The sequence below is a fragment of the Pleurodeles waltl genome, chromosome 4_1 (genome assembly GCF_031143425.1).
Source record: "Pleurodeles waltl isolate 20211129_DDA chromosome 4_1, aPleWal1.hap1.20221129, whole genome shotgun sequence".
Lineage (NCBI taxonomy): Eukaryota > Metazoa > Chordata > Amphibia > Caudata > Salamandridae > Pleurodeles > Pleurodeles waltl.
Window position 1 is genome coordinate 15,457,497 of NC_090442.1, and position 72,089 is coordinate 15,529,585.

Genomic DNA, 72,089 nt, shown 5'->3' on the forward strand with positions numbered 1-72,089 from the left:
TCTCTCCTCTGGGCTATTCCTCAGATAACGAATGCAAGAGCTCACCAGAGTTCCCCTGCACTTCCCTCTTCGACTTCTGCCAATGATCGACTGCTGACTGCTCCAGGACGCCTGCAAAACTGCAACAAAGTAACAAGACGACTACCAGCAACATTGTAGCGCCTCATCCTGACGGCTTTCTCGACTGTTTCCTGGTGGTGCATGCTCTGAGGCTGTCCGCCTTCACCCTGCACTGGAAGCCAAGAAGAAATCTCCAGGGGGTCGACGGAATCTTCCCCCTGCCAACGCAGGAACCAAACTTCTGCATCACCGGTCTTCTGGGTCCCCTCTCATCCTGACGAGCATGGTCCCTGGAACACAGGAGCTGGGTCCAAGTGTCTCCCACAGTCCAGTGGCCCTTCTGTCCAAATTTGGTGGAGGTTAGTCCTTGCCTCCCTATGCCAGACAGTAATCCTGTGTACTGCGTGATCTGCAGCTGCTCGGGCTTCTGTGCACTTTTCCAAGACTTCCTTTGTGCACACCCTAGCCTGGCTCCCCAGCACTCCGTCCTGCATTGCCCAACTCGCTGAGTTGGACTCCGACGTCGTGGGACCCTCCTTTGTGACTCTGAGTCGACCGCTGTCCTCAGGTCTTCTAAGTGCCTGTTCCAGTACTTCTGCGGGTGCTGCCTGCTTCTGCGTGGGCTCTATGAGTTGCTGAGCGCCTCCTCTGTCTCCTCCTCCAAGAAGGGACATCCTGGTCCTTCCTGGGCCCCAGCAGCACCCAAAATCCTCAACCGCAACTCTTGCAGCTAGCAAGGCCTGTTTGCGGTATTTCTGCGAGGAAACACTTCTGCATCCTCCAGCACGCCATGGGACATCTTCTGACCAAAGGAGAAGTTCCTGGCACCTTCCGTTGTTGCAGAATCTTCTGCTTCTTCCACCCGGAGGCAGCCCTTTTGCACCTTCATCCGGGGTTTAGTGGGCTCCTGCCCCCCCGACACTTGCATGACTCTTGGACTTGGTCCACTTCCTTTACAGGTCCTCAGGTCCAGGAATCCGTCTTCAGTGTTTTGCTGGTGGTTGTGGTTCTTGCAGAATCCCCTATCTCGACTATACTGTCTTTCTGGGGTAGTAGGGTAACTTTACTCCTACTTTTCAGGGTCTTGGGGTGGGGTATTTTGGACACCATTACTGTTTTCTTACAGTCCCAGCGACCCTCTACAACCTACCATAGGCCTGGGGTCCATTTGTGATTCGCATTCCACTTTTGGAGTATATGGTTTGTGTTGCCCCTAGGCCTATTCCTACTTATTGCATTCTATTGTGATTCTACATTGTTTGCCCTACTTTTCTTACTGTTACTTACCTGTTTTGGGTTTGTGTACATATCATTTGTGTATATTACTTACCTCCTAAGTGAGGGTATCCTCTGAGATACTTTTGGCATATTGTCACTAAAATAAAGTACCTTTATTTTTAATAACTCTGAGTATTGTGTTTTCTTATGAAATTGTGCTATATGATATAAGTGGTATAGTAGGAGCTTTGCATGCTCCTAGTTCAGCCTAAGCTGCTTTGCCATAGCTACCTCCATCAGCCTAAGCTGCTAGAAACACCTCTAGTCTACAAATAAGGGATAATTGGACCTGGCACAAGGTGTAAGTACCACAAGGTACCCACTATAAGCCAGGCCAGCCTCCTAATGGAATGATCCGCAGAGTCCTTATAGGACTACTGAGCAGCTAGAGCTGGTGGCTGCCTGACAGCCAGCGTCCCAGAGGTGGGGGGGGGGGCTTCACCTTGAGCCTGACCTGGAAGAAAGATTTATTGCCTTTACCTGAAGGACTTGCAGGCTAACCTGCATGCTGAGACACAGAGGAATACACCAGCCATGCACGAGGTGCGATTGTTCAGAGTGAGCAGAAGCAGCTGACCCCAGAATTGATGGTCCATCCACCTGGAGAGAGATTTCCCTGCCTCAAGGACCAGTTTGTTGGATCTTCTGCCCAAGCGGCCTCTATTGTGGCATTGTCCTGAGGTTGTGCCTGAGCATATTACACACCTGTGATCCAGGAGTTGTGCATGAGTGGCTTCCTCCATGGCACTGTCTGCAAGTTATGCCCGATTGGACTGTGCAGCTGTGAACCTAAAATGATGCCAAACAGAGTGTGACAGTGCACATTTTCAAAGTTGTGCCAAAGATGAGTACATCATTATGATGACTGACTGACCCTGAGCAAACTACACCACTATCCCACTATAGAGAGCTGAGGTGGGGTTGTGTCGCAGGTGAAGATGTGCCCTGTTGCATTTTGAGACCTCTAATCTCGTAGCTCACCGTCCAACTCATCCGAAGCTAAGAAGTGGGTCTGCGACAAGACAGGGACCTTCAATGATGCTGAAGCCTCAGGGCAGCAAAACAGTCACAGGCAGTGCGTCTCTTCTCAGGAGAGGGAGGGAAAGTCAGACGCATGCTCCTGGTTCCTGCTGTGACCATCTCCTTCACAGGGCTTCAATGATGCTGAAGCCTCAGGGCAGCAAAACAGTCACAGGCAGTGTGTCTCTTCTCAGGAGAGGGAGGGAAAGTCAGACGCATGCTCCTGGTTCCTGCTGTGACCATCTCCTTCACAGGGCTTTGATACAAGAATGTGGGACTGAGGCAAGTAGCTGGGTGCAGGAACACTAGAGATGGGGTAGCACTGCACCTGTGCCTCATACCTGCACCTGGTCATACCTCACTTAAACCTAGGATAAGGGGAGAGAATGGGGGTCAGTAGGGAGAGAGGGATTGCCAATCCTAGGCTACAGTGACTTTGTATCAATGAGATATTCATACTTGCCCACTGTAGGGTGCAGTATTGAGTTTTCTGGGTGTATTAATGTACTTTCTTTTCACAAAAGACAAGAACTCTGTTGGACAAGATCAAAAGAAAGCTCCCCTCTGGGTCGTACTTCAGGAAGTGAGAAAAGTGAAGAGGAAGATGTAGGTGAACTGAAAGAATGAAGTGACCAGTTGATCACATCTGGCAGACGAGACGGTGACTACTGAGGCAAGTCTTTACGAAGTTACGGCAAGAGTTGATGATCTGGAGCAACCGGTAGAGGAGATCCTCGACCTGGATGTTTCTTGTCCTGTGTGTTTTGATCATTTCTTAATTGATTTTTAGCTGTAAAACACATACCTATAAGGACATCCTCCCCCTTTATAAAGTCTCACAATGACATTACACTTCTCTCCAAAGAGCACGGCCATCTCATTTATCCACACTCCAGCATTAACACTTCTGTATCTCTTGTGCTGACTTCAGTAAGGTACCATCTTTTGAACAAGAATGGTTATAAAGTGTCAAATTATCACTTTCTGGATATAGTAATCACAGCCAACATGGGAGTAGTCAAGAAAGGAGGGAGAAAAACAAAAAATGGACACAGAAGAAAGAAACAAATTATTTGGCTTTGTGAAAGGTGCCTGAGGTGGGTATTTAAGGTGAGAGTCCTTAATGGCCTGAAGTGCCTCATCTTCCTCATTTCAAATGCTGGGGTCATACAGTATCTGTATATATCCTCTATCAGGCCCATCAATAAAATGTAACAAGAGAAAATAAAATGAGACAGAACATGGAGTATTATCAGGAACAATGACAACAATATGCACCAATGTCCCATCTTGGGTGATGCTTATGTCTCATATCCCACATATGGCATACCTTGTGATATGGTCCCTGACGTGTTTATTTTGCCCCTTTTCAGTAGTTCTGGTTGGGAATCATCAAGTGCAGCCGTTTATGGTCATTACCCGATGGATCTGCGATGTCTAAGAACGGGCCCCAAACTCCATCAGACACTTTGATGCAGTCTTGGATTTTGTATATGATCCTTTCATACCGAATATAAAGAGTTCCCTCGATCATTCTTGGTGGGTGGGTGTGCTCAGGGTAAGCCAGTTGTGCTGTATATACATTTTTGCCAACATTAAAGACATTGATATCCAGTGAGAAGTGGCTTCATGTGGTTTTGAAGTGTGGTGTAGTATTGCTAGTTTGGCCAGTTCTTCCAATGTACAAAGGGTGGTGTTGTGTGATGTGGGCAAACTACTTACCAATATGTGTTAAGTCGTGGGCAGGACCACAATATATGTATAAATATCACAGCCAGAGGTGCTACATTCCCAGCATTCGTCATCTGGGATGAGTCGTGCTTTTTAAAGTTCATATGGGGACCAGTACCAATTGTTTAGTATTTTAAAAAATGTCAATTTGAGTCCGGCTTCCCTAAGGTCTCACTTATGTGTCTCTGTAGGAAGCTGGCCTGGTGTGTGGTGAGCACCTATGGTGTTATCACCTTATATTAGGTTAAGGTATCCTCTATTAAGGAGGTGTAGGCAGTGTCTAGGAAGCCTGGCTCTCTAGAGTTAACTGTGGATGAGCAGCCAAGACTTATATAGGAGACATGCAAAGCTCATACAACACCACTATAGTCACACACCACTTAGACACATTAAAGAACCACACAGTGTTACAAAAATATATATACTTTATTATTGTAAAACAGATACTAAAATACTGTATAGGCAATACTCCACTAGCAGGTGAGTAAACACACTATTATATACACACTAGAAATCAGGAATTGGCATAGAAAACAATAGAAAACCGTGAAATAGCAGAATTTCATGGAGACCCTGGGGGGAGACAAACCATATACCAAGTAAGTGGAATGTGAAAGTCAGTCCCCCACCCAAGAAAGTGGAATCTGTAGATGGGAGCTTGGGGAACTAGGAACCCCAAAATGTACGTACCAGGGTGCCCCCCAGCTTCCAGGAGAAAAGAGGTAAGTACCTGTTTTTTCCCCAAACCCACAGGTAAACTTTGGAAAAGGACTGTGCACGACCCAAGCAAGACTGGAAGAAACCAAAGGAGGATCCTGACAGAAGAGGATATGCAAATGAAGGGGACTAAGTCCAGTTCTAGTTAGAGTGTCCAGTTGGGGCAGGAGCCACAACCCACCCTTCTGGAGTTGCAGGACCAGGTCCGGGTGAAGACAAGGAGTCAGCTATGCAGCACAGGAGCAGGAGAAGAGTTCCAGGAGTGATGCAGACGATGTCCCATGTCGGAAGAAGAGTTGCAGTCAATCAGTGGTGTGGAAAATCCACCAACAAGCGTTGGCAAAGGCAAGAGTCGCAGATGAAGAGTTGCAGAGCTGCGGGGGACTAGAAAGGTCCAGGGGGACTCAACCCAAGGAGGGTTGACCCAGGTGACCCTCAGTGGTGAGGAGAGTTGGGAGACAAGGATGCAGCCTCCATAGGCAACTCATAGGCAGCAGGCACAAGAGTTGCAGTGAAGCCAACTGAGCACACATGGAGAGGAGTCCCATGTCGCTGGAGCAACAGGCAGGAGACTGTTCTTTGCAGGGAAGAGTGCTGAAGGCCAGGGCTACACGCAGCCTTAAGATCCCTTGGAAGAACAGTCAACAAGCCTTGGTAGCTGCAAGGGTTGCAGTGCACAGGGGTACTGCCCTGCAAGGGCTTACCGTCTCCCAATTTGGATAGCTGGTAGAGAGGACCGAGGGCACCACTCCAGACCATGACCTGTGTTGCAGGATCCACACAGTTTTGCAGGAGAGAAGATCCACGCTGCCAGACATTGTTGAAGTTGGTGCCTGCAGATGCAGGGGAGTGACTCCTTCACTCCAAGGGAGATTCCTTCTTGCTTCTTGTGCAGGCTGAAGACTCATCATCCTTAGAGGATGCACAGCCAGGGAAATGTTGCAGTTGCTTTAAGGAGCTGGAGAAACAATGTTGCAAAGCAGAGTCATTGATGGAGTTGCAGATTGTTGGTTCCTGGAGGGTCCAGTTGCAGCCCTGGTGGCCAGAAGATGAAGTAAATGATGCAGAGGAGTCCTGCTGGAATCTTGCACGTTGGATGTGAAGACCCACCCTGGAGGGAGACCCTAATAGCCCAGGAAGGGGGATTGGTCACCTAGCAGGGTGACCACCTATCAGGAGGGGCTGTGAAGTCACCTGCCTGACCTGGTAACTCAGATTCAGATGCTCCCAGGGGCCTCTGCTCACCTTGGATTCATTATGGCAGAATCAAGGGGCCACCTGGAGGCGCTCTGGGCACCACCCCTGGGGTGGTGATGGACAGGGGAGTGGTCACTCCCCTTTCCATTGTCCAGTTTCGTGCCAGAGCAGGGACCGGGGGTGCAAACCGGTTTATTCAAGCAGGACACCAAATGTGCCCTTCACAGCATACCAGTGGTTTGGGGAGGCTACCCCTCCCAAGCCATGTAACACCTATTTCCAAAGGGAGAGGGTGCTGCCTCTCTCTCCCAAAGGAAATCCTTTGTTCTGCCTTCCTGGGCTTGAGCTGGTCAAGCAGCAGGAGGGCAGAAACCTGTCTGTGGGGTAGCAGCAGTAATGGGCTGCCCGGAAAACCCCAGAAAACTGATAGGAGCAATGTTGGGGGTTCTCTAAGGAGCCCCCAAGTGCATGGAATCATACAACCAATACTGGCAACAGTATTGGGATATGATTCTGACATGTTTGATACCAAACATGCCCAGGTTCGGAGTTACCATTATGTAGCTGGACACATGTCGTGACCTATGTCCAGTACACGGGTAATGGCATCCCCGCACTCACGAAGTCCAGGAAAATAGAGCTGGAGTTCATAGGGGCACCTCTGCTCATGCAGGGGTGTCCTCACACACAGTTATTTGCACTCTGCCCTCTAGGCTAGGAGGCCCTGCCATAGGGGTGACATACAGTGATCTGAAGTGAAAGGGTGCATGTGCCTTTTCTTGCAGGCTGCAATGGTAGGCCTGCAGAAACATTTTGCATGGGCTCCCATGGGTGGCATAATACATGCTGCAGCCCATGGGGAACCCCTGGTGCCCCAATGCCCTGGTTGCCTAGGTCCTATATACTAGGGACTTACATGGGGACACCAGTATGCCAATTGTGGGGTGTACTAAGTCAGGAGCAACCAAATTTAGAAGGAGAGAGCACAGTCACTGGGGTCTTGGTTAGCAGGATCCCAGTGAACCCAGTCAAAACATACTGACAGCAAGCAAAAAGGGGGGGGTAACCATGCCAAAAAGAGTGTACTTTCCACAATCTCCATTAAGCCTGTCGTTGTCAGCATAATCTCTGTTAAAGCACGTTTGCCAGTACGCCTTAGTTGTAAGCCGTGTAAATAGTGTTATAGGGCTGGGCCAAGTCTGCTTCTCAGAAAGTGCGGTAATTGTCTGTACCTCCATTGTTGTGAGTATGGGAGACCAAAGTCAGTATATAAAATCTCAAGCCGTTAGGGCCTATCTCCTTCGTATACGTCATCCAGTGTCTTAATCCCACAAAACTATCCCCTATCGCCTCTCAGTGCAGAGGGCGGAAGAACAATAGCCTGAGAACGCCCACACGGATGGGAGCAGAATGACGTGTGAGCCAGCCCACAATGCCTCCCACCGACAGACGCTCAACCAGAAATTAATGCTCAACAGCATCTCAAGTGGCCGTCAGGTCTAGAAGAAGGAGACCGGCTTGAAGGTCATCATCTTGAGTCATTCAAAGCTCATCCAGGAAGACTGAACAACTGCCCCATGCAGTGGCAAGGCTGGGGTTCTGGGTGTTACCCAAACAAAAGCAGGGTCCTCTAGAACTTTAGCATCTGATATGGAGTTTGGCGAACAGTGTACTCCTTTGCAAACATGACCCAGTACCCTGTCTACTTAACCCATCCTATTAATGGAGCCCCCGTTGACTCTGTCTGCAGAAAGCTTCCTCTGACGGCCCAACAGAGTAGAGACTGTCAGAGAAACGGCATTACGCCACTGGCTGTATTCAGGGTGTACAGTGTAATGTCCTTTTTCTGTCTGTAACCTCCAGGTGAAATGTGGTTGTGACAGACTGTAATGAAAATAATGATCCACTTACCCTAGGTTGAAATTCTCAGTTCTGAAGAAGAATTTGGAAGTTGCTGTTGTACCTAAATCCGAGTTTTGTCTGGGGGTGAAGCAATCTCAAAACTGACCCCGAACAGAACTGGTACTGGATGCGCTGAAGACACTGGCAGCAAAACCTTGTCGTGAGGGCTCTATAGAGGGCGTTGACTCAGCATTGCTTTTTTTTCCTTTGAGTACCTAGAAACTACAAGACCAATTGGGGTTTTAAGTAATCTAATCCTGAAGGTCTCTTGATGTGATACTAAACTGGGTCTTGATTAACTGGGCACAGAGGGTCCAAAAAGCAAAAAAGTGTAAAATTATATGTGAATTGGAAATGTCATGTCACATTTTAGTTAACAAACATTTTCCTACTGCGTATTACAATTTCCCTATTTTTCCACTGGCGAAATGGAAGCATTTTGCTGGAATAAAACTCTAACCATTTCCACAGTGGGGAAGGGTTAGATTATAGTTTGTGAGTTCTCATATACTAACAAGCTAGTGGTCATTCACAAACTGACACAGATTTACGGCAGTAACCAGATTTGTGGCTGGGCATTGAGATTCTTGGTGCCCTAAAACTTACAGTAACTACTTGGGTGAGACCCTTGTGTTACTTAAAAGTAGTTGTTTGTGCAAAGAGGCATTTTTAGATTTCTACCTCAAAACACAGTGTATAGGACACAGACCCAATGAGTTTCCCTGTCTCTATTTAGCACCACCTTCTCAATGATTAGTTTAGTTCATGAACATTTCAGGAAGAGCTACTGAGACCTATAGACTGTTGGGAGCCCCGAAGCGCTATCCCTGAGGTTACATGAGGCTCAAAGTTATTTCAAACTCCGCTCTGTGCATAAACAGAATAACCTGTAGACATTTTTGGTTTTATATCTCAGCCCAAGAGAGTGCCATCTCTTGTATATCTTAGCTGCTCCTTTTTGTACCTGTTGATAAAAGTTCTATTCGTCTTTGACGTTGTATCACTGGTTGGACATTGGTCTTATTGTGTGTGTTACTGTATTGTGCTGTGTCTGATTCCCATCCCCCGCCAGAGCTTGCCTTGACTGCTTGTCCTTACTACTTCTCTGCCCCTTAAGAGTCATTTACGTAAAGAAATAACTTGGTTATTCTGATGGAGTTCTATAGCATTGGTGTCCCTGGTAAACACTGTGCCTGCCTGTATTACTGATGCATACCCACTAACTGCCCCATGACCCAAAGAAATGCCCTCTCTAGCTCTTGTACCTGACGGATCCTGCTGAGAGTATCTAGGTGGAGTGTCCTGGAGAGTGCGTTCATCTGCTCTGGTCGGCACTTCTTCCAGCTCCTGAACCTGACGGATCCTGCTGAGAGTACCCAGGTGGAGTGTCCCGGAGAGTGTGTTCATCTGCTCTGGTCAGCACTTCTTCCAGCTCCTGAACCTGATAGATCCTGCTGAGTACCCAGATGGAATGTCCTGGAGAGTGTGTTCATCTGCTCTGGTCAGCACTTCTTCCAGCTCTCGTACACTGCACTGCACTTGGATTCTTTGCAGGTTTATTTTGCGCAGAGACGATCTCTCAGATTCCAGCAGGTCACAAGTCGGGGCTTTCTCATCAAGCGGTAGCCTCTTGCACCTTCACGCTTCTTGTGCCATACTTGCCAAAGCATTATTGTGGTTTGTAACTTTCCACATCTCCAGGCTCACTTGTTCAATTATCTTTTTCATGGGCAGTTCAACTATTTTACGCACAAGCTGTTTTCTGGATTGTGGGGATGTGGCTAGCTATTGATGAAGTAGAACGCGTGATTCGGTGCTCCTGGTGTCGCGCCGTCCTCCGGTAACATCCAGGACTCCCTGCTGCCCCCTCCTGCCCCTCTGACCACCCTGACCCTCGCTGAAGGGCGGAGGGACACTGTGAGGCACATTTTGGGGCCCAGGGGACCCTTGTGGTCCCAAAAGTTGGTTTTGGCGTGCACGGGAGCCGCAGCCCAAAAAGGCGGCTGCAGCACCCTGACAGTTGTGGTTTGCTACCCGCAGGATTACTCTGTAAGAGTGCTGCCTTGGGAGCCTTACTGATTCCAGTGGGGCTCAGGAGACTGTGGTGTAGGCCCCCTGAGCTGAGAGGAATGGACTGCGTCTATCAGCAAGGATTGCCTGGGACATTCCATGGCTTGGTGTGGGCATTTTGTTGAGCAGACCTGCATTGGCTGTGTTACCTGGAGATCCTGCTGATCGCCTGGTAGGCTGCGTATAGCTCAGCCTTGCTACTGGGCCACAGTGGACTGTTGCGTGCCCCATAGGGCTGCAGAGAGATGGGGAGGCACTCAAAGTGGAAAGGTCCTGAGAGCTGGAAGAGCAGGGGCTGACTGCGAAGGAAGGAGGTTGGTCACGTAGCCCATCTCAGATGTTGAGTGTTCAGCAGTCCACTTCACTTGATCCCATCACCCTAGCCATCCAAGACACTAGTGAAGCCTTGAAATGGAAAATGGAGACATGGTAGCTGCTATGCCCTCCTGTAGGATGATCAGTGCAAAATGGCTGAAAGGCTCAAGCACAATGACACTGGCTGACCTAGAACTCCTGACATGCAACCTGTGGGACCAGCAACAAGGGCTGGAAGGAAAGGCCCGGGTGCTGGACCGCTGGGCTAAAGATCCTGAGGGAAGGGGACAACATAATAATATCTGTCTTGTTGGCCTACCTGAGAGAGTGGAGGGTATGGACATGGTTGCTTTCCTGTAGTCCTGGCTTCGAACATTGTGCCTCAGGGCCTCTCCCCCTTCTTTGCATTGGAAAGTGTTTATTTGGTGCCTGGGAGGGCACCTCTGCCCAGTGCTCTACTGCCGCAGGTGGTGTTGAAATTTCTCCATTACAGGGACAGGGTTCATACCCTAGCCAAAGCTTGGGAGAGTGGGGAACTGGTGCTTGATAATTGCATGATCATGATTTTCCCTGATTTTGCAATGCTTGTATAAAAACAGAGACCTTCGTTTACAGAAGTCAAGAAAAGGCTCAGACAGATGGACCTTCAATATGCAATGCGCTGTCCCACTAGGATGAACATTACAATGACAGCAGGGGCTCACTTCTTCACAGATCCGAGGGAGGTCTGGGATTGGCTGAACACGCAGGCAGCAACCCTGGAGGGGCTGCTTATCCTGCAACTGCAACGCACACAGGCAGGACCATTGGCCTGGCTCTGCGGGGGGCAGATTCCCCACTGGACAACAGCTAAACTTAGGCAAGATGAGTACAGCAGTGGTGGGCCTGAGGGTGGTGGGCTGGGAGCAGGCCGCGGAGCAAGATGGTCTACCGAATCTGATCTGGATTCTGACTCAACATTGAATACAGCTTTGGGGTCGACTGGGCCCTGAATGACCCTGCATTTTGCAGGTGATTTGGTAAGAACTGTGCTGGGTATCACGGTGCCATTTGAATTGCAAAGATACAATAATGGTCCATGCACTGGTGAATGGCCTGCTCCTTGGTGAGAGATGGTACCCTTCAGATCGGGTGGGGGCGGCGGGGCCAATGTTTCTTCTTTTTTAATTGTCATTACTGGATGGTTGGTTGCGGTGCTGGGGGTCGCTTGGGTTACTTTACACCACCATCCAATCACTTTGCATGTGTCTGTTGTTGGCATGATTGTTTATGCCTAGTTTGGACGGGGATGTTGCAGTTCTGTCATGGGATATCAGAGTTGGGATTTTTACTGTTTGGGGCTTGGTGTGGTGCATTATTGCTGCATCTAACTAATAATGGGGGAGGATGGTGAAGCTGGCGGCAGGCTGTGTTAATACTGGGATGGCTGTGTTCTGTTACATGTCCTGATAGCGGGGATCCAGGTGAGTTATAAGATAATCTCCTACAATGTGCGGCTCAGTAGCATGATCAAATGCAAGATACCTAGGGGTCTACTGCTGGAGACACATTTGATTGTGGCTGAAGGGGTGGCTCTCAATAAGCACTGGTGAGGGCAAACATACTATACCATATTTGCTTTTGCATGGTGGGGTCCTTATGTGGGTGTGCCCCAGGGTTCCGTTTCAGGTTACGCACCAACTTGTGGATATAATGGGGTGCTATATTGTCATCAGGGGGCGTGTTTGTGGTAGGGACCTCACGTTAGTCAGTATGCCCTCATTACTGATTAGGAACGGTTCCTAAATGGACTCTTGTGAGTATTGGCTCCCTATATGCCTGGGGCGGTGCTGGTTAGAGGGGATTTCAGGTGGTGTGCTCCCTACTTGACCATTCGCATCCTCCACTACCTGGTGCTCCAGCGGTCTAGCTGGCAAAAAAGTTTGCGATTATACCTTTTTATGGCACTTCATGAACTACATGTTAGACTGGATGCCTTCCTTTGTATGCCGGATTTCCAGGCGATGATAGGCCATTCCAAATAATTAGCCAGAATGGCATCTGACCATAACCCTCTGGTTATCTCCCTGGCATGGTTTAAGGTGAGGACAGCTATTTCCTCTTGGAGATTGCGGGTTTTGAACCTGGAGTACCAGGTCTTTTACTATTGGGGAGGGTATTCAGCAATATTTTGTGGATAAGACTGGGACAGCTACGCCGGCCTAGATGGAATAGGACACATTTAAAACTGTGATCAGGGGACAGAGCATTGTGATGGTGGGGGGGCTTCGCCGGACGTTGCTAGAAAAAGTGGACGTGCAGGAGAGAGTATTGGGGAGTATAGAAAGGGGGACAGGGAGCATTACTAGGGGATAAGAAGAAGATGGCGGAACAGGTGGAGCATTTCCGCCGTTATGATACTAGCGGTTTATGGTGACTACCCACACTGAGAGGGATCAGGCCAGGATGCTGTTAGCATGGGTAACTGATCCCCATAGACGTGGCTCGCGAGTCCTCTAATTCGATACAGCTGAGGGGAACGCGAGCGTATGGGCCAGATCATATTAATGAAGGGCTCCAGCGTTATTATGTTGAATTATAGAGGGGGGAGGTGCAGGACAACCAGTGTGCTGTTAAGGCCTTTCTCCGTGACCTACCCCTGCTGCCACTTTCTCCTGAGGAGGGAGGGGACCTGGGCAGTGACATACCCCTGCCGAAAATCAAGGCAGCTGTACATGGTATGGCCAGGGTTAAGGTTCCCAGTAGTGATGGGATCCTGGTGGAGTTCTATGCTTGCTACCTACATAGTGGTGCTGGCCCCCTGACTGGAGGATATTTATAGGTAGGCTAGGCTTACTAGCACACTCCCATTGACCACTAGGGAAGTGATCATAATACCCCTGGTTAAACCCTGGCGGGATCAGTGTGATCTCAGAGCATACGAGTTTGATTATTAACTTTGATTATAAAATATTAAGTGGGATATTGGTGGTGCAGCTCCTGCCGTATATGACCCAACTGATCCATACTGACCAGGCAGGATTAATACTGGGCTGGAATACGGTGCTTAATGTATGGCAGCTAATCTTTTTACTGCTGAATGCTCCAGATATTGTGCCTGAGGCTTTGGTCTGTTGACATTGAGAAAGCATTTGACAGTCTGGATTGGCGCTACCTGTACGCTGTGATAGAATGGATGGGCCTGGGGTTTCCACAAATGGATGCAGATGTTGTATACGAACCCCATAGCTTGAGTTTGGACTTGGAGGGAGGGGCTGATTTCGAATGCCTATCAGATGGAGAGGGGCACAGGACAAGCCTGTCCTCTCTCTCTGTTGTTGTTTGCTCTGGCAATGGCGCTATTGGTGAACGTCGCTGAACGAGTAGGCATTATGACAACTGGCAAGTTGTGGCAGCATGCATCATATTACATTATATCCGGATGATTTGTTACTTTTTCTTCTGAACAGGTGTTCTGACTCCAACAAGGCTATATAGCTCCTGTACCTGTTTGGGGGTATTTCAGTCCTGTGGGTGAACTAGCAGAAAACCGGCTTATTTATGGGCAGATATGAATGCACCACCTATGACACAGCATGCAGTCTGGGAACCAGGCGCAGTTGGTAACATTTGAATGTGGTGAGGTGACCCAAGTGCCCCACCACTTCCCAAAAAACAAAATAAAACACCTCTCTCCAAAACCCCACAATAGACAACCACTCCCTCCAAAAGTCCAAAATAAAACAACTACACTAACTTGAAATAAAATAGGAATACATGGTGCTTACCCATGGCTGCACATTCTCCTCATTGTTCTGAATCTGCAGTTTGCTGTGGCATGAGTGGAAGAGCTCCCCTATCCAATCCAGATGCTGCTCTCATGCTATTAAACAGCGTGAGAGAAGGGCCAGGATTGGAAGGAGCAGGTTGGCTGGATGCTCCTTCAGGCCCAGGTGCTTCGGTGGAAATGGCTGGGAGATGAGGGAGAACCTCGGACGCATAATTGTAACTTTTTCTGTACCTCCACCAGGGACGTCAGTTGTTTTGGGCCTCTAGCGAGCCCTTAGGAAAGACATTGATGTGCCACTGGCTGTGCTGAAGGTTAAATGGGATGCAGATCTGGGGGCACAGACGAGGTGCACATGAAGGTGTTTGCTCTTTTTTGTGCCTGGGCGGAGATGAAAAGGTCACTGCCTCTGAGGTACACACATAAGAGGTGCATAGGTAAGTGCCTATTCCTTTCTCTATCTGTGTCTGGGAAATACAACCAGAGGAAGGTACGTGTTCATATCTGTGCCTGAGAGGGACAGAGAATGTGCACAGAAAGGTGTTTGGGAAGTAAAAAGACTTTTCAAAATTAGGAAAATGTAAACTCAGAGCCTCATTGCAATATATGTCATGGGAAGTGCATGCTGGGACGAGAACATAATGAGGGCAGGAACGAAAGGAAGTGGAGAAGAGAAAAGGCAGAAGGGAGGGACAAAGAGCACCGCATCGCATTGCGGATTCAGCATTAAAAACACATAAAACCTACAACAGGTAAGAGTTCTGATTTGAACACCAGCGGGGGGCTGATAGCTTCAGGTGGTTCCGTTCTTGCTGGATGGCTCAAGCATACAGAGGTCATATGACAATTAGTGCATTTAACATCACAAATTGCACGCGCAACGCTGATCGAGACAGCATCTTGTAAAGTGTGCATGTCAGGGCCTTCTGAGAACCTCATGCCGGCACTTTTCATGCTGAATGGGTTTAACTGACCTACGGCCGTGGGGGGGGAGGTCCATCATTCATTGTTTAACAATCCAAAGCCACCAACCACTTTCCCATTTTTTCTAATGTACTGCTTTATTGCTCATATCGTCATACTTGTTCTGTGTATCCCAATTACAAGTATACGCATTATCTGCAGGGCGTTCATTTTCATTAAAGCCTTCTAAAATATACAGTGTGGATTTCTTCTACGTGGTCACCCATGTAGGGAGGAGGGTCTGGAACTCACTTATAAATACTCCTGTGAGTCTCACAGGAATGATTGTTGCCCATTTGACACTATCCGAAGAAGAGGTGGGAAGTATGTGGGATGCAGTTTTAAGATGACAATGTACTCTTCCCTGTGTAACCGAACTGCGTATCCATGATCCTATGTTTTTTATTTTTGGTCATGCCACACACTAATCCCATGGGTGTGCATTGACCTAGGCCCAAGCTTCGATACTGCTAGATCTGGACCCAGTCCTGAACAGGGAGGGACACACCAAGGCCCTAGCGGCACTCTGCGCCCCGGAGCATCATTTGTTTTTACGCTCTGGTGGCGCAGTGTGCCAGCCCATATTTACAAGGCCACTCAAAGCCAGACTGCGTGAAGGGGCGTTTCATGGGTGTTGCTTGGGGTGCTCCCACACAACACTCATGGGACCCGATGGAAGCTGACACATTCACAGATTTGCAAGTCTGGGAATGCATCAGATTCTTACACCACCTCAGTGGTGGGGTAAGAGTGACATCTTTATTTATCCCAGTTTTTTCCTCTTTGTATGTGTGCTGCATTATGCAACACACATAGGAGGAGGACATCGCCTCCATTGATTGTTTTTATGCAGGACGCCATCCCTTCTGCACAAAAACAATCATCCCCACAATGCAGGCAGCCTTGCACTATGGTGCAGGGGTACCTGCGTTGGCTCATGGCAGCAATTTGTGCACCAACTCAGAGGGAAAGGATTTATGACCCCGGCGGTCGGTGATAATGTGGCGATAGTACCACCAACAGGCTGGTGGTACATACTGGCACATTATGACATTGGCGGGTTGGCTGCCAGCCAACCCACCAAAGTACCACTCCGACCGGATAACAATCTCGAGTCCAGCGGCTGCTATTGTACCGCTGGCAGCATTTTGACCCTGCCTACCGCCATGGTTTTGATGGCGTTCGTAATTCCACAAAAACCATGGTGGAGGCTCACCCACCCCCCCAAACACTCCCCAGGCTACCCCACACCTCCCTCCATCCAATCCCCCCGTTCGATCCCCCACCCCCCAATTCATGCACACTGGCAGACTCGCACCACGCATACACACACTCACTCACACAGGCATACATGCATTCATTTGCGCGTGCATCCATTCATTCTCGCACACATCCGTACACACATTCACACTGACAAGCACACACACATTCATATTTACATTCATACATGCATTCTCACACATGCATGCACACATGCATACAACACTACACACACATTCGCATTCACGCACACACTACACATTCATGCACACAACCACACACTCACACACACACAACCCCCCCAACCCCCTCCCCTGTCGGAAACCCGACTTACCTGCATCCAGGGGGTCTTCCGGCAGGGGATGGGATGGGGCACTGCTACCGCCAGCAGCACCGCAAGCAGAACACCGTCAGGCCGTATTACTTGTCATAATACGGCTGGCCGCGGTCTACTGACGTGGCGCTGCTGGTGGTAGCAGCGTCACCTTAACATCATCCACCAGCATGGCCACAGCCTGATTTCCACCCTGCTTGCGGGCAAAATCCAGCTGTGGTCATAATTTGGCGGACGGATGTTAGCCGCGGCAACGGTCTTTTGGCGGCTGTTGCCGCGGTGGTAGGCGGCATTTACTGCCAATCATATAATCAGGGCCTATATCTTGTAGATATGGTGCATTTCTGCCCTTTCCCAACAGTGCAGGGTGGCGCAACAATGCACTTGCTGTGCCGCCCTGTGCCACGGACCTTGTAAATGATGCCCCAAGTGTGCACTGATAGTGACAGAGGACTACCGTCCATGCCTAGGGTTTCGGGTGGTGGCAGCGTACCGTGTTAGTGAATTAGGCGGATAGGCCTTTTACCTGACAGTGTGAATGCTCGCCTACTGGCCCATTCAACTAAAGTTCTGCAGTTCACAATGACCCTGAAATCCGAAACATGACATCCTGTGCATTGTGCATGTGCATCAGTGGCAGCTGGTGAAATTTTAAAGTGTGTGGGGGGTGGGTAAACGCTTGTGCCAAGGTAAACAGAGTAAGTGCACCATGTTTGTCAAGCAGGACTTCTGAGACAGGGGTTCTGCCCAAGAAAATCTTGAAAAGCATGGGGCAAAATGTAGCAAAATTACTGCACAAACTAAAATCCTATAAGTTTAAACAGCTGCCTGCTCATTGTATCCTTTTTTCTGCTCCTCGACGGCATGTGAAAATGGTGTAAATTGGCCTTGAGAGTCTGCCTGAGACAGTGGACAAATGTGAAAACGAGGTCTAAAACTTTAATGCATTAACATATGAATTTCAGCTTCCCTGCATAACAAAGTGAGGGATCCTCACCAAATCAGTTCATCACCCTGTGCCTATTTCATTTTTAGACACAATTAGGAACATTCATGTACAATCAGAAACACATGCATTACGTGCAACAAAAACAGCATGTGTGAATTACTTTAAGGTGATGAATTATACTACTTGGTTACTTTAAGCCAATCAAGGCACCGACTCAGCTTCTTTAAAAAGTTTCCTGTAACCTGACTTATGAAAGCGTGGCATGGGTGGGTGCCACCCAAACTGTCTACAGGAGCAGCCGCCTGCTGGTCTGGCGGCCTTGTCCTCTCTATACTGAAAGTGAAAATGGCTCGGTGCCATCCAAACTGTCTACAGGAGCAGCAGCCTGCTGGTCTGGCTGCCTTGTCCTCTCTATACTGAAAGTGAAAGTGTAGCATGGCTCGGTGCTACTCAAACTGTCTACAGGAGCAGCAGCCTGCTGGTCTGGCTGCCTTGTCCTCTCTATACTGAAAGTGAAAGCGTGGCATGGCTCAGTGCTACTCAAACTGTCTACAGGAGCAGCAGCCTGCAGGTCTGGCTGCCTTGTCCTCTCTATACTGAAAGTGAAAGCGTGGCACGGCTCGGTGCCACCCAAACTGTCTACAGGAGCAGCAGCCTGCAGGTCTGGCTGCCTTGTCCTCTCTATACTGAAAGTGAAAGCGTGGCACGGCTCGGTGCCACCCAAACTGTCTACAGGAGCAGCAGCCTGCAGGTCTGGCTGCCTTGACCTCTCTATACTGAAAGTGAAAGCTGGCACGGCTCGGTGCCACCCAAGCTGTCTACAGGAGCAGCCGCCTGCTGGTCTGGCTGCCTTGTCCTCTCTATATTGAAAGTGAAAGCTGGCACGGCTCGGTGCCACCCAAGCTGTCTACAGGAGCAGCCGCCTGCTGGTCTGGCTGCCTTGTCCTCTCTATACTGAAAGTGAAAGCGTGGCATGGGTTGGTGCCACCCAAACTGTCTACAGGAGCAGCAGCCTGCTGGTCTGGCGGCCTTGTCCTCTCTATACTGAAAGTGAAAGCGTGGCACGGCTCGGTGCCACCCAAGCTGTCTGCAGGAGCAGCAGCCTGCTGGTCTGGCTGCCTTGTCCTCTCTATACTGAAAGTGAAAGCGTAGCACGGGTCGGTGCCCCCCAAACTATCTACAGGAGCAGCAGCTTGCTGGTCCTGTTGGCTTCTCCTCTCTAAAGTGAGAGTGTTGCTTTTGTGTACATATTTCAGGTTGTTCTGGGGGTACTCTCATTGTTGTGAAGACTGGGGGGATGATTGCAACTAGATCTGAGTGGTTTGTCATTAGAGCACACTCGTCCTCCCACTAGAACCCCAGTGTAGTACTTCACTTGTAGACGCCGTACATGGAAATAAAATGCAGATTGTGGTTTCACATGTACTATTCACCATTAGCTGTACCCACGGTTCTCTCTTTTGACAACAGAGTGCACATGTCTCAGTGCTCCAAGGCTCTAAAAGCGTGGAAAGCAATATACTGAAGCTGCTGCACAGCCAATTTCCCGGGGAGTCACTCACCTGAGAATCACCCCCACCCCACTCCCACGCTACCTCTTCATTAAAATAATCCCTTCAAATAGTCAAACAGAATACACATTTTAGTATTTCATTTTACAGACTGAACCAAGGTACTTTGGATATGACACTCTGCTCTGCATTACTGCACTTTACGATGCAACACTCTAATCTACACCACTGCATTCTACAATTCTACGATGCTGCCTTGTACACCACTGAATTCTACACTGCTGCACTCTGTGCACTGCACTCTACACCACTTTACTTTGCAACACTCTACACCAGTTCATTCTACACCAGTCCACTCTACTCTGCTCCACTGTACACCATGCTACATGACTCAGTCAATCGGGATTTGTATTGTGCAGCTAAGCACCCATGAGGGTATTCAGGTGCTGGGAGTACTGCTGCAGAGAGCGCAGTTGAACATGTAGGTCTTAAGTCCTTTTCTGAATTCCAGCTGAGATGGTGAGGTTTGTAGGTGATGTGGAAGTTGTTCCGGTACTTCGCACCAAGGAAGGATAAGGAGGAATCTCCACTGTTGCTGTGGCAGATGCAGAGGGTGTGGGTGAAGTAGCGGGAGGCGGAGCGCAGGTGTCTGGCGGGAAGGTGGACATTCAGATGGTGGTTAAGATACGCTGGTCACTAGTTGCACTCTGTGCCACTGCACTCTACACAACTTTACTCTGCAACACTACACCAGTGCACTCTACACCAGTCTGCTGAACTCCACACTACACAACTCCACCCTGTGCCTCTCCTACAAGCAATACTCAGTGCTACTCCTCTCTACGACACTGTGCTCCACTCTTCCACTCCACAACACTCTCCTCTATGCCACTAACCTTTAGCCATGTTAAAAAGCAGCTGCCCTGGCATTCAACATGACTAAAACACACTGGCAAAGCCAATAACACTTGCATAGTTGTGAGACCTGTTGACTTTGCCAATGCTTGTTGAGTACAGCTGCTCGTAGATTTTTCTCACATGATGGTGATGCCCTCTCAATCTCCAGGCATGAAGCTAGAGGCTCTGAACGGCTGGGGACAGAAGGTGCTTTCTGAGAGGCAGATGGAGCAGGTGGTGAAAGGCGAGGTACAGAAGGTGCACCCTGAGAGGCAGATGGTGCGGGTGGTACAAGGAGAGGTGCAGAAGAACCACCCTGAAAGGCAGATCGAGCGGGTCGTACAAGGAGAGGCGCAGAAGCTCCACCCTGAGAGGCAGATGTAGCAGGTAGTACAAGGAGAGGCTCAGAAGCTCCACCCTGAGAGGCAGATGGAGCGGGTGGTACAAGAAGAGACACAGAAGGTCCACCCTGAGAGGCAGATGGAGCCGGTGGTACAAGAAGAGGCACAGAAGGTGAACCCTGAGAGGCAGATGAAGCGTGTGATCCAAGAAGAGGCATAGAAGATGCACCCTTAGAGGCAGATGGAGTGGATGGTACAAGTAGAGGTGCAGAATGTCCACCCTGAGTGGAAGATGGAGTGGGTGGCATAAGGAAGGGTGCAGGAGCTCCTCCCTAAGAGGTAGTTGGAGTGGCTAGTACAAAGTGAGGTGCAGAACCTCCACCCTGAGAGGCAGATGGAGCAGACGGTACCAGGAGAAGTGCAGAAGGACCACCCTTAGAGGTAGAAGGAGCAGGTGGCACAAGGAGAGGTGCAGAAGGTCCACACTGAGAGGGAGATCGAGTGGGTGGTACAAGGAGAGGCACAGAAGCTCCACCCTGAGAGGCAGAAGAAGTGGGTGGTACATGGAGAGGTGCAGAAGCTCCACCCTGAGAGGCAGAAGGAGCAGGTGGCACAAGGAGAGGCACAGAAGGTGCACCCTGAGAGGCAGATGGAGCGGGTGGTAGAAGGAGAGACACAGAAGGTGCACCCTGAGAGGCAGATGGAATGGGTGGCACAAGGGAAGGCTCAGAAAGTGCACCCAGAGAGGCAGATGGAGTTGGTGGCACAAGGAGAGGTGCAGAAGGTACACCCTGAGAAGTAGAAGGTGCGGGTGGTACAAGGAGAGGTACAGAAGGTCGACCCTGTGAGGCAGATGGAGCAGGTGGTACAAGAAAGGTGCAGAAGGTCCACCCTGAGAGGCAGAAGGAGCAGGTGGCACAAGGAGAGGTGCAGAAGGTGCACCCTGAGAGGCCGATGGAGCACGCGGTACAAGAAGAGGCGCTGAAGGTGCCCCCTGAGAAGCAGATGGAGCTAGTGGTACAAGGAGAGACACAGAAGGTGCACCCTGAGAGGTAGATGGAGCAGGTGGTACAAGGAGAGGTGCAGAAGGTCCACCCTTAGAGGCAGATGGAGCAGGTGGTGCAAGGAGAGGTGGAGAAGCTCCTCCCTGAGAAATAGATGGAGTGGGTGGTACAAGGAAATGCACAGAAGCTCCACCCTGAGAGGCAGATGGAGCGGGTGGTACAAGGAGAGGTGCAGAAGCTCCTTCCTGAGAGACAGAATGAGTGGGTGGTACAAGGAAAGGCACAGAAGCTCCACCCTGAGAGGCAGATGGAGCGGGTGGTACAAGGAGAGGCGCAGAAGCTCTACCCTGAGAGGCAGATGGAGTGGGTGGCACAAGGAGAGGCGCAGAAGGCCCACCCTGAGAGGTAGATGGAGCAGGTGGTACAAGGAGAGGTGCAGAACGCACACCTTGAGAGGCAGATAAGGTGGGTGGTACAAGAAGAGGCGCAGAAGGTGCACCCTGAGAGGCAGAAGGAGCAGGTGGCACAAGGAGAGCTGCAGAAGGTGCACCCTGAGAGGCAGTTGGGGCAGGTGGTACAAGGAGAGGCACAGAAGGTCCACCCTGAGAGGCAGATGGAGCAGGTGGTACAAGGAGAGGTGCAGAAGGTCCACCCTTAGAGGCAGATGGAGCCGGTGGTACAAGGAGAGGTGCAGAAGGTCCACCCTTAGAGGCAGATGGAGCAGGTGGCACAAGGAGAGGCACAGAAGGTGCACCCTGAGAGGCAGATGGAGCGGGTGGTACAAGGAGAGACACAGAAGGTGCACCCTGAGAGGCAGATGGAATGGGTGGCACAAGGGAAGGCTCAGAAAGTGCACCCTGAGAGGCAGATGGAGTTGGTGGCACAAGGAGAGGTGCAGAAGGTATACCCTGAGAAGTAGAAGGAGCGGGTGGTACAAGGAGAGGTACAGAAGGTCGACCCTGAGAGACAGATGGAGCAGGTGGTACAAGAAGAGGTGCAGAAGGTCCACCCTGAGAGGCAGAAGGAGCAGGTGGCACAAGGAGAGGTGCAGAAGGTGCACCCTGAGAGGCCGATGGAGCAGGTGGTACAAGAAGAGGCGCTGAAGGTGCCCCCTGAGAAGCAGATGGAGCTTGTGGTACAAGGAGAGGCACAGAAGGTGCACCCTGAGAGGTAGATGGAGCAGGTGGTACAAGGAGAGGTGCAGAAGGTCCACCCTTAGAGGCAGATGGAGCAGGTGGTACAAGGAGAGGTGGAGAAGCTCCTCCCTGAGAAATAGATGGAGTGGATGGTACAAGGAAAGGCACAGAAGCTCCACCCTTAGAGGCAGATGGAGCGGGTGGTACAAGGAGAGGTGCAGAAGCTCCTTCCTGAGAGACAGATGGAGTGGGTGGTATAAGGAAAGGCACAGAAGCTCCACCCTGAGAGGCAGATGGAGCGGGTGGTATAAGGAGAGGCGCAGAAGCTCTACCCTGAGAGGCAGATGGAGTGGGTGGCACAAGGAGAGGCGCAGAAGGCCCACCCTGAGAGGTAGATGGAGCAGGTGGTACAAGGAGAGGTGCAGAACGCACACCTTGAGAGGCAGATAAAGTGGGTGGTACAAGAAGAGGCGCAGAAGGTGCACCCTGAGAGGCAGCAGGAGCAGGTGGCACAAGGAGAGCTGCAGAAGGTGCACCCTGAGAGGCAGATGGAGCAGGTGGTACAAGGAGAGGTGCAGAAGGTCCATCCTTAGAGGCAGATGGAGCAGGTGGTACAAGGAGAGGTGCAGAAGGTCCACCCTTAGAGGCAGATGGAGCAGGTGGTACAAGGAGAGGTGCAGAAGCTCCTCCCTTAGAGGTAGATGGAGCAGGTGGTACAAGGAGAGGTGCAGAACGCACACCTTGAGAGGCAGATAAAGTGGGTGGTACAAGAAGAGGCGCAGAAGCTCCACCCTGAGAGGCAGAAGGAGCGGGTGGTACAAGGAGAGGCGCAGAAGCTCCTCCCTGAGAGGCAGATGGAGCAAGTGGTACAAGGAGAGGCGCAGAAACTCCATCCTGAGAGGCAGATGGAGCGGGTGGTACAAGGAGAGGCACAGAAGCTGCACCCTGAGAGGCAGATGGAGCAGGTGGTACAAGGAGAGGCACAGAAGGTGCACCCTGAGAGGCATATGGAGCAGGTGGTACAAGGAGAGGCGCAGAAGCTCCACCCTGAGAGGCATATGGAGTGGGTGGTACAAGGAGAGGTGCAGAAGCTCCACTCTGAGAGGTAGAAGGAGCGGGTGGTACAAGGAGAGGTACAGAAGGTTCACCCTGAGAGGAAGATGGAGGGAGTGGCACAAGGAGAGGTACAGAAACTCCACCCTGAGAGGCAGATGGAGTGGGTGGTACAAGGAAAGGTGCAGAAGCTCCACCCTGAGAGACAGAGGTAGTGGGTGGTACAAGAGAGGCACAGGAGGTGCACCCTGAGAGGCATATGGAGTGGGTTGTACAAGGAGAGGTGCAGAAGCTCCACCCTGAGAGGCATATGGAGCGGGTGACACTGACGACTGTGTCACTGCATCAGAAGTCCACAGTGATGGAGAGCAGAGATGTGGTTGTGGAGCTCCTCACATGTATTCTCTTCCTCTAGTGCTCTTTTTTCCTCATTTCTTTATTCTTCTCTTTCCTGTCTCTGTTTTTACTCCCCCCTCCACCATACCCAATGGCCTGAGTTATTAATTTGTCACCCAAAGGGTAAGAAGCTAATTAGTGCTTCATTTGAGCTGGTGGTTGCAGGTGGGGCTCGTCAGCACTCATTTTTGGGGAACGGCACTTATATTTCCTCATCAAACTTTGACCCATAACGAGAGAGTGAAAAACACACGAAGAAGAAGGAGGAAGACAAAGACGGAAAAAAGTGACAAAAGCAGAAGGCAGGAGCCTACAAGAGAGAGATGAAGGGGCAGAGAGTGTCTGGTGGTGGATTAAAGAGCCACGCGGTGGAATCAAGACTACGCAGCCTTCGTATTCAGCACCTGACATTCAGTAGCGCCGGCGGTGGGCTTCTGAGCACACCTCTGGGCCCGGCACGTGTTCTTTTACAAATTAAGCACTGGATGTTGTGTACAGCGCAGGACAGCAGGACCCTGAAGCCACAGAGAGTGACCCCTCCCCGAACACCTGGACATTACTTCTATGAGGGGGGAGGAAGGAGAGGGATTATTAGGACAGGAGTGACGCGCCCCCGCTCCAGTGGTAATAATATAGGCGATAGTACCCGCGGCTCCTGCCTCCGCGCGGTCCTTGTTACCAGGGCCGGACTGGGACCCAAGAGCAGCACTGGCAACAATGTTCAAACCAGCCCCGCTCCCTTCACCTCCTCGTGCAGTCTCTATCCATCCATCCTTCTGTCTATCCGTCCATCCATCCATGCATCCATTCACCCATCCTTCCATCCATCTGTCCATCCATCCACCCATCCTTCCATCCATTCATCATTCAATCTATCAGTCAATCCATCCATCCATCTGCCTATCCGTCCATCCATCCATGCATCCATCCAACCATCCTTCCATCCATCTGTCCAACCATCCACCCATCCTTCCATCCATCGGTCCATCTGTCCATCCATCCACCCATCATTCCATCCATCGGTCTATCTGTCCATCCATCCACCCATCCTTCCATCCATCCATCATTCCACCTATCAGTCAATCCATCCATCAGTCTGTCCATCCATCCATGTATCCATCCATCCCCTTCCCCCTATCTCTTTCTCTCTAACCTTCTCTCCCGCTTTTTCTCTCTCTACCATCTCTCACTTCCCTTCTCTCCTCCCTCTCTTCCCCTCTCCCGACTTTCTCAGTCCCTTCTTCCACTGTCTCTGTCCCCTTCTCTCCTCCCTCCCAACCCCCCCCCCCCCCCCCCCCCCCCATTCCGGGGCTGAAAGACGCAAAATGGATCCGGACATTTCTTTAATTTCCCTTATTCTGAGTAATTAACACGTGCCCCATGTGTAGCGCCTTGTGTCTGGTGTGTGGTATTAAAGCGCCTCCTATCCGAGAGACAGTCCTGCATCCGGCGCGTATGGGCAGGTCTAGGGGAGCAGCGTCTCTCTTCGGGGCCTGTGCATAGCGCCTCGAACTAAATCTGGGCTCTTCTGTTCTTAATAAGAATCCTTCACTGAGAGATCCTGTGAGAAGTCAGTGCAGCACCAGGTGCAGAGGAGGTGAGGCCTGTCCAGGAGGTGCAGAGGAAGTGAGGCCTGTCCAGGGGGGTGCACAGGACAGGCTTGTCCAAGGGGTGCAGAAGAGGTGAGGCCTGTCCAAGGGGGTGCAGAGGAGGTAAGACCTGTCCAGGGGGTGTAGAGGAGGTGAGGCCCGTCCAGGGGTGCAGAGGACATAAAACCTGTCCATGGGGCACAGAGGAGGTGAGGGCTGTCCGTGGGAGGGGGTTGGGGGTGGGCACAAGAGGTGAGGCCTGTCCGGGGAGGGGGGGGGGGCTCTGAGGTAGTAAGGTCTGTCCAGGGGCTGCAGAGACGGTGAGGCCTGTCTGGGGGTGCAGAGGAGGAGTGGCCTTTCTGGGGGGGGCGTACAGACAGGCCTGTCCAGAGAAGTGCAGAGGAGGTGAGGCCTGTCCTGTCCGGGAGTGGGACCTGTCTACTGGGGGTGCGGCAGAGATGAGGCCTGTCTAGAGAGGGACCAGAGGAGGTGAGGCCTATGCAGGAGTGGTGCAGAGGTGGTGAGGCCTGTCAAGGAGAGGGGAGTGCAGAGGATGTGAGGCCTGTCCATGGGGGTGCAGAGTTGGTGAGGCCTGTCCAGGTACCGGGGCTGAAAGATGCAAAATGAATCCGCACATTTCTGTCATTTACATATTCTTTTATTCAATTATTTTTGGTATCTGTACCCTCATTGTTCTTTAAGTCGTCCAGTTTATAAACCTTTGGGAATACTATTCCCAAATAACATCTCCCATACCATCCCTTAGGAAGACGATAATAGGCATTAAGTCCACAAATATAATATACCTCTGGAATAACTGGGTCTTGTCCATTCAGCATGAACGTCCACTTAGGTTGAAACAAAAACGTATGTTTGCATTCACTCGTTCCCACAAAAACGGTGTCATAATATGATTTATGTCGGTGTATTCAGAATCTCCCTACATGCAATGTATCTAAAGCTATTTTCCCTTGTGTCTTTATCGCAGCAAAAGCATAGTTATCTACAGATGTCCTTTTGTGTAGTTCCCTCTCTAATGTCTCCTTCATTTCTTTCCTCCTATCGTCAGTGTTATCTAAAAAACTTATCTCTACCGGTAAAAGCAAGCATGTAAGGTTCTCTCTATGTGCGTCAGCTTTGTGAAAAGGTGACAACGGCTCAAAGAAGCCCCTTATCAATTTTATATAATAATCCCTGGCCACTTTACTCTGGTACTCGATTATGGGAACATATGCAAAGGTAACATCGTAATTAGAATAAAAGTAGTGAATATACTCCTGAGCATAAAATCTAGACGTTATTATACTACATGTAATTCCATACGTAAGAGGCATGCTATGATATGTCACCCCTTCCACTACTGAGGTAGGTATTTGTGTGCACACATAACAATCTTTCACATCCATTGTCTCAACATACTCACTCAACAAGCGATAGAAAACGTTAGACGAAAGTTCCTTTTTATCATGCAAATGTCTTTCGTCTTGTTCGAGTCTCTTCAGAGCTGTTAGTTCAGTAATAATAGTAGGTTTAGAAGTAGAAGCATCATTCGTCTCACTCTCATTCTTTCCATGCATTCCAAGAACTATTGCTACAATGATTAGTACACATGCAGTTATTAGACCTATACATATGTATTTACAACACTTCATTTTATGCGCCTGTGTAGTGTAGCCTGTCATGATCTGTATAGAATCAGAAAGTTGAAGACACTTTATCAAATCGGATTTGCAGATATATACAAAGCTGAACGAGTTCAATGTTCACACAGTTTTCTTTAGCAGCTTAGTCTCTTATTGGTTAGCAGCGTTGTCTCAAAATCGGTTTCAAAGTCAATCAAGTTAGCAATGTCTTAGCCGGTTCAAAAGTCAATCAGGTTATCAATGTCTTTATTCGGTAATATTCATGAAATTTCACTTCTCAAGTGCCAAAGTGTTGTTCTGCTTCTTCGTTCTCAAGACTGAGTGATAGAAATTCGTCTGACCAATCGTTAGTGGCTAAGTATGCCCACTCCGGACCAGAATATCTTTTGCTCGGTATTCTTTTCCTTTTCAATTTTGCGTCTCTCTTTGACTCCTTCTCGCTGGTACTTTCTTCCTTGGCCAAGTCTTTCTCTTCACTTGGTGTTGCTATTTCGACAGACACTTCTTTTCTTTTCTCTTTCACCTTCAGCCCTTCACTTTCGTTTAATGTTTCTCTGATCCTTAATTTTACTGGCGATATGCTTTGTCTTCGTTTTGCACTGTTTCCACTTGATGGACCTGCAACCGCTTCTGAAGGAGTTTGAACAGTTTTGCTCTGCCCTGCCCTGTCTTTTCCCTCTGGGAAGTCGATCAGGTTTTCTTTTTCTTTTCCTGTATCGTCTGCTTCTGGGAAAGCCCTCCTGTGATCAGGCTCTCCTGCTCCTTCACCTGTCTCGAGCTCTTTGTCACTGTCACCTGTTTCAGGCTCTCTGTCGCCTTCAGCTATTTCAGGCCCTTTGTCACCTTCAGGACCTTCGTCACTTTCTGAGGCTCCTCCTTGGTCCTCCCCAAATGAATCAGTTGCTTTGTCCTCAGAAAATATTTCTCCTTCCTCTATTTCTACCTGTTCGTTTCTAGGTCCTCTTCGCTCTGTCTCAGCGCTTGGTACTTTGTTATCGGACACTGGTGATTTCAGCGCTTCAACTTCCTCGTCTGTGGGGCACGTCACCCTCTTCGTGTGACTGGCGTGAATCCAGTTGGGAACTCCCGCACATTTCACAGCGGTGGTAGTTGTCAGAATCACTTGAAAAGGTCCTCTCCAACGGGGTTCCAAACACGACTTCCTCACGTGTTTCTTTATCACGACCCAGTCACCTGCTTTCAGGGCGTGTCCTGGACCTTGGATCGGTGGCAAGGTGGTTGCCTCCACCTGGTGAGAGAAAGAGCGGACCACATCAGCTAGACCTTTGCAGTAGTCTAACACCATATCATCTGTAATATTCAAAAGCGCATTTGCAGGAACTGCTGGAAGTCTCATGGCTTTGCCCATGAGGATCTCGTGCGGGGACAGTCCAGTCTTTCTATCAGGGGTGTTTCTCATTGACATTAACACCAAGGGCAATGCTTCAGGGCGGTAGCTACAATGCAACTTTTGCTCAATGTTCAGCGCTGCACAAAGTAATTTTATTACTTCGTTATTGAAGTGACTTCCCCTATCTGATTCTAAGGAGATCGGGAATCCGAAACGTGGTATTAGCTCTCTCAAGAGTAGTTTTGCAACTGTGAGACTGTCATTTCTGCGTGTAGGGTATGCTTCAATCCAGTGACTAAAAATGCACACAACCACCAACACATACTTCAAGCCTCCATGCACAGGCATTTCAATAAAGTCCATTTGCATCCTGCTGAAGGGACCCCCTGCTCTTCCAATGTGGCTCAAATTTACTACGGTCCCCTTCCCTGCGTTCATCTGTTGGCAAATGACGCAACAATGGCAAACTGCTTCAGCAACTTGACGGAATGTGGGGTTAAACCAATCAGTTTTAAATAGTCTAATCATGGCATCCCTTCCAAGATGGGCTTGTCCATGGTAGAATCTGTCTAACTGTGTCAAAAGACTGTTTGGCAGAACAAATTTCCCTTCACTTGAAACCCATAATTCATCTAGTCTCTTTACACATTGCGATTTGGTCCATGAGAGTTTCTCATCTTCACTAACATCGTTCTGTAAGGACTTCAATTCATCCATTGTATCTACAACCTTTAGAGCAAAAATTTCGCTTGGTTCAAGTTCTGGCTCATTTATCAAGTTCCATTCATCTCTGAGCAATGTACAGTTCAATGCGCAAAACCTTGCGACTTGATCCGCATATCCATTTCCCAGAGAAACATAGTCTTGTGCCTTCGAGTGTGCACTGCATTTTACCACTGCCACTTCTCCTGGTAACTGGATGGCATGTAACAGTTCCCTTATTCTTTCACCATTTTTCACTGGCGATCCTGAAGAGGTCATGAAGCCTCTCTGTGACCACAACTGTCCAAAGTTATGCACTATTCCAAATCCGTACTGGCTGTCAGTGTAAATGGTGACTTTCATCAATGCGGAAAGTTGACAAGCTCTAGTAAGCGCTACCAGTTCCGCTACTTGTGCAGAATAAACTCCTTGAAGCCAAGATGCTTCCAGAACACCTGTTATTGTACATACAGCATATCATGCTTTCAATATTCCCAGTGCATCTCTTAAACATGAACCATCAACAAAAATAATTTGATCATTTTCTTCCAATCGGGTATCTTTGATATCAGGTCTTGGTTTTGTGCAAAATTCAGTCACCTGAAGACAGTCGTGCTCGATGTCTTCAGCATTCTCAATTTCGGCATTTTCACTGGGAAACAAGGTTGCTGGATTCAACGTAGTGCACCGTTTCAGCTGCACATTAGGTGATCCCAGAATTATTGTTTCATACCTTGTGAGCCTAGCACCAGTCATGTGCTGTGTTCGGGAACGTGTCAAAAGTATCTCAACTGAATGAGGGACCATGACTGTTAGGGGTGTCCCATCACTATTCCTTCACTTTGAGTTAGACTGATACCAACTGCAGCTACGGCACGCAAGCACCCTGGCAGTGCTGCAGCGACCAGATCCAAAGTTGCTGAAAAATATGCTACTGGTCTGTTTACACCACCGTGGGCTTGAATCAAGACAGACAAGGAACATGCATCACGTTCATGACAAAACAATGTGAAAGGCTTTGTGTAATCAGGCATACCTAAAGCTGGAGCCCTGCACATGCATTCCTTTAATTCAATAAAAGCATCCATCTCATCTCCTTTCAGCTCTATTTCATCCAGCGCATCTTTCTGGGTCAGTTTCAGTAAAGGTTTTGCTAGAGTTGAGAAATTGGGAATCCATTGGCGACAGTAGCTCACCATTCCCAAAAACGTTCTCACCTCCCTTCTCGTCTTTGGGGGACTCATTTGAAGTACACTTGTTATTCTTTCTTTCATAATTCTTCGTGACCCTTTCTCTATCTGGTGACCCAAATATTTCACTTTCTTCTGGCAGAACTGTAATTTTGAAGGGGACACCTTGTGTCCGTTCCTTCCCAAATGGTTCAATAGGGCAATGGTGTAGGAGGCTGGACTGGCTTGTAGTGAGTACCAAGGGGTACTTGCACCTTGCACCAGGCCCAGTTATCCCTTATTAGTGTATAGGGTGTCTAGCAGCTTAGGCTGATAGATAATGGTAGCTTAGCAGAGCAGCTTAGGCTGAACTAGGAGACGTGTGAAGCTACTACAGTACCACTTAGTGTCATATGCACAAAATCATAAGAAAACACAATACACAGTTATACTAAAAATAAAGGTACTTTATTTTTATGACAATATGCCAAAGTATCTTAGAGTGTACCCTCAGTGAGAGGATAGGAAATATACACAAGATATATATACACAATAGCAAAAATATGCAGTATAGTCTTAGAAAACAGTGCAAACAATGTATAGTTACAATAGGATGAAATGGGGAAACATAGGGATAGGGGCAACACAAACCATATACTCCAAAAGTGGAATGCGAACCACGAATGGACCCCAAACCTATGTGACCTTGTAGAGGGTCGCTGGGACTATTAGAAAATAGTGAGAGTTAGAAAAATAACCCTCCCCAAGACCCTGAAAAGTGAGTGCGAAGTGCACTAAAGTTCCCCTAAGGACAAAGAAGTCGTGTTAGAGGAATAATGCAGGAAAGACACAAACCAGCAATGCAACAACTGTGGATTTCCAATCTAGGGTACCTGTGGAACAAGGGGACCAAGTCCAAAAGTCACAAGCAAGTCGGAGATGGGCAGATGCCCAGGAAATGCCAGCTGCGGGTGCATAGAAGCTTCTACTGGACAGAAGAAGCTGAGGTTTCTGCAGGAATGAAAAGGGCTAGAGACTTCCCCTTTGGTGGACGGATCCCTCTCGCCGTGGAGAGTCGTGCAGAAGTGTTTTCCCGCCGAAAGAACGCCAACAAGCCTTGCTAGCTGCAAATCGTGCGGTTAGCGTTTTTGGACGCTGCTGAGGCCCAGGAGGGACCAGGAGGTCGCAAATTGGACCAGCAGAGAGAGGGGACGTCGAGCAAGACAAGGAGCCCTCTCTGATGCCGGTAGCACCCGGAGAAGTGCCAGAAACAGGCACTACGAGGATGCGTGAAACGGTGCTCGCTGAAGTTGCACAAAGGAGTCCCACGTCGCCGGAGACCAACTTGGAAAGTCGTGCAATGCAGGTTAGAGTGCCGTGGACCCAGGCTTGGCTGTGCACAAAGGATTTCCGCCGGAAGTGCACAGGGGCCGGAGTAGCTGCAAAGTCGCAGTTCCCAGCAATGCAGCCCAGCGAGGTGAGGCAAGGACTTACCTCCACCAAACTTGGACTGAAGAGTCACTGGACTGTGGGGGTCACTTGGACAGAGTTGCTGGATTCGAGGGACCTCGCTCGTCGTGCTGAGAGGAGACCCAAGGGACCGGTAATGCAGCTTTTTGGTGCCTGCGGTTGCAGGGGGAAGATTCTGTCGACCCACGGGAGATTTCTTCGGAGCTTCTGGTGCAGAGAGGAGGCAGACTACCCCCACAGCATGCACAAGCAAGAAAACAGTCGAGAAGGCGGCAGGATCAGCGTTACAGAGTTGCAGTAGTCGTCTTTGCTACTATGTTGCAGGTTTGCAGGCTTCCAGCGTGGTCAGCAGTCGATTCCTTATCAGAAGGTGAAGAGAGAGATGCAGAGGAACTCGGCTGAGTTCATGCATTCGTTATCTGAAGTTTCCCCAGAGACAGAGACCCTAAATAGCCAGAAAAGAGGGTTTGGCTACCTAGGAGAGAGGATAGGCTACTAACACCTGAAGGAGCCTATCAGAAGGAGTCTCTGACGTCACCTGGTGGCACTGGCCACTCAGAGCAGTCCAGTGTGCCAGCAGCACCTCTGTTTCCAAGATGGCAGAGGTCTGGAGCACACTGGAGGAGCTCTGGACACCTCCCAGGGGAGGTGCAGGTCAGGGGAGTGGTCACTCCCCTTTCCTTTGTCCAGTTTCGCACCAGAGCAGGGGCTAAGGGGTCCCTGAACCGGTGTAGACTGGCTTATGCAGAATTGGGCACATCTGTGCCCAACAAAGCATTTCCAGAGGCTGGGGGAGGCTACTCCTCCCCTGCCTTCACACCATTTTCCAAAGGGAGAGGGTGTCACACCCTCTCTCAGAGGAAGTTCTTTGTTCTGCCATCCTGGGCCAGGCCTGGCTGGACCCCAGGAGGGCAGATGCCTGTCTGAGGGGTTGGCAGCAGCAGCAGCTGCAGTGAAACCCCAGGAAGGGCAGTTTGGCAGTACCAGGGTCTGTGCTACAGACCACTGGGATCATGGGATTGTGCCAACTATGCCAGGATGGCATAGAGGGGGCAATTCCATGATCATAGACATGTTACATGGCCATATTCGGAGTTACCATTGTGAAGCTACATATAGGTAGTGACCTATATGTAGTGCACGCGTGTAATGGTGTCCCCGCACTCACAAAGTTCAGGGAATTGGCTCTGAACAATGTGGGGGCACCTTGGCTAGTGCCAGGGTGCCCCCACACTAAGTAACTTTGCACCTAACCTTTACCAGGTAAAGGTTAGACATATAGGTGACTTATAAGTTACTTAAGTGCAGTGTAAAATGGCTGTGAAATAACGTGGACGTTATTTCACTCAGGCTGCAGTGGCAGGCCTGTGTAAGAATTGTCAGAGCTCCCTATGGGTGGCAAAAGAAATGCTGCAGCCCATAGGGATCTCCTGGAACCCCAATACCCTGGGTACCTCAGTACCATATACTAGGGAATTATAAGGGTGTTCCAGTAAGCCAATGTAAATTGGTAAAAATGGTCACTAGCCTGTTAGTGACAATTTGGAAAGAAATGAGAGAGCATAACCACTGAGGTTCTGATTAGCAGAGCCTCAGTGAGACAGTTAGTCACTACACAGGTAACACATTCAGGCTCACTTATGAGCACTGGGGCCCTGGGTTACCAGGGTCCCAGTGACACATACAACTAAAACAACATATATACAGTGAAAAATGGGGGTAACATGCCAGGCAAGATGGTACTTTCCTACACAACCCCCCCCCAAACGAAGGACAATAAGACTAGCCATGACCTGATGAGTCTTCATTGTCTAAGTGGAAATATCTGGAGAGTCCATCTGCATTGGAGTGGCTACTCCCAGGTCTATGTTCCACTGTATAGTCCATTCCCTGTAGGGATATGGACCACCTCAACAATTTAGGATTTTCACCTTTCATTTGTTTTAGCCAAAGTAGAGGTTTGTGGTCTGTCTGAACAATGAAGTGAGTGCCAAACAGGTATGGCCTCAACTTCTTCAGTGCCCAGACCACAGCAAAGGCCTCCCTCTCAATGGCAGACCAACGCTTTTCTCTAGGGGTCAACCTCCTACTAATAAAAGCAACAGGTTGATCCTGGCCCTCAGAATTAAGTTGTGATAGGACTGCCCCTACTCCTAATTCAGATGCATCAGTTTGGACATAGAATTTTTTAGAATAACAAGGGCTTTTCAGGACAGGTGCAGAGCACATGGCCTGCTTCAGCTCCTCAAAAGCTTTCTGACAGTTTGCTGTCCATAATACCTTTTTAGGCATTTTCTTGGATGTGAGGTCATTAAGAGGGGCTGCAATGGAGCCATAGTTCTTAATGAACCTCCTGTATTACCCAGTGAGGCCTAGGAAGGCTCTCACCTGAGTCTGAGTGGTAGGGGGAACCCAATCAATAATTGTTTGGATTTTCCCCTGAAGTGGTGCAATCTGTTCCCCACCAACAAGGTGTCCCAGATAAACCACCTTACCCTGCCCTATCTGGCACTTTGAAGCCTTGATAGTGAGGCCTGCCTTTTGCAGGGCCTCCAAAACTTTCCATAGGTGGACCAGGTGATCATCCCAGCTGGAGCTAAAGACAGCTATATCGTCCAAATATGCTGCACTGAAAGCTTCCAGCCCTTGCAGGACTGTGTTCACCAACCTCTGAAAAGTGGCAGGTGCATTTTTCAAACCAAAAGGCATTACAGTAAACTGGTAATGTCCTCCAATGGTAGAAAATGCAGTCTTAGGTTTAGCATCTTCTGCCAATTTGATCTGCCAATACCCTGCAGTCAAATCAAAAGTGCTTAGATACTTGGCAGATGCCAGTGTATCTATGAGCTCATCTGCCCTGGGTATAGGGTGAGCATCAGTTTTGGTTACCAAGTTGAGACCTCTATAGTCTACACAAAACAGCATTTCCTTCTTTCCATCTTTGGAATGGGGTTTTGGTACCAGTACCACAGGAGAAGCCCATGGACTGTCAGAGTGCTCAACCACTCCTAGTTCTAACATTTTCTGGACCTCTTGCTTTATGCAGTCCCTGACATGGTCAGGCTGCCTATAAATCTTACTTTTGACAGGTAAACTGTCTCCAGTATCTATAGTGTGCTCACACCAAGAAGTGGTACCTGGCACAGTAGAGAAGAGTTCAGAGAATTGATCTAGGAGATTTATGCAATTATCTTTCTGCTCAGCAGTAAGACAATCAGCCAAAACTACACCTTCCACAAGAGCATCTTGTTCTGTGGAAGAGAAGAGATCAGGTAGAGGATCACTGTCTTCTTCCTGTCCCTCATCAGTTGCCATGAGCAGGGTGAGATCAGCCCTGTCATAGTAGGGTTTCAGGCGGTTGACATGAAGCACCCTAAGGGGACTCCTGGCAGTGCCTAAGTCAACTAAATAGGTGACTTCTCCCTTCTTTTCAACAATTGTGTGGGGACCACTCCATTTATCTTGGAGTGCTCTTGGGGCCACAGGCTCCAAGACCCACACTTTCTGCCCTGGTTGGTACTGAACCAAAACAGCCTTCTGATCATGCCATTGCTTCTGGAGCTCTTGGCTGGCCTGAAGGTTTTTACTGGCCTTTTTCATGTATTCAGCCATCCTTGATCTGAGGCCAAGTACATAATCCACAATATCCTGCTTAGGAGCTTTTAAAGGTTGTTCCCAACCCTCCTTTACAAGTGTGAGTGGACCCCTAACAGGGTGTCCAAAAAGAAGTTCAAAGGGGCTGAAGCCCACTCCTTTCTGGGGTACCTCCCTGTAGGCAAAAAGGAGGCATGGTAGAAGGATATCCCATCTCCTGCGGAGTTTTTCAGGGAGACCCATAATCATGCCTTTGAGAGTTTTATTAAATCTCTCCACCAGTCCATTTGTTTGTGGATGATAGGGTGTTGTGAACTTGTACGTTACACCACACTCCTTCCACATGGCCTTTAAGTATGCAGACATGAAATTGCTTCCCCTGTCTGATACTACTTCCTTTGGGAAGCCCACCCTGGAAAATATTCCCAGGAGGGCCTTTGCCACTGCAGGTGCTGTAGTGGTCCTTAAAGGAATAGCTTCAGGATATCTTGTGGCATGGTCCACTACCACCAAGATAAATCTATTGCCTGAAGCAGTAGGAGGGTCAAGGGGGCCAACTATGTCAACCCCTACCCTTTCAAAGGGAACCCCAACCACAGGCAGTGGAATAAGGGGTGCCTTTGGGGTGCCAACTGTCTTGCCACTGGCTTGACAGGTTTCACAGGACTTACAAAATTCCTTTGTGTCCTCAGACATCCTAGGCCAATGAAACAATGGAACCAGTCTGTCCCAAGTTTTCATTTGACCCAGGTGTCCAGCTAGGGGAATGTCATGTGCCAGGGTTAGGAGGAACTTTCTGTACTCCTGAGGAATCACTAATCTCCTGGCAGCTCCAGGTTTAGGATCCCTATGCTCAGTGTACAAGAGGTTGTCCTCCCAGTAAACTCTGTGAGAGTCACTGACATCCCCATTAGCCTGTTTGACAGCTTGCTGTCTGAGACCCTCTAATGTGGGACAGGTTTGCTGTGCCACACTCAGCTCCTCTCTGGCAGGCCCCCCTTCACCCAAAAGCTCAGCAGTGTCTGCTTCCAGCTCCTCTGGTGTAGGTTCTGCACAGGGAGGGAATTCTTCTTCCTCAGAAGTTGAATCCACTGTAGAGGGAGGGATAGTAGGAAGTGGTTTGCTTCTATTAGCCCTAGCTTTAGGGAGCACTTGGTCCATTGTTCCAGGATCCAAGCTTCCCTGTCCTTTTTGCTTTTTGGCCTGAGCCCTTGTCAAAGCAAAAATATGCCCTGGGATGCCCAGCATTGCTGCATGGGCCTCCAACTCCACATCTGACCAAGCTGATGTCTCCAAATCATTCCCTAATAGACAGTCTACAGGTAAATCTGAAGCTACCACAACTTTCTTTGGACCAGTAACCCCCCCCCAGTTGAGATTAACAACAGCCATGGGGTGGCTAAGTGTGTTGTTGTGAGCATCGGTTACTTGGTACTGGTGACCAAGTAGGTGTTGTTCAGGGTGGACCAGTTTTTCTATGACCATAGTCACACTGGCACCAGTGTCCCTGTAGGCCTGAACCTCAACACCATTTAGTAGGGGTAGTTGCTTGTACTTATCCATATTAAGGGGACAAGCAACTAAGGTGGCTAAATCAATAGCCCCCTCAGAGACTAACACAGCCTCTGTGGCCTCCCTAACAAGGCCAACCCCAACTAAGTTACCAATAGTGAGCCCAGCTACTCCCTTGGATTGGCTATTAGTAGGTTTGCTCCCACCACCAATGCTATTACTAGGGACACTAGGTGTAGCAGTAGGGGTTGTAGTGGTAGGAGGCTTGGTGCCTTTCTTTGGACAACTGGGATCTGTTGTCCAATGGCCTTTTAATTTACATAAATAGCACCATGGTTTCTTTTCCTTGTTCTGATTAAAAGAGGATTTGGGCCCACCACCCCCACCAGAGTGTTTTTGTGGGCCTGATGAAGACTCATTTTTAGATTTGTCCCCACCCTTGTCAGAAGACTTACCATCCTTCTTTTTGTTGCCATCTTTGTCACCCCCTGTATGAACTTTTCTGTTCACCCTTGTTCTGACCCATTTGTCTGCCTTCTTTCCCAATTCTTGGGGAGAGGTCAGATCAGAGTCCACCAAGTACTGGTGCAACAAATCAGACACACAATTATTAAGAATATGCTCTCTCAGGATCAAGTTATACAGGCTTTCAAAGTCAGTAACCTTACTGCCATGTAACCACCCCTCCAAGGCCTTCACTGAATGGTCAATGAAATCAACCCAGTCTTGTGAAGACTCCTTTTTGGTCTCTCTGAACTTTATCCTGTACTGTTCAGTGGTTAAGCCATAACCATCCAGGAGTGCATTCTTAAGAACTTGGAAATTATTAGCATCATTTTCTTTCACAGTAAGGAGCCTATCCCTACCTTTTCCACTAAATGATAGCCATAGGATAGCAGCCCACTGCCTTTGAGGGACATCCTGTACAACACAGGCCCTCTCAAGTGCAGCAAACCACTTGTTAATGTCATCCCCCTCCTTATAAGGGGGAACTATCTTGTGCAGATTCCTGGAATCATGCTCTTTTGCAGGATGACTATGGGGAATACTGCTGCTGCCACCATGGGTTTCTAAACCCAGTTTCTGTCTCTCCTTCTCTACTTCTAAAGTCTGTCTATCCAAATCCAGCTGTTGCTTCTTGAGCTTCAGTCTGGTTTGTTCCACTCTCAATCTATTGAGTTCCCTTTCTAACAATCTGTCATCAGGGTGGGTGGGAGGGACATGCCTTGAAACAGAAGTATGGTGAGAATGGACAGAAGGAGACCTGTCCCTTACAGAGCCACCCTAACAGCTTGGCTAACAGAAACATCACTACCAGTATGGTGAGAATAAATGCTTTTGCTATGATGTGAGACAACACTATTTATATGGTGTGGCTCATCATCATTACCAACTATGCTAGACTGTCTAGTAATGGGCAGGCTAGGAAGTTTCTTTCCTGAATCTTTTCCTGTGGGAGTCCCTGGATCAGATTGAGAACCATTAGCTACTTTTTCTACAGATTGGGCACTTATGGCCTTATCCTGTACTCTAAGCATGTTAATTAACAGTTCTAAGGAAGGATTCTTCCCTACACTCAAACCTCTCTCTATGCAGAGATTCCTTGCTCCTTTCCAGCTAAGGTGATCATATGCAAGTTTGGACAGATCAACATTTTGGCCTGTGCCAGACATTTTTAGAGAGAGTTAAAGTGATAGTAAAAGAAAAAAAAGTTTGTCAGAGCTTTTAGAAAGACAGAAAAAAAACTTTTAAAACTTTTTAGAACTTTTTAGAAAGTTAGAAGTACTTTTCAGCACTTAGAGAAGAGTGAAAAGAGGAAATGCAAAACTTTTTGGCTATGTGTATATACACTGACCTTGTTTTGTATATTTTTCTCTTATGAAAAGTACAATGACAAGAGTGGTAAGTAGTCTCAAAGCACTTATCCCACCGCTGCCACCAATGTAGGAGGCTGGACTGGCTTGTAGTGAGTACCAAGGGGTACTTGCACCTTGCACCAGGCCCAGTTATCCCTTATTAGTGTATAGGGTGTCTAGCAGCTTAGGCTGATAGATAATGGTAGCTTAGCAGAGCAGCTTAGGCTGAACTAGGAGACGTGTGAAGCTACTACAGTACCACTTAGTGTCATATGCACAATATCATAAGAAAACACAATACACAGTTATACTAAAAATAAAGGTACTTTATTTTTATGACAATATGCCAAAGTATCTTAGAGTGTACCCTCAGTGAGAGGATAGGAAATATACACAAGATATATATACACAATAGCAAAAATATGCAGTATAGTCTTAGAAAACAGTGCAAACAATGTATAGTTACAATAGGATGCAATGGGGAAACATAGGGATAGGGGCAACACAAACCATATACTCCAAAAGTGGAATGCGAACCACGAATGGACCCCAAACCTATGTGACCTTGTAGAGGGTCGCTGGGACTATTAGAAAATAGTGAGAGTTAGAAAAATAACCCTCCCCAAGACCCTGAAAAGTGAGTGCAAAGTGCACTAAAGTTCCCCTAAGGACAAAGAAGTCGTGTTAGAGGAATAATGCAGGAAAGACACAAACCAGCAATGCAACAACTGTGGATTTCCAATCTAGGGTACCTGTGGAACAAGGGGACCAAGTCCAAAAGTCACAAGCAAGTCGGAGATGGGCAGATGCCCAGGAAATGCCAGCTGCGGGTGCAAAGAAGCTTCTACTGGACAGAAGAAGCTGAGGTTTCTGCAGGAACGAAAAGGGCTAGAGACTTCCCCTTTGGTGGACGGATCCCTCTTGCCGTGGAGAGTCGTGCAGAAGTGTTTTCCCGCCGAAAGAACGCCAACAAGCCTTGCTAGCTGCAAATCGTGCGGTTAGCATTTTTGGACGCTGCTGAGGCCCAGGAGGGACCAGGAGGTCGCAAATTGGACCAGCAGAGAGAGGGGACGTCGAGCAAGACAAGGAGCCCTCTCTGAAGCCGGTAGCACCCGGAGAAGGTCCAGAAACAGGCACTACGAGGATGCGTGAAACAGTGCTCGCCGAAGTTGCACAAAGGAGTCCCACGTCGCCGGAGACCAACTTAGAAAGTCGTGCAATGCAGGTTAGAGTGCCGTGGACCCAGGCTTGGCTGTGCACAAAGGATTTCCGCCGGAAGTGCACAGGGGCCGGAGTAGCTGCAAAGTCGCGGTTCCCAGCAATGCAGCCCAGCGAGGTGAGGCAAGGACTTACCTCCACCAAACTTGGACTGAAGAGTCACTGGACTGTGGGGGTCACTTGGACAGAGTTGCTGGATTCGAGGGACCTCGCTCGTCGTGCTGAGAGGAGACCCAAGGGACCGGTAATGCAGCTTTTTGGTGCCTGCGGTTGCAGGGGGAAGATTCTGTCGACCCACGGGAGATTTCTTCGGAGCTTCTGGTGCAGAGAGGAGGCAGACTACCCCCACAGCATGCACAAGCAGGAAAACAGTTGAGAAGGCAGCAGGATCAGCGTTACAGAGTTGCAGTAGTCGTCTTTGCTACTATGTTGCAGGTTTGCAGGCTTCCAGCGCGGTCAGCAGTCGATTCCTTATCAGAAGGTGAAGAGAGAGATGCAGAGGAACTCGGCTGAGCTCATGCATTCGTTATCTGAAGTTTCCCCAGAGACAGAGACCCTAAATAGCCAGAAAAGAGGGTTTGGCTACCTAGGAGAGAGGATAGGCTACTAACACCTGAAGGAGCCTATCAGAAGGAGACTCTGACGTCACCTGGTGGCACTGGCCACTCAGAGCAGTCCAGTGTGCCAGCAGCACCTCTGTTTCCAAGATGGCAGAGGTCTGGAGCACACTGGAGGAGCTCTGGACACCTCCCAGGGGAGGTGCAGGTCAGGGGAGTGGTCACTCCCCTTTCCTTTGTCCAGTTTCGCGCCAGATCAGGGGCTAAGGGGTCCCTGAACCGGTGTAGACTGGCTTATGCAGAATTGGGCACATCTGTGCCCAACAAAGCATTTCCAGAGGCTGGGGGAGGCTACTCCTCCCCTGCCTTCACACCATTTTCCAAAGGGAGAGGGTGTCACGCCCTCTCTCAGAGGAAGTTCTTTGTTCTGCCATCCTGGGCCAGGCCTGGCTGGACTCCAGGAGGTCAGATGCCTGTCTGAGGGGTTGGCAGCAGCTGCAGTGAAACCCCAGGAAGGGCAGTTTGGCAGTACCAGGGTCTGTGCTACAGACCACTGGGATCATGGGATTGTGCCAACTATGCCAGGATGGCATAGAGGGGGCAATTCCATGATCATAGACATGTTACATGGCCATATTCGGAGTTACCATTGTGAAGCTACATATAGGTAGTGACCTATATGTAGTGCACGCGTGTAATGGTGTCCCCGCACTCACAAAGTTCAGGGAATTGGCTCTGAACAATGTGGGGGCACCTTGGCTAGTGCCAGGGTGCCCACACACTAAGTAACTTTGTACCTAACCTTTACCAGGTAAAGGTTAGACATATAGGTGACTTATAAGTTACTTAAGTGCAGTGTAAAATGGCTGTGAAATAACGTGGACGTTATTTCACTCAGGATGCAGTGGCAGGCCTGTGTAAGAATTGTCAGAGCTCCCTATGGGTGGCAAAAGAAATGCTGCAGCCCATAGGGATCTCCTGGAACCCCAATACCCTGGGTACCTCAGTACCATATACTAGGGAATTATAAGGGTGTTCCAGTAAGCCAATGTAAATTGGTAAAAATGGTCACTAGCCTGTTAGTGACAATTTGGAAAGAAATGAGAGAGCATAACCACTGAGGTTCTGATTAGCAGAGCCTCAGTGAGACAGTTAGTCACTACACAGGTAACACATTCAGGCTCACTTATGAGCACTGGGGCCCTGGGTTACCAGGGTCCCAGTGACACATACAACTAAAACAACATATATACAGTGAAAAATGGGGGTAACATGCCAGGCAAGATGGTACTTTCCTACAAATGGTGTCAGCTGTGCAGTCACTTTCTGTTTTGGATGCAATCAGCAAATCGTCAATATATTGTACTAGGGTTGACTCGAATGGTAACTCCAACGACTCCAAATCTTTCTTTAGAATCTGATTGAAAATTGATGGTGACTCCGAAAACCCTTGAGGAATTCGACACCAACTGTAGACTCTGTCTAGGAATTTGAAACAAAAGAGAAATTGGCTGTCCTTATGGAGAGGCACAGAAAAGAATGCTTGTGACAAGTCGATGACTGAGAACCACTCAGCATCACAGGGAACTTGAAACATGATCACAGCTGGATTTGGTACAATGAGACAACACTTGATTATTATGTCATTTATTTTCCTCAAATCCTGAACAATCCGGACTTTTCCACTCGGTTTTATTAGTCTCATGATTGGCGAATTACATGGACTACTTAGTACTTCTTTCAGTACTCCCTGTTTCACAAACTCATCAATGAGTTGGACGACTTTCATGAGGGTGTCCTGTGCCATATGGTACTGTGGGGTCTGGGGAAAGGTTACATTGGGTTTTACATTCACTTTCACTGGTTCTACTCCTTTGACCAATCCTACCTCTTTCCCTGTCATATCCCACACTTCTTTTCCCACTGTTTCCTGTGACTCAGCAGGAATATCTGCTTCAGTGAGCATTGGATAAAGAGTAATCAGGGGATACTCTTCATCAACAGTTTCCACTTCGTCCCCTCCTACACTGTCCTCTTCTTCCCCATCACTGTTTGTCTGAATTTTAATTCCATCATTTGAACACATAATCGAACACCCTAATTTGCACAATAAGTCTCTCCCTATTAGTGATATCGGGCTTGAGTCACACACCACAAATTTATGTGACCCTTGATAGTTACCAATCCTGACTTGCACTGGATCTGTGAATGGGTTCGTCAGGTACCTATTTGCCACTCCCACTACTTGAACTGTTCTCCCTGAAAGTGGCAAATTTGGTACTTCGATGCTCCTAACAGTAGAGCGTGTAGCTCCGGTGTCAACCAAGAATGAAACGCGATGACTCATAACTCTTCCTTCCACATACGGACCCTTTTGATCAACTTCCAAAGATGCCGCAAGCATACAATTTCCCTCCTCATCTGAACTTTCACTCTCCCATGCATCGTTTATTCCATTCTCACTATGTAATGGGAATTGGTGTACTGTGTCATTTTGATTCATTCCTTGACCCGTGACCTGTTGAGGAAGCATTGCTTGTTGCTGATTCATTGGTGCTAAGGGTATTTGCATTTGCTGATTAGGTACCATAGGAAACTGCTGTTGCATTGGCTGCAACTGTGCCATTTGCACACGGGGCATTTGCACCTGCTGCGATTGTATGGGTTGTAAACCCTGCATGTGATTTACATTGTTTTGAAAATTTGGATTTGTACCTCTCAATTTCAGTCCTCTCATATTCTGAAATGCATTGACATCATTGTTTTGCTGACCTACACCTTCCTGCACCATCATTGGGCACTCCCGTTTCCAATGCCCGACGATTCCACACGTGTGACATGGCATCACCTTCTTCATTGCCTGTATACCATTTGGAATCATGACAGTATTTAAATCAGGACCATTATTCACAAAACCTTCTCGGCCTCTGCCTCTCATCTGCGTCTGAAACATAGCATTTCCCTGCTGCTACTGCTGCGGCATCAGTTGTTTAAAACCTTGCAAACCTTGCAAACCTGTCTGAGCTGCTCTAAGCTGCATCACCATCACCTTTTCTTTCAACCTTTTCTGCTTTGTCTCAATCTCATCACTGCAGTATTTTGCATAATTCAACACTTCATCGATCGATTTTGACTGCCAACAAATCAAATGCGTTTTAATCATTTGGCTGATTTCGGGTCTCAACCCTTCCACAAACCTGAACACAAAATGAAGCATGTCCTTTGCCTCAATCGTTTCTGCGCCACTGTAATTTTTAAACGCCTTTAGCAACCTCTCATAGTATGCATGTATCGACTCTTTGACCTCTTGCGCTGTTCTGTCAATCCTCTGCCAATCCACATTTTTCGACGCAACCTTGGTTTTCAAGTGCTCAATCACCTTCTGGTACAAACTCATTACCGTAGGTGATGGTGCACCTCTGTCCCTATCTCTCTCTGGTTCACTCGTCGGCCAACCTACAGCCCTTTTACAATCTTCCCACAAGTCTGCCGGAACCACGATTTCAAATAAGGCATTTAGGTCTTCCCAGAGACATTTTGCGAGTTTCACAAATCTATCTGTTTGTTGATACCACTTGATCGGTTTCTCTCTTAGTTTAGGGAAATCATCCGTAAAGGATTGAATATCGCACCTGTGCCATGGTACATGTACAAGTTTTCCCCCTGCTGTCTCTCTCATTGGTAACATGGTTATCAGGTCATCATTCTGTTGTGCTTTCTCATTCCGCTCTGGGGTATTTTCTTTCTTTTTGTCCTTTTTCTTAACCCATCTACTCTCCCACTTGTCTAAACATCTCCAGACCTGCACGCTCTGCAGTATCTTCTTAAGGTGTGTTTTCATCCCTGCAGATCTCATGTGTTCAAAGTCTTTTGTCTCAAAGTCTAACCTTTAACTTCTGCTCAGGTGTTTGGTCTTACCTATATCGATCTCGTTTCTGTCTGCAATTTCTTGTAACTTTTTATGTATGCTGCTTACTTCTCTTGTAATTCTAGGGCACATGTATCTCAGCTCTTCTTCTGTGTATGATTCTAACCTGTTCAGACCCATTGTTCCCTCTACTAGTTCGTCTGCTTCCATGCCCAATCTTATTTTATTCAGATACTCTTCTCCCTTCCCGCTGGATGTGCTCTGTGGGGAGTTCAGGCTGTTGAACCATTGTGTTAGCTGCTGTGCGTTCAGTCCCATCAATGTAGCACTTACATCAACTGCTACTGATGGTTGCTGTAATGTTTCAGTCTTTGAAGTTAACGGTACTATTAGTGGTGGACTTGACCTTACCACAGTTGCCGGAGCACAAATTGGAATTGGACTAAATTCCGACAAGGACCCTAATCCATTTGGCAGTGTCGCTATCGAAGTTGTTTCTGGAGTATTTTCTATGTATCTTCTCCCTGTCCCACTTTGTATCACTACCCCTTGGTCGCATGCATTTGGGTTTGCCTGTATGTACAGTGCTACTGGTGGACCTACAGTGATAGACAGAGATATTGCGTCTGGATTCTGTCTGTTCCCCAAATTCTGTGGCATGTTAATCCCCACATTATGGTTCATCATTGCTGGCATACCTAACTGGCTCTCTGTTACTCGAGTATACCTCGGCACTTCTTGTGCCTGCTTTTGGGGTATCAAAAATTGTGTTGATTCGGCTTGAATCAATGTTGGTCTTTGATAATTCTGTCCTCCCTGCGCCATTGAATCAGAAGTCATTCCCATGTTATGCTCATTACAGCAGTGCCTTTGAACCTGTGGCTGATAATTATCAACAGGTTTCAATTTAGGCACGTCAGGATATATTCTCTGGACTTGTGGTATTTGTGGTGAGAAAGGCATATCGGAGCTGCTCTGCCTCTGAGATATTCTCAAATTCGGTGTTACATTACCCTGTATTGGTTCTGGAGGGGCAGTAATAATGCTTGAGCCTTTTTCGCTTTCCACATATGGTTGCGGGCGATCATTCAGCAATTGTATAATGAACTCCTCATCGTCTGACTCATCTGACCTTTTCGAGTTTCTGTTGTTCTCTCTATCTCTGGACTGACTCCTGTTTGTCTTATGTGTGGCTTTCCTTCCTTCCGTCTCCGCTTCATCAGTAATTGCTGGAAACAATTTAATCCCCTGCAATACATCTGATCTCCAAACCTTTTGTGTGCTGTCCCATCTAGCATCCGCTAGTGTCTTTTCTACTTTTCTTATTCTTGTCTCAAATTTCTTTTGTTGTTGGTTTCTGGCTATTAGCTCCCAAATTGCTAGTGCCTCAAACTGTGCTGGTCTAGGGGGTACTTTCATGTCGTATAGCGCAAATCTTAGATTTTCCAAAACCCTTTGATTAAACAACCCATGGATAGGGAACGCTACACTTCCATGCTTCTCTGTTAATTTGCACCATTGCTTTAACCAAAGACATGGTGCTACACCCTTTTCTTCAATAACGATGTAAGCTGGTGTACCCTCAGGCGGTGTTTCTTCTCCTACATTTGCTTTAATGTAAACGTCTCCCCTCAGGCACTCTTAAACGCTTTGAAAAATTTCATCTTTTTGTCTTTTATTCTTCTAAAATATGTAATCAATAAGTGACTTTAATTCCCGGAATACTCTTCGCTTGCCTTTCCCCTACCAATTGCGCTTCACGGACTGTGTCCAATCCGTCCGCGACCCTTCTCACCAACCAACCTATCCCAGCGCGGCTCCTAGTGATGTCACACTCACACACTGCGGCTGACAAAATCCCACGGCTTGTCCTCTTTCATTCGACTTTACTCACAAACTAATTTCTGCAATATAACGCGAGCACTAACCAAAAGAAGAAAACAAATCTGTTGGTTTACTACAGGAAGGGTAATACAATCGCTTCAGAAACCTTAGGGATTTTTCACTAGCCTCAGCAGTTATTCCATCTTTCTCAGTTTCCCGCTTTCGCAAGCAAAATTTGACCTGCAAATTTTACTCTCAACTGATCAATGAACTATTCTAGTGCACTTTAGAATTCGTCAAATCTCAAAGTCGAAATTTTCTTTCATTCCCAAACATTCATACCGACTTGTTGACCACGCCCGATCAACCTATTAAACCGACCAGATTACAACATCAAACAAGTGTCTCATACACTTTTCAACATACTCCGGAGTCTCTTGACCTCGCAGGCCCCGTCTCAACATCAACAACCACGTGGACAATTTTTCTGCACGAAGCGCTACACACATGTGAAGTTCGACGACTTCCCTACTCTCACACTTTGGAGTAACACTCCTTTAAAATCTTTTAATTGGGTTTCGTAACCCCCCTAAAATCCTCACAAACTTCACAATTAATCTGCGGCAATAAGCTATGCAAGCGCAAAACCCTAACTTCTCTCATACCGTCACTAGAAACGACGAAAACATTCTCACACCTCCATGTCCTCCATTCGCAAGCTCCGAGATTCCAGGAAAGTCATTGGGGACTTAGGGCATCATCATCCCTCCAACTTGTTTTATCAAAGAAAATTCTAACTTGACTCCGTCTATTGTTCGGATGTGGTCCCAAAGGGCGAAACCATCAATCTCTGCTACCATCTACTGATAACGCGTCCAGCCCTTATAAATTACCTGTACCTGGACATGTTGGAGGTCGGGGAACCTTTTAGCCGAGTCGGGCTCTCCTCATCCTAGAATAGTCGGGTCACTTAGATCAGTAATCAATAACTGTTGTAATCAGTACTCAATACTCAATTAATCTGTCAAAATAACACATCAGAAAGCAATAACAGTTGATATTTTGGCGCACCATGACCTTTCAGTCATGAATAACCACACCAGTTTATTAAAAGTTAGTGAATTTATTTCCCTATATTAACAAAGCTAGCACGATGTATATAAGTCTCAAAACCAAATGATATATGTATACGAACATTACTAGCTGTCCATAACGGCGGAAGAAACGCAATCTACGCAAAATCTGAATTATGATACATTCAGTTATGGCAATGCAAATCACCAATATGAGTAACTGTATTTGACTAATTTCATACATTGGTCAGCATAACAAGATTTCAAATTAGCATGGTGCATCGAATGAATACCTCGACTAACCTCTAATTAGCATTGGCATGTGGGGCTTCATGTAAAACTAATTTAGTCAACACAAATTTGGAAAACCTCTAGCTTAGGCCCTATCAAAATAGCAGTTGGTACCTAAAAGAAAAAAAACCACAATGCATAATACAATTATCCTTTCATATTTACCAAATACAATCAGCATTCAAGAAAAGTCTTTGTCCCTCAGGTACCGGTTCGATCAGCATGGGGCAGGTTTCAAAGGGGCAAAGTTAAGGGCAAGCTTCCTTGCAGCGGCAAGGAGAATGGGGCAAAGTTACTGCATGGGCAAGACGGGGCAAATCAAAGTTAAAGTCTCTAGGGTGAGAATTCTTAAAGTCTTTTTCTCTGGAATAGAGAAAATGGCATCAGGGTGTCATCCAAAATGGAGTCTGGCATCTGGCTTCAAATTGGCATCAAGGAAAAATGGCTGACTTCTCTTTGTCCAGTGGATTTAAGTAAGAAACATTCCAAATTCTGCCGGGTCTTCCATTGGAGGGTTCATAGGTTGGCTTCCAATTGTCCAATGAAATTGTCTTTCTACTAGCGCTCATTTATGCATACATTGTCCTTGGAGCCTTGGAACACAAGTTGCAACATGGGTTGCCAATTATTTTTGGTATCTGTTCCCTCATTGTCCGCACCTGCAGAGACTGACCTTGCTTCAAAGGGGATGAAACCGGCCTAGTACGAAACCTTGGAGATAAGTGTATTAGTCATCTCTACTTGAAAAATACAACTTCAAGCAAGAATATATGTTTCATTAGTTCAAGGAAAAGCCACGCAGTTAGAATTTGAGACCAGGCAACTAGGCCAAAGCCTCTACTAAATTTAAGCTAAGCATAAACAGTTTCAACAAGAAATCATGGCACGCATTTGCAATTATGACGGATTATTACAATTTTCAATCCTTCATGATTAATAAAGCTCGTTTACAATTATGGCGAACTACCCCGAGGGCACAATTTCCCTCGTACATTATTTTCTTTACTAAAAACACACTACATTATACGATTTTGGTTACACGATATATGAATATATGTTGGACCTTCTTTTCTGCGTCATCAATGTACAACTAAGTAAAACAAAGCCTTAACTTAAAAAAGGGATCACAAATAGATATCCATTCACTTTTACACCACCTTCACTCTAAAAATTGAGCTTTTGTTGAATTCCAGAAAATCTGGCATTTGCGTATATAAAGTACTTTTGAATATGTGAGTTCACAATATCAATTGTATTAAAATCTGTTTTGCTTAATTTAACGACTGTAATGTTGCTTTATAATATTCTGGGCCACGTACATGGTTCACATGATAACTGTCTTGCCTTTTAGTTCACTAAAGAGACTATTTTGTGTTCATATTCTGCTTGTTTGTGGTGCTTTCCATGGCAAGTATTGTCAGGGCTCGGCTCGTACACGGGCTCTAAGAGCCGAGCCAGTCCGCAACCTGAACTCTGTGATACTTACGAGCAACGAAGCCGCAGCACACGAGGAATACACAGCATGAAGAAACTGTAGGCAAGCTCTGCCAGTAAAAAAGAAATGCCCGTAGGGAAGCAAATGAAGTCCGATGTGAGAAATGTGAGCAGGAGCTTTCTCACGAGGCGGACGCCTCATTATTAATATTACTCTTCACCTTTGGCCCTAGTTCCCCTCTCTGTATGGAACAGCACTAGGCGCTATAGCCTTCCGACCCCCTAAAGAATGTGTTGAGGACTCCGGGGCGTTCGGAATCAGTATCCGGCCGATATTGGGGGTCAAGTCACGATGGGCTCTCTCAACCATGAACATGGGGATAACCCGACAGACGGGAAGTTTGGATTTGGAGAAAGATGTGTGTTGTTGGTTTGGTCACAGATACCGGGAGGATAAAATAGTATTCCGAAAAAAGCCCTAATTTTTCATAAACCAAAAGTGCTTTACAATTGTTTCCTGAGAATAAGAGTTTGTTTTGTTTTGTAAGTACAGGATGGTTGTATGGGAGATGGGCTGTTGTGTGATTCATGTTTGCAGCAAATAATCTATAGGTTGCAGCTTCTCTTTCCTTGTTTTCAAGGTGTTCTGGGTTGGACCAAGCGCTGGGGCTGCTACCTTAGGAGGAACATAAACAATGTCAGGTAAAGATTTCCTAAAACCTCAGTCTCCATATCCCCTTCTTCTTCTCTAGACTTCCTCTCTCTTTTTTATATCTCTTCAGCTTTAGGAATTTGACTCCCCCTCCAGACTATTCTATAGCTATAGAGCATGTGAGAATAAAAATGGAAATAAAATAAAACAAATATGTGACTTATATGTAGTCCTCTTCCTTATTATTTTTATGGTACCTGCTTTGAGAATGTTCCCTTACACAAGTTAGTATACTCCAGGGTCAGACTAACTATCTCCAGTTTCACAATCTGTGTGATGTTTTCTCCTTTCTGACTCTTACTTTAGGGCACTTACGAATACTGAGGTTTCTCTGGCAGAGCGCGTTGCCATGTAGGGTTTTGTAGCAGTGTTCTGCCTCCCCGAGTTCCACTGATGTGGCTGACAGCCTGCTTACCTTGGCACCACCAGATGCAGCCACACTCCTCAAGGAATGTGAATTTGGTGGGCTGCTGGTGCAGGTCTGGTCCCCTCCTGGGTCTGTCCCTGTGTCGCCCAGCAGTTCCTTGGGTCTGGACGCACTGGGCCTTCAGCACTTGTCCCTGTGTCGCCCAGCAGTTCCTTGGGTCTGGACGCGCTGGGCCTTCAGCACTTGTCCCGGTGTCGCCCAGCAGTTCCTTGGGTCTGGACGCGCTGGGCCTCCAGCACTTGTCCCTGTGTCGCCCAGCAGTTCCTTGGGTCTGGACGCGCTGAGCCTTCGCCCAGCAGTTCCTTGGGTCTGGACGCGCTGGGCCTTCAGCACTTGTCCCTGTGTCGCCCAGCAGTTCCTTGGGTCTGGACGCGCTAGGCCTCCAGCACTTGTCCCTGTGTCGCCCAGCAGTTCCTTGGGTCTGGACGCGCTGGGCCTTCAGCACTTGTCCCTGTGTCGCCCAGCAGTTCCTTGGGTCTGGACGCGCTGGGCCTTCAGCACTTGTCCCTGTGTCGCCCAGCAGTTCCTTGGGTCTGGACGCGCTGGGCCTCCAGCACTTGTCCCTGTGTCGCCCAGCAGTTCCTTGGGTCTGGACGCGCTGGGCCTCCAGCACTTGTCCCTGTGTCGCCCAGCAGTTCCTTGGGTCTGGACGCGCTGGGCCTCCAGCACTTGTCCCTGTGTCGCCCAGCAGTTCCTTGGGTCTGGACGCGCTGGGCCTTCAGCACTTGTCCCTGTGTCGCCCAGCAGTTCCTTGGGTCTGGACGCGCTGGGCCTTCAGCACTTGTCCCTGTGTCGCCCAGCAGTTCCTTGAGTAGCCCCGCATTTGTCTCCTCTTCCACAGCACGTGACACTCTCCTCCCTCGGACTGTTCGTCATTCTTCCTCATGGAACTGACTTCCGCCTAGTCGTGTCCTCCCATCCCGCCCTTCTCTGTCTTGTCTGCCACTTCAGGGGTTGTGCTGGGTCTCTCTGGTGGGAGTGGGAGCTTGTCTTTTTTTCTCTTTCCTCTGTTTCTTTGGTATGTGCTTTTCTTTTCTTGTCCATTTTTGACTTCTTTTTGTGTTGTGATTTTTCTCCTTTTTCAGGTGTTGCAGTAATCGGATGCTGTTGGAGGAGCGTGAAGAGTTCCGGCCGCCAAGTAAGTCCTTATCTTCCCTCAGTTTGAAATGGTGAATTCCACTGAGCGAACTGGACACAGCCTCAGTCTACGGCGGCATTTAAAGCACTGAGTACAAGGCCGATAAAATGTCTCTTCAGGAATCACTGAAATAAGAAATCGATGAATCCTCTAAGTGGGCAGGAGAGTAAACAATAGCTGATAACTCATTAAAGGTGTTCAAATGTCTTACTGTGATACCAGCCATTGTCACAGAGAGTAAATTGTTGATGTTGGATGGTTCTGAGAATCCGTGTTGCAATGTATGTGTAACTTGCATTTCGTTCTTCAGTATTCACTCATTTTTGTGCACACAACCTCGGGTTTCACTGGTTCCAAGCTCCCTGTATACACAGAGTCCGAGAGCTGTGTCACCCCTGTCAGAAATGCAACTCAAGCTGGTTTCCTTCCTCATTTCTGTAAATGCTTTGTTTCTGCAAAAAAACTGTCATAAACATTATTTCTTGGTGTCAATTTACTATCTCTAACTCTATTTCTACAGGTCACTGAAACACTAACCGAAAAAGAAACTTTGTTTGGTGAAACACGATGAAAAGGATTATTTTGAAGAAAGTAAAATATTCTACATTCTAGAGCTGTAAAAAGAAATCCTTCGCACCAGGAATGGTGAGGAACGTGGAGCAGAAGAAACTGCAGAATGTCGAAGTGATTCCTCACATTTCTTCTGTTCATTATACGTTGTCGAGCACCTAAAGTAAAACGATCAGAAGCAATTACTGAATTTACTGTTTCAAGGTTTGTAAGAACGAAGAACATTGGCGACAATTGATATCAAAGCCGCGCACTTGAGAGCAAACTAATCAGTGCTGTAGATTCTGCCTGGTCGTTTATGAGCAGTGCCTTGAAGACCTGAGCACCTTCTCAAGAAAACAGCATCTGCCCACATAATGTGACAGAACTGTCAAGACGACCAATCGTCCCAGTTTAAAAGAACAATCTTTCATCTGCATCTCCTGTAATTCAGGAGGAAATAAAACATTGTTTAAAAGAAAGCAATTATGAAAACTCTTTTCTTGTTCTCACTGCAATAAAAATCGCTGGATTATCGTTTTTAATCTAGAAAGATTTTCTCCACCAGCTCTCTTTTTTGTGTTGATCGAGTTATTTCAAAGACCGCCAAAGTCGATCATGTACCTGGCTTTAGCCACAGAACAAGAAAACTTGTACTGGGATAGGAAGCTTAAAAGGCCCCAGTGGTACGCTATTGATAATTCATAAACTCAATGTGGCATGTCCTAATCCCCGTTCATTACTTGTATGAACACATTTATCTAACATTTAAGCACTAAACCCCAAAGTGCTTATCAGTGCTTTTAAAACTCCTAAATCAAATGTGATAAACTAGAGTCACAAAATGAGTATAATTCTTCTTGAGAGAACTCCACCGGGCATAACTTGGAGAAAATGACTCCATGAGGAACATCTCAATAAATACAAGGGGCTCCACAGTGAGAGTTTATACAGACTCTGGAATCAGATTCAGTCTTAAGATGGCATGTATCCAGCAACCAACCCACCTTGGAGATGCATACATCTTGAGGAAGAGCAATGAATGTGAGAACAGCTTTAGTTATCAATCCCGCCTCAATAAACACGAGAGAACTCACACTGGACAAAAACCTCATCAGTTCTCTGAGTGTCAAAAAAGCTTCAGTCATAAGGGCAGTCTCACTCGACAGAAGAGAATCCACACTGTACAAAAACCTATTCAGTGCTCTGAATACCAGAAAACCTTCAGTCAGAAAATAACTCTCATTCAACATGAGAGAACTCACACTGGGCAAAGACCTTATCAGTGCTCTGAATGCTGGAAAACCTTGAGTCAGAAATCCTATCTAGCTCAACATGAGAGAACTCACACTGGACTAAAACCATATCAGTGCTCTGAATGCCAGAAAAGCTTTAGTCTGAAAATAACTCTAACTAAACATGAGAGAACTCACACTGGAGAAAGACCGTATGAGTGCTCTGAATGCTGGAAAACCTTCAGTTGGAAATCTGGTCTGTCTCAGCATGAGCGAACTCACACAGGACAAAAACTGTATCAGTGCAGATGCAGGGGAGTGACTCCTTCACTCCAAGGGCGATTCTTTCTCTTTCCTGTGCAGGCTGAAGACTGGCTGCCCTCAGAGGAGGCTCAATCAGGGAAATGTTGCAGAAGCTGGTAGGAGCTGGAGGAACAATGTGGCAGGCGAAGTCTTCATCTTTGTTGCAGATTGTCGGGTCCTGGGGAGTCCAGATGCAGTTTCTTTTTTCAGAAGTTGAAGTAAGGGATGCCGAAGAATCCTGCTGGAATCTTGCAAGCTGAATATGAGGAACCATCCAAAAGAGAGACCCTAAATAGCCCTGAAAGGGAGATTGGTCACCTAGCTGGGGGACCAACTATCAGGAGGGGGCTCTGACGTCACCTGGCTATCCTGGCCACTCAGATGCTCCCAGTGTTCCCTGCCAACCATGGATTCAAGATGGCAAAACCCAGGGACTCTATGTAGGAGCTCTGAGCACCACCCCTGGGGTGGTTATGGACAGGGGAGTGGTCACTCCCCTTTTAATTGTCCAGTTTCATGCCAGAGCAGGGACTGGGGGTCCCTGAACTGGTGTAGACTGGTTTATGCACAGAGGGCACCAAATGTGTCCATAAAAGCATACCAGTGGCCATGTAACACCTATTTCCAAAGGGAGAGGCTGTAACACCCCTCTCCCAAAGGAAATCCTTTGTTCTGCCTTCCTGGGCTTCAACTGCTCAAGCAACAGGAGGGCAGAAACCTGTCTGTGAGGTAACAGCAGCTGAGGCTGCCTGGAAAGCCTCTGAAGGCTATGGAAGCAATGCTGGGGGTTCTTTAAGTAGCCCCCAGAGTGCATGGAATCATACAACCAATACTTGCAAAAGTATTGGGGTATGTTTCCAGCATGTTCCAACACCTCTCATTTCTGCTGAAATGAAAAAGCAAAGGAGAGAAAAAGGCCTGAAAACTCAGGATTCTTCTCCAACAACAGGTAAAAAGGGCATCAAAGTATTCCCTATCCACCCTGCCATTCAGGATACCATTCCTGTGGTGGGAGAAACTTCTCCTGGGGTGGCACCTGTACCAAGGGAACCATCAGCTGGCACAGCTGTACTCCCTGAGGTGGAAGTACCTCTCTGTGGGATAACTAATATTGGTGAGAAAAAGTGCAGCATTTTAGTTACCATGGAGCATCCCTTCAACCCTGCCAGAGAAACTTTAGTGCAGCAACCCTGCACTGCCTCACAACACTTAGGACAGCAGCCCTGCCCTAGTGTGGAGCTCATAGGACAGCATCCCTGACCTGCTCCAACTCAAGAGAAACAGCAACCCTGTTTTCTCTTACAGCTACATGGACAACGTTTTTGCCCAGCTATGGCTTTATTGAGACAGCATCCCTGTCTGGCATTCTCATCACTTGATATAGGTCCAGTAGACAATTCCCACTGCTCTAAACTTAAACATACTAATAGGAACTCTGAGAATATAACTTCACATTGTTGGCTAGCTAAAAAACTTCAAACAGGGTGGTTTACATCCCCACAGGGAAGTAACCATATAGTGGATGATAAAGGGAGTAACCAGTCTATTGCAGAGCTACTCTCCACTTATCACCACTTAGGCAATACAGACTCAACTGGCCAAGGTTAGCCTTATTGTCCTTCGTTTGGGGGGGGGTTGTGTAGGAAGGTAGCCTCTTTCTAGCCTTGTTACCCCCACTTTTGGCCTGTTTGTGAGTATATGTCAGGGTGTTTTTACTGTCTCACTGGGATCCTGCTAGCCAGGGCCCAGTGCTCATAGTGAAAACCCTATGTTGTCAGTGTTTTTGATATGTTTCACTGGGATCCTGATAGCCAGGACCCCAGTGCTCATACGTTTGTGGCCTATATGTGTTCCCTGTGTGGTGCCTAACTGTATCACTGATGCTCTGCTAACCAGTACCTCAGTGTTTATGCTCTCTCTGCTTTCACAATGGTCACTGCTGGCCAGTGACCATCTTCACCAATTTTCATTGGCACACTGAAACACCATTATAATTCCCTTGCATATGGTACATAGGTACCCAGGGTATTGGGGTTCCTGGAGATCCCTATGGGCTGCAGCATTTCTTTTGCCACCCATAGGGAGCTCTGACAATTCTTACACAGGACTACCGCTGCAGCCTGAGTGAAATAACGTCCACATTATTTCACAGCCATTTTTCACTGCACATAAGTAACTTATAAGTCACCTATATGTCTAACCCTCACTTGGTGAAGGTTTGGTGCCAAGTTACTTAGGGCCTGATTACAACTTTGGAGGAGGGTGTTAATCCGTCCCAAATGTGACGGATATCCTACCCACCGTATTACGAGTTCCATAGGATATAATGGACTCTTAATACGGCGGGTGGTATATCCGTCACATTTGCGACGGATTAACACCGTCCTCCAAAGTTGTAATCAGGCCCATAGTGTGTGGGCACCCTGGCACTAGCCAAGGTGCCCCCACATTGTTCAGGGCAAATTCCCCAGACTTTGTGAGTACGGGGACACCATTACACACGTGCACCACACATAGGTCACTACCTATGTGTGGCGTCACAATGGTAACTCCGAACATGGCCATGTGACATGTCTAGGATCATGGAATTGTCACCCCAATACCATTCTGGTATTGGAGGGACAATTCCATGCATCCCGGGTCTCTAGCACAGAACCCGGGTACTGCCAAACATCCTTTCCGGGGTTTCCACTGCAGCTGCTGCTGCTGCCAACCCCTCAGACAGGTTTCTGACCCCCTGGCAGAACAAAGGATTTCCTCTGAGAGAGGGTGTTACACCCTCTCCCTTTGGAAATAGGTGTGAAGGGCTGGGGAGGAGTAGCCTCCCCCAGCCTCTGGAAATGCTTTGATGGGCACAGATGGTGCCCATCTCTGCATAAGCCAGTCTACACCGGTTCAGGGATCCCCCAGCCCTGCTCTGGCGCGAAACTGGACAAAGGAAAAGGGAGTGACCACTCCCCAGCCAGTACCTCCCAGTGGAGGTGTCCAGAGCTACTCCAGTGTGTCCCAGAACACTGCCATCTTGAATTCAGAGGTGTTGGGGCACAATGGACTGCTCTGAGTGGCCAGTATCAGCAGGTGACATCAGAGACCCCTCCTGATAGGTGCTTACCTCTTTCAGTAGCCAAGCCTCCTTTCTTAGTAGCCAAACCTCCTTTTCAGGCTATTCAGGGTCTCTCCTCTGGGCTATTCCTCAGATAACGAATGCAAGAGCTCACCAGAGTTCCTCTGCACTTCCCTCTTCAACTTCTGCCATGGATCGACCGCTGACTGCTCCAGGCCACCTGCAAAACCGCAACAAAGTAGCAAGAAGACTACCAGCAACATCCTGCCGGCTTTCTCGACTGTTTCCTGGTGGTGCATGATCTGAGGGCTGTCTGCCTTCACCCTGCACTGGAAACCAAGAAGAAATCTCCCATGGGTCGACTGAATCTTTGCCCTGCCAACACAGGCACAAAACCTCTGCATCACCGGTCCTCTTGACGAGCTTGGTCCCTGGAACACAGGAGCTGGGTACAAGTGTCTCCCACAGTCCAGTGGCCCTTCTGTCCAAATTTGGTGGAAGTAAGTCCTTGCCTCCCCATGCCAGACAGCAAACCTGTGTACAGCGTGATTTGCAGCTGCTCCGGCTTCTGTGCACTTTTCCAGGACTTCCTTTGTGCACAGCCTAGCCTGGGTCCCCAGCCCTCCGTCCTGCATTGCCCAACTCGATGAGTTGAAATCCGACATCGTGGGACCCTCCTTTGTTACTCTGAGTCAACCGCTTTCCTCAGATCTTCTAAGTGCCTGCTCTGGTACTTCTGTGGGTGCTGCCTGCTTCTGCAGGGGCTCTCTGAGTTGCTGAGCGCCCCCTCTGTCTCCTCTTCCAAGGGGCGACATCCTGGTCCTTCCTGGTCCCCAGCAGCACCCAAAATCCTCAACTACGACTCTTGCAGCTAGCAAGGCTTTTTTGCAGTATTTTTGCCTGGAAACACTTCTGCAACCACCAGCACGCCGTGGGACATCTTCCATCCAAAGGAAAAGTTCCTAGCTATTTTCATTATTGCAGAATCTTCAGCTTCTTCCACCTGGGGTTTTGTGGGCTCCTGACCCCCCCCCCCCGGACACTTGCGTGACTCTTGTACTTGGTCCCCTTCCTTTACAAGTCCTCAGGTCCAGGAATCCGTCTTCAGTGTTTTGCTGGTGCTTGTGGTTTTTGCAGAATCCCCTATCACGACTATTCTGTCTTTCTGGGGTAGTAGGGTAGATATACTTCTACTTGTTAGGGTCTTGGGGTGGGGTATCTTGGACACCCTTACTGTTTTCTTACAGACCCAGCGACCCTCTACAACCTCCCATAGGTCTGGGATCCATTTGTGATTCGCATTCCACTTTTGGAGCATATGGTTTGTGTTGCCCCTAGACCTATGTCTACCTATTGCATCCTATTGTGATTCTACATTGTTTGCACTACTTTTCTTACTGTTACTTACCTGTTTTGGGTTTGTGTACATATAATTTGTGTATATTACTTACCTCCTAAGTGAGGGTATCCTCTGAGATACTTTTGGCAAATTGTCACTAAAATAAAGTATTTTTAGTAACTCTGAGTATTGTGTTTTCTTATGATATTGTGCTGTATGATATCATTGGTATAGTAGGAGCTTTGCATGTCTCCTAGTTCAGCCTAAGCTGCTTTGCCATAGCTACCTTCTATCAGCCTAAGCTGCTAGAAACACCTCTATTCTACTAATAAGGGATCACTGGACCTGGCACAGTGTGTAAGTACGACAAGGTACCCACTATAAGCCAGGCCAGCCTCCTACAATGTCTAACAGTTGTCCCTCGATATTTGCAGCTGACTCAGGTTACCCCAACCTGTCATGGCTACTGACCCCAGTGAGGAATCCCAGGACAAGGGCAAAGGAACGTAACTATGAGGCACATGGGCGAACTAGGAGGATAATAGAGCGCACCTTCGGCCTCCTGAAGGCCAGGTTCCGGTGTCTCCATCTGACAGGTGGCTCCCTATACTACTCACCCAAGAAGGTGTGCCAGATCATCGTGGCATGCTGTATGTTGTACAACCTGGCTTTGCGATGCCAGGTGCCTTTTCTGCAGGGGGATTGGCCTGATGCTGGTCTTGTGGCAGTTGCGGAGCCTGTGGACAGTGAAGAAGAGGAGGCAGAAGAAGAAGATATAGACAACCGAAACAACATCATCATGCAATACTTCCAGTGAGACACAGGTAAGAGGATGGCACTGCTTCTCACATCTCATACTACTGTAGGACATAGCATAATTCTGCATTTTTACCTCTGTGTATGGACCCTGACATGTCACTTTGGCTTTCCATTTCACAGATTTGGGTCCCACTTTGGGCCCTCTGCTATGTTTACTGCTGCCCAACAACTGTGTAACATTGGTATATGAACATGAACATTGACATTGCTATATTTCTGAAAGGTTGCAATTACACATTTGTAAAAGCACAGACTGACTCCAGATTGATTTGTAATTCAAGGGTGTTTATTTCAGTGCTAATAAGTGGAGGGGGTGCAAAGGGCTGGGGTGATGGTGGAGGAATGTCCATGGTAGAGTTCAGTCTCTTGGTCTCACAGGTGCATTGTCCAAGGGGGCATAGGAAGGGGAGCAATGGCAGTTTAAGGTGGACAGGGTGACAAAGTGGGACAGAAGGGTGACAATCAGGAGTCTTATTTCCTGGCGGGGGTCTTGGCAATGTTCTCTGTCTTGTTCCTGGATCTCAGGGACCGTTTGCGGGCTGGTTCTCCTTCTGCAGAGGGTGGGGTGCTGGTGGCCTGTTGGTCCTGTGGCGGGCCTCCTGTCCACTAGTGCCGGCGGAGGTGGAGGGCTGTTCAACGTCCAGGCTAGTGTCAAGGGGCCCATTTGTGTCCCACTGTGTCCCTCATGGTGTTGGCCAGATCTGCCAGCACCCCTGCAATGGTGACCAGGGTGGTGTTGATGGAGTTTAAGTCCTCCCTGATTCCCAGCTAGTGTTCCTCTTGCAGCTGCTGGGTCTCCTGAAACTTGCCCAGTACTGTGCCCATGGTCTCCTGGGAATGATGGTATGCTCCCATGATGTTGGAGAGTGCCTCGTGGAGAGTGGGTTCCCTGGGCTTGTCCTCCCCTTGTCGCACAGCAGTCCTCCCAGTTTCCCTGTTATCCTGTGCCTCTGTCCCCTGAACCGTGTGCCCAGTGCTTCTGACCCCCGGTCCCTGATTGTCTTGGGTTGGTGGGTTTGCCTGGGGTCCCTGTAGTGGTGGACACACTGCTGATTGACGTGTCCTGGGGACAGAGGGATGGGCCTGCTAGGTGGGTGCAGTGGTGATTTCTCCTTAGGGGGGAGGCTCTGTGGTAGCTTGTGACCATGGCAGGGGAACGGACTGTCCAGAGGTCCCTGATGGTCCAGGCTGGTCATCTTGATCCAGGTGTGCAGAGCTAGTGTCGTCACAGTGGGCCTCTTCTGTGGGGTAACTGGATATGTCTGGCACCTCCTGTCCGGTGACGTTGGGTATGGGTCCTGTTGGGGTGTAAATGCATAGTTTTAGTATCTGTGTGTGCCATCTTGTGCATTGGGTGAGTTACACTCTACTCCTGTGCTTGCCTTGTTGTGTTTGCCATTGTGTGATTAGTGTTTTTAGGGTCTGTGTGGGTGTCTGCACTGGACATGCTTTGGCAATGGGTGTCCATGCTTTGGTGTTGCATGCAGGGCTTGGGATTGGGATGGCTGGGTTGTGATAGTTGGACATATGTGAGGTGTTGGAGTGATGGGGGTGAGGGTGAGGGTGGGGGTATTTGATGGCATGCAGGTGGGGTGGGGGGATAAAGCTTTGACTTACCAGAGTCCAGTCCTCCTGCTATTCCTGCGAGTCCCTCAAGATGCAGTATTGCCAAGACTTTCTCCTCCCATGTTATTAGTTGTGGGGAAGAGGTGGGGGTCCACCGCCAGTCCTCTGTACAGCAATCTGGTGTCTGGATACCACGGAACGTACCTTCCCCCGTAGGTCGTTCCACCTCTTCCTGATATCATCCCGTGTTCTTGGATGCTGTCCCACTGCATTGACCCTGTCGACGATTCTCCGCCATAGCTCCATCTTCCTAACAATGGAGGTGTGCTGCACCTGTGATCTGAAAAGCTGTGGCTCCACCGGAAGATTTCCTCCACCATGAACCTGGGGTGTCTTTGAGGTGCCATGATGTGGTGTGGGTGATGTGTGAGGTGATGTTTGTTGTGCTGTGTGAACTGTTGTGTTGGTTTGTGTTGTTTGAGTTGTGTGGATGTTGTATGCGTGATGGTGTGGTGTGCTAGTGGATGCTGGTGTAGTGTTATCTATTCTCTCTCTGAGCTTCTTCAAAAAAATGTAATTGTAAGGGGTTGTGGGTAGTTTGGGGTGTGTGTTTTATAGTGTTGTGAGTGTGTGGGTGTGGTGTGTGTATGTGTATCAGGTGTGTGTATTTCGATTTGTCCAATGTGGTTGTGTTTTCAAAGTGTGTGTAGATTTGTGGGTCGTGATAGTGTGGGCGTATTCTTGTTGGCATGACGGTGTGGGTTTTGGTATCGCCAGTTTATCACTGACCTTTGGTGTGGCGGACTTGTGTGGGTGTCTGTATAGTGGCGGATTACGAGATGTGGGTCGCAATACCTGTTTCGGATTTCCGCCGCGGCCACGGTATGTTGGCGGCCTTCAGCATGACGGTAAGTGTGATTTACTGCCAGGGTTGTAATGAGGGCCACAATCTTAATATCAACTTTAATAAAAGATTTATTTTTAAATTGTGAGCTCAGAGACCCCAAACTCCACATGTCTATCCGCTCCCAAAGGGAATCTACACTTTAATCATATTTAAAGGCAGCCCCCATGTTAACCTATGAGAGGGATAGGCCTTGCAAAGTGAAAACCAAATTTAGCAGTATTTCAGAGTTAAAACATATAAAACACAATAGTATATGCCGTACCTTAAACATACACTGCACCCTGCACATGGGGCTACCTAGGGCCTATCTTAGGGGTGTCTTACATGTAAGAAAAGGGAAGGTTTAGGTCTGGCACGTGGGTACACTTGCCAATTCGAATTTACAGTTAAAACTGCACACACAGACACTGCAGTGGCAGGTCTTAGAAATGATTACAGAGCTACTGTGGTGGGTGGCACAACCAGTGCTGCAGGCCCACTAGCAGCATTTGATTTACAGGCCCTGGGCACCTCTAGTGCACTGTACTAGGGACATACCAGTAAATCAAATATGCCAATCATGGATGAACCAATTACATACACATTTTGTATAGGAACACATCCACTTTAGCACTGGTTAGCAGTGTTAAAGTGCACAGGGTAACAAAAACAGTAAAAACAGAGTTCAGCACACATCAACAACCTCGGAAACAGAGGTAAAAGGTTAAGGGAGACCACACCAAAGATGAAAAGTCTAACACAAGGAACTATAAATATATATATGTATGCTGGACCTGGCACTTTTTGCAGGGTCATCCCAACCCACATATGTAGCCCTGTAATCAAGGTCCTGTTGTGTTTGAGACAAACATGGATATCGGGGTCCTAAGAAATATAGGCAAATCCCAAGGAGAGATCAATGTGTTTAGTCTTGTCAGAGTATTCGGATATTGCTGAAGACCGTCGCCAGTTTTGTTAAGATGATACCAACAGGGTTAATCTTCAAGAATACATTATATATAAACTGACCCTGAGACATGAAGCCAAGCAGGCACATCCTATACAAACCTCCAAGCGTCTCTGCAATAACTTTCACTATTCGTTCAACCACCCACTAGGATTCTAAACAGAATCCTCTGATGTCTTAATACTCTCTGCAGTGTCCTAGCTGCTTATTCACAATTGTATAAAAGTTACACGATAATGAAATAATACTGTAAACAAATGTGGTGTGCCGCATTATGCCGCATAATTTGTAATTTCTTGCTGCATAATTTAGTCAACCCTGTCCATAATTTTGTGCTCTCTTCCACATAATTCCAGTGGCGCTGCGTATAATCAGAATCATCTGGTAGCCAGAAGCCCAGCTCAACGATGCCGTGGCTAATTCTGGCTGTGGGGCTCACCAACTACCGTGGGTCAGTCGGGTGGCATAGCTGCCAAGATTTTACCTTGATTTTCAGGGGTGTAACTTCAGGGGGGTATGTGGGGTGCTACACCGCCCCTAATAAATTACATTTCCTGATATGCAGCTGGGTACAGATGCTTTCAGTTGCGTATGTTGAGATGTCTGCCAGATTTCACCAGGAATTTTTACATACATTCAGACAAAAACTCAAGCACACTCTCCCTCTCAGTTTTCAAAGTCATCAAAAATATTCAAACTTTTGTAAAATATTGGGCGTCATTATGACTTTGGCAGTCTTTTTGGAAGACGGCCGTGGTGGCGGCCGCCAAAAGGCTGTCATGTTGTTGGTAATCCAATCACTGCATTGCGACCCACAACGTGAAGACCGCCAAAAAACAGCAACAGATCCAACACCACCATTACATTGGAGGGCGGGAAAGAGGTGGTTCCACCACCAACACCGCCACGCCAACACAATTCCACCCACCAGATTACGAGCCACAAATCAGCACAGCAGTTCTTTCACAGCAGAAAACCATTGGCAATGTGAACCGCCGCGCTCAGTATCCACCACAGTCAGCACACAACACCACATTGGATAGTTTGAATATCCCACACCTGACACACATACACACACCAGACACACCTACTCACAGCACTACATAACACGCTCCAACAGAACCCACAATCCTTTGCTACAAAACCAACTTACACATACACAGAGAGCAGGCAAATACACACATAGCACCATAGGCACAGATATACATCTCACCTCACAGTTCACAGACGACGAGTTGAGGGTCATGTTGGATGAAATCATCAGAGTAGAGCCACAACTGTTTGGAGCACAGGTCCAGCAAACCTCGATTGCAGGGAAACTGGAGTTGTGGCAGGGAATAGTCAACAGGGTCAATTCAGTAGACAACCATCCATGCACAAGGGAGGACATCCGGAAGAGGTGGAATGACCTCAGCGGGAAGGTGCGTTCCATGGCATCACAACACCAGATCGCCGTGCATAAGACTGGCAGTGGGCCCCCAACTTGTCCCACACAATTCACATCTTGGGTGGAGAAGGTCTTGAACATCCTGCATCCAGAGGGCCTGACTGGAATACCTGGCGGACTGCTCTCTGTAAGTGCACACAACCTCCATGCCACACAACTGTCTTGTACTTCATGTTTTCTCACCACCCAAATGCTCCCCAATGTACTGCATGTCTCAGTACACAACCCACCTATCCACCTAATGCCCCTCTCCTGCATGCCACACCTCCACCCAGCCCAAATGCCCCCATAGCCCTTGGTAAAGGTACGTCTAGCATGGGCTAAAACTAACACTATGACTCCCACAATGCACAAGCCCATCTACCTGAATACCTGGAATCTGCACATCAGATCACATCCCTTGCATGAATGCCCATTGGACTAGCCATACTAACAAGATGTTATGACAGAAAACTACAACATGGCTATGACAGCAATTCAATGGAACAACATAATGCCAAACAAGGCTAAACACAACTACAGCACTGTGACTGATCCAACATGCCACTAATCAGGATCCACAACCCATTAAGTCACCCACTATGGTATGGTATGTCAGATGGCAGACTCCATGCATATTCCCATACCCTCCACCCATTGGGACATCATGCTGCTACGTCCAGCCTTCTACCACTCACAACTACCAGGGCTGAATAGTCACTAGATAACAGTGCAGAACAGTCATGTGAACTATCACTCTGTACCAGTACCCATCAACACAGCCAGATGTACTAAACCTGATGACACCTACCTAAATGGAGTATGAAACACATGTCACACACCACTACCTAGCACAAGTGGTATGTTGGGCAGCATATGTCATTGTCATTGCAGGGAATCATGTCAAGCCACTGTATGCATATGATAAAGAGTGAACCAAACACATCTTCAATATGTAACTTCCTTGCTCACTCCATCCACAGGTACCCCTGCCAGTGCCACCATGGAGAGGATACCAGAGACTGCCAGCCCTCCACAGGATGAAGGCCATAGTGAGGACAACATGCCTGGATGTCTGAACACTGACGACCTACCATGCCCATCTGAGACACCTGGTCAGTCTACCACTCCCTGCCTCACCCTGCCCACAACAATCCCCCAAAACCCTGTGGCCTGAGCATCACAACCTACTCTGTGCCGCCAAAGCTGTGTCTGATGATTCAGACAATAGGTTTGTATGATATGCCTGTCCTCCAGGGTTGCAAGGTCCACTAGTGGACGGTACACTGGTGGTTGTCTCAGTCTCCTCATGGCATCAAATCTAGGTAGAGAGGAGAGACTGTACTTTGAGAAAAGGACTTCACACATGTAAGCTGAACATTTCAAAATTAGTACACACCTAACACTGTCGGACATGCATAGCACTGCAGAAATATACATAAATTAGCATGCAAACATTCTCTGGACACCAGCCTCACAGCACAATGCTGAACGTGTAAGTTGTTTAGGACATGTCACATGCGTCAGCACTACCATGATGGCACAACATGGGGTTACTCCCCAGTTTGTCCTCATATGTATATGGCGCACATAAATTTGCACATCAGTGCATGAGATGTGCACAAAATGGCAGCCGCCTGTCCTGCAGTACTGGACAGAAGGAAGTGACCTAAGTCGCCGGTGTATGTCGTCATGGCGGTCACTACCGCCATGCAACATGTCATTGGTTAACAGCTGTGTCCCAAGGACAGAGCTAACTATTGTGTGCCCCGCAGTACAGACCTGAAGAGACCCTCTCACACCCCAGACAATAAAGATCCTGCAAGCACTGGCAGTGGGCACACCATGTCTGGGGCGCAGGCACCTGGGGCCAGGGGGTGTGGGAGGGAAACTTTGGGCCAGAGGATGGGGTCCCCAAGGGACTCTACTGATCAGGCTACCATCTCCCAAGTCCTGAGAGCATACCAACAATCCCAGGACAGGATGGACAAGATCATAACCATGTTGGGGAAGAACCAAAGGCTGCAGAGGGAATACCACCAGGAGGTCATGCAGCAGTGGCAGGCCCACAGTGCCACCATAACTTCCATTGCTGAGGGATATCAATAGCAACCTGCATGCTTCCACCACCCACCAGAAGGCCCTTCTGCTACTACCATTAACATCAGACCCATCAACATCAGTGGTAGCCAGCAGACTGGAGGCCCTGCCAGGGGAACCACAGGCCTCAGAACCCCCTTTCGTTGTAGCTAATGAACCCCGCACAAACGTGGATGTCCATCCAGACATCAGGCTGGAGCAGATGGCAAGACCTCACCCACTGCCAGGAAGTGGCCCTCACCTGATTTGTCTCCCTTGTGTGTCACTGAGACACCCTGTTGATGTTCAATGACATAACTCTATCTTCCCATTGGCACTTGGATACTGGCCTATGCAACCAACAGCTGTACCACCTACTTTGATTAATCTACCATGACACCACTCATCACCATGGACAATGTTAACACCACTTATGGCTGTATCATTTCAATATATGCACAATTAACACCAATAGAACACAGCTACTGTATACGTGTCTTCATTACAATGTCAACAAAAGTCATGATTGCCATATATGAGATCGCTATGCACACCTATATCCAGCAGGCATAGTAATGGGCAGGAGAGGGAGGCATCCTCAGCAGGAGACCCATTACATAAGATGTGTTTCAGGACACATGTCAGACAGTCCACAATCCTGAGCCACATAAGAGTACAGTCAGCATGCACACCTGCAAAAAGACATTTACAGAGAGTACCATCAGGATGGAAGGCATGGAGCCACACAAAGCACATATGCAGCATATATAGGTCGTCCCAGTATAGATTACCACCTAACCAGGGTCCCCCAGAGATTACCTACACAACACCAGTCACAGAATATTCATCATGTAGCACTGTAGCTGCATCTGTCATATACAACTCTCAATTATCTAAGCATTCAGCTATGGCTAGTGATTATAAACGCCCAAGCCATAGGTAGCAGAGACACATGTATTCCTAACACGGTCAGTAGGTGGAATGGCATGACTACAGGAGAATGCAGCACACATTGCTCATTACAGGTCTGTACACTGAAGATTACAATCAAGGACACTTCATTGGATACATTTGTTAGATATGAGAAATTGTAACTGTGCAAATGACATACAAAGTCTGCTCCCTCAACACACACATAGGGATAGGACCACATCACACCACCACTGATGAGTCAACTCTGGAGGACTTTTGTCAGCATTTGATGGGGACATTCCAGAAGTACTGGTTGATTGATGAGCTCAGTCCTACAGTCAGCTGCACCTCCTCTGCCTCCTCATCACTGCCATGTCAGCATTACCAGCCACTGGTCCAGCTGCCTCACCCTCATCAGCTAGCAATGGTATCTGGCATCTCAGGGCTAGATTATGGAGCATGCAGCAGGCTACTACTATCTGACATACCTTTTAGGGCACGCAGAGGAGGGCATCTCCATATAGGTCCAGACTCCTGATGCTGGCTTTCAGGAGGCCAAATGTCCTGTCTGTGACACACCTCGTCCTCCCATGGGCCTCATTGTAGGACCAGTGACATAACAGGTGCAGCGACAGAGAAGTATATGATGACAGATGCAACTACAGTGAACCACATTCAAATGGATATATACCAAGGAGTCAGGCTCTCTCTCTCTGTTGTCGTGCCTTCATGTGTGGGACATTTCTGTTCCTCAAAATGAAGGAGTCATGTACAGATCCAGGAAACTTAGCTGTGACCTATGTGATGTACTGGTCTGCCAGACACACCAACTGAACATTAAGAGGGTGGTAGTTCTTCCTGTTCCATTACACCTGTTCATTGGCAATGGGAGGAACCTTAGCTATATAGGTGCCATCAATGGCCCCTATCACGAGGGATGTGTCCTATATCATAAAAGTCTGCCTTCACATAGGCCAAATCTGCACGTTGGGGGAACCTGATGTAGCTGTCCAGGTTTTTCAACAATACACACAGTACATCCTTCAACACTAGACTGAACATTGGCTGTGACATCCCTGTTGCCAAACCAACTGTATTCTGAAAGTAGCCTGTGAAAGGAAGTGCAGCACTGACAGAACTTGAACTGTGGGAGGGATGAAATAGGGATTGCGTATGGCTGCAACTGTGTACATAGATCCGTGATGGTCTGACAATTCAGACGATAGGTTTGTATGATATGCCTGTCCTCCAGGGTTGCAAGGTCCATTGTGGACGGTACACTGGTGGTTGTCTCAGTCTCCTCATGGCATCAAATCTAGGTAAAGAGGAGAGAATGTACTTTGAGAAAAGGACTTCACACATGTAAACTGAACATTTCAAAATTAGTACACACCTAACACTGTCGGACATGCATAGCACTGCAGAAATATACATAAATTAGTATGCAAAAGTTCTCTGGACACCAGCCTCGCACCACAATGCTGAACGTGTAAGTTGTTTAGGACACGTCACATGCATCAGCACTACCATGATGGCACAACATGGGGTTACTCCCCAGTTTTTCCTCATATGTATATGGCGCACATAAATTGGCACATCAGTGCATGAGATGTGCACAAAATGGCAGCCGCCTGTCCTGCAGTTCCTGACAGAAGGAAGTGCCCTAAGTCACCGGTGTGTGTCGTCATGGCGGTCACTACCGCCATGCAACATGTAATTGATTAACATTGGGATTGGGGCCAATGGCGATGACCACCGGTGGTGACGGTCCTGTACATGGCGGCTGTAACTGCCACTTTCTGTAGCCTTGCTCACTTGACTCCTGACACTGTTGCCAGCAAGACCTCCAGGACCTGAGCTGCTGTCTACCGTCTCTGGGATCCATCATGCCACGTCCTGCAGGTGATAGGGCCCCAGCCTTCACACCAGAAGAGCTGGAGAAGCTTGTGGACAGGGTCCTACTCCTGTATGAACAACTATATGGGGAACCAGAGGAACAGATGAGCCCAATGCCATAGTCATGTGTGATAGGGGTGCGTGTGACGGTGAATGTGGTAAGTGTACCTGTGAGGGATTAGAAATGCTTGCAGAGGGCATGAAGTGAAGGCGTGTGGACAGTGAGAATGGGTATGTGTGGGCACTTGGTGAGTCTGAAGTATATAGGCCTATCCTGTTAGTATGGTAGCAGTGTACATGATTTTCTCCTTTTGTTTGTGTCATCCATGCAGGTGAACGCCCATCAGAAGAAAGGGATCTGGCATGCCATCGCCAAAAAAGTGCAGACCCTGGGGGTCCATAGCCAGCGGAGCACTCATTGTTGCAAGAGGTTGGAGGACCTGAGACGCTGGGCTTGGAACACCGCAGAGGCCCAGCTGGGGATATGCTCCCAACGAGGAAGGGGTGCCCGTCGGACCCTGACCCCCCAATGCCCCGCATATTGGCATACCCTGAGGTGGATGGGTGTTTGAGGGCAGCACAGCAAACACAAGGGGTAAGTACTGGCTATAACCTGGGACTTGCATAGAGTTTATGGGATTAGCTGCCTCACTGTAGCTATAGTGTAAATAGAGTCAAGACTAGACTAAGGGGTAATGGGTAGTAGCCACCTGGCCTGAGCATTAGTTCTAGATGTGTCTTGATGGTTTGCTGTCAGTGGATGTACTTCTCCCATTTCCAGTATTCTCCATGTCTGCATTGTGGAGATGCCCTCATCAGATTGGCACATGTGTGACTCCATCCTGCCTTTACTATGTATGTGAGCTTGTGTACCCCCATAGCCATTGAGTATTACCTGCTCCTTACCTTAGCATTTGGGCATTTGTGGCTCTAACGTGTCAGTTCACCACCATATGTATGGCACGCCGGTATATGCAACAGTGCGACTCTGCTTTTATCATAAGGACAATAGCACTGGTAATGGTGTTGACTCCATGTGAGTCAGCCATTACATTTCCACCACAGATATGGCTTGTGTATGCCCGGACTAATGGCTTGACGGTTGTATCCCCATATATTGGTAATCAGCTATCTATTGGATATGTGAAGGTTGGTCAATTAGGCTCATTTGTAATGAAGCTTTGAAACAGTCTGATTGCAAACAGACTTGTAGGGATGAAGCCCTAAACACAATGGGAAAGTACTAGAGGTGGTTAGCGCCTAGACAGACCCCTTCATTCACAAAGTGTGATGTAAATACCATGTATGCAAATGCCCCAGCAGTTACAGTGCTACATAGCTTATTGTCCGCCTGCATCATGCCCCAATTGTTACTTGGGGGCACATCTGATGAAGTGTGAACATGTCAGCTAGACTTGGCCTAGCTGAAGTGGGTGATTAGGACAGGATTGGATATTGTATTACTAATGATATGTTGATGTGAGATGTATGTTGCATTTCCACTGCTGAGATTGCCCTATGTTGTAGTGTGATGTATTGTCAGTACAAAGGCGGGGCTGTTGGTCCATGTATGCATATTGCAACCATGTATTGAGCGTCAGAGATGTGTGTTGTCAGGACTTAGTTACAGGTATTCTCTAATCAGGAATGGTATGATTGAGGGTGGTATTATGATGTTGTGAAGTAGCACTGGTGAAACTGCATGTGTGGTTGTTTTGTCTGTGGACCATGATGTCATATGTGTGTTCCTGATGTTCATCAGTTGTGACTCTGCACTCAGTGAATGGGTATGAATGTGTTATGTGTGCAATATGGGCCATTGTAGAGGCACTTAGATGTATGGTTAGTTGTGATTGATAGGTAATTGGTGTTTGGAGATATTCCTCTTTGATTGGTTTGGACCAATAACATGCCTGCACCCATTACTTATAATGTACACATCACATGTCACCTGTATGGATGTTCAAATTGTAGTGGCTTAACCAATCATTAGTGAGAAATTACCATTATTGTACTGAGTATTATGTCTGCCATGTAATGTGACAGTCGGATGCTATGTGGTGTGTGAGTGTAGTAGTATTCACTGTCATGGATATCTCATAAAGGATATGGACTGATCAGCTGTTGTACCCGTACAGGCCTGATGTGTTAGGTTCCTTCAGCTGCACTTCCAATAGGTGATAGGAGTATGGAGAGCTCTTATGTGAATTCAGGTAAACATTTGTACTTTACCCAGGGCATGATGTGCATGCAGACATGGCTATGGTGGTGGTCATGTGGATGACTCCAGTGGTGCAAACTTACTTGGATGTTGATGTGGGTGTGAGGGTTTGCACACAGGGGTGGGTATTGGTGACATGTTGTGACATGATTTAGGACATGTGTATTGGCACCTGAGGTTGCCTAGGCAGGATATGTATAGTCACAGATGTGCTTGCTTACAAGTGTGTATGTGAATTATGTGTTAACCCTCTCTCCCTCCCTCTTTTACTCTTTCTATTCATGTGTATCAGCATCGGCAGGCAAAGGAGAAGGGGCACAGGTGAGTGGGGATGCTGCAGGCCATAGGACCCAGAGTGCTACTTCCAGTGACAACGAGGGACCCAGTGGCACAGACGGCAAGGGGAGTGCCATTGGGAGACCAGTTCATCAACATAATCTTCAGATTTATCCTCCGGTGGACACTCCCTGGACGTGGTGGACCCTTCTTGGATCACCCCAGCACATCACTGTCCACCACCCCCCTTACTACCACCACCCTCCCTGTAGCTCCCCACCCAGTTGCCTGTGCTCGCTCACCCAGGAGGGTGGCTGTCTCCTTTGCTGCAGGCACTTCTGCCCCTGCCTCAGTCAGCCTTGCTGCCCTCAGTGAGGAGGCTATTGATCTCCTGAGGTCCATCTCTGTGGGTCAGGCTACCATCGTGAATGCCATCCAGGGACTGGCAACTCAAATCCAGAAGAGCGTTCCTGGAGGGCATTCACGGTGCACCGCTGGCCTACTGAGATCTTTTCAGGCTCTGGCCTCCACACTGACAGCAGCCAGTCACCCTTTATCTACTGTCCCCCCCTCCACCCACTTCTACCCAAACCCCTCTTCATAAACCCAGCGAAAGCGCACAGACACACAAGCATGCATCCACCTCAACAGCCAAAAGTACCACTGAGAAACACAAGCACCACAAGACCCACCACCGGCATGCACACAAACCACACCCACCTGCAGACACACCAACATCCACTACCTGCATAGACTCCCCCACCACCCCCTCCTTCACAGACACTACACCAGACACACTTGCACCCACCACACCAACTTTGACAGATCCAGCTACAACTCCTATCTTACCCACAGTCAGCACAATAGCAGACCCGCAGACATCCACCCTAGTCACCACTTCTGCAGCCACCACAACCACCGACACACCCACATGCAGCACATCTACCGTACCTGCAGTCACCACCCCAACAGACATCCAGCATTGCATTTCTGAGCACCTCCTCCCCCTTCCTCCCAAAACATATAAAAGCCCACACTCACCCACCCAGCAGACACCCACCACCTACAAGCATTCATCGAATACACTTGCACCCAAGACATTCACATCAACCCCTCTTACAACCATTCCCTCTCCCTCCACTCCCAAACTATTTTGCCATGAATGCCTGCGTATGTCTAAAAAGCATTTCCTCTCTGAGTTTTACATGTTCCCTACTCCTCTC

At 48.1% G+C, this 72,089-nt stretch overlaps 1 long non-coding RNA gene across 2 annotated transcripts; it reads left to right on the forward strand.

Annotated features, from left to right (window-relative positions):
- The first annotated feature begins 25,388 nt into the window (after positions 1-25,388).
- On the forward strand, positions 25,389-52,359 carry LOC138287251 (uncharacterized). Of its 2 annotated transcripts, none has more exons than XR_011202178.1 (4): positions 25,389-25,497; positions 49,693-49,753; positions 51,276-51,328; positions 51,849-52,359. It is a non-coding gene; the product is annotated as an uncharacterized lncRNA (long non-coding RNA). The 2 variants fall into 2 exon arrangements; XR_011202179.1 differs by having other exon boundaries at positions 25,397-25,582.
- The last annotated feature ends 19,730 nt before the right edge of the window (positions 52,360-72,089 follow it).